This window comes from Arvicanthis niloticus, chromosome 3 (genome assembly GCF_011762505.2).
Source record: "Arvicanthis niloticus isolate mArvNil1 chromosome 3, mArvNil1.pat.X, whole genome shotgun sequence".
Taxonomy (NCBI): domain Eukaryota; kingdom Metazoa; phylum Chordata; class Mammalia; order Rodentia; family Muridae; genus Arvicanthis; species Arvicanthis niloticus.
Genome location: NC_047660.1, coordinates 39,562,114 through 39,634,202, shown reverse-complemented (window position 1 = coordinate 39,634,202; position 72,089 = coordinate 39,562,114).

Sequence of the window (72,089 nt, the reverse complement as noted above, 5' to 3'; positions counted from 1 at the left end):
TCTCTTCTTATTTACATTTGCTAAAGGAAGAGAATGCACTGGTCAAGTTTGGGCTCTGATGGTCATATGAAGGGCTTTCAAAATGTCCAATGAGAGGATCAAGAATGAAATACCACTGTGAAAAGTACAGAGCACATATTCATGCTTAGATTTCCTCCTGAGAAATATAGAAATAAAAGCCACAAACTATACATAGACTGACTAATATGGAGAAGAGATGCATGATTTAAAAAAAAAAAATCTAAACAAACCAAAAAACCAGGGTTGATTTGGGAGTGGCTTAGAGGAAACAGAGGAAAAGAATTTAAATGGGTCAGGGTCTAAGAGATCAGGTATAAAGTAAATCATGACAAAACAAGATAAAAATTTCAGAAGGTATCTGCTAATAAAGTGAAAATAATAAAAGAAGATCCAGCACTCACTGAGCCTAGAGAGCTGGGTCCCCCTGAGTGGGAGTGAATATGAAATGAGAGACGCTGTGGCGCATCAGGCTAAAGGGAAGGCATGTAAATCAACTTTAGAGCAAAAAAATATGCAGGGGAGAAATGGAGAAACTGTTCCCCTCCCATATCTCTTCTTAGCAAATGAAAGAGAATCTGAAACTAGCAGATCTGCCTAGTAGATTCTGCCAGAAAAAGCACATGAGACTGTCAGAGGAGGTCTAAAATCCTCAGAGTCTTATTACTTGAAATTGTGTTAGAATCATACAGCGATGTATTATTTTTAAATGTGTGCCTTTATTCTAACTCTTCTGGCATAATGCAAATTTAGCTTTTGTTTCCGTGTGACTTCATCTGAAAATACATAGGTGAATCCAGACTGCTGCATCACTGAGCAGGGCTATAAAGTGTGAACAAACACATGCTTGAAGCTACCTCACTTCACCAAACACCCACGTCTTTCATTACAGCTTTCTTCTTAATTTCAGATAATCCTAACAATCGTACTTATAACACAATATGTAACTTTTTCACTGTCTACTTCTATGAGTCAATTTTTTGAGATTAAAGGTAATTTTTATTGTAACATGGAAGGTGTGTGTGTGTGAGTGTGTGTATGTGTGTGTGCACGTGCATGTGCTTGGGGGTGCATGTACATGTAGATATTAAATATGACATCTGAGATGTTGTTTCTCAGGAACCATCCTCCTTGTTTTGAAATAGTTTCTCACTGGCTGGAACTCATAGGTTACTTTGGGCTACCTAGCCAGCAATCCTCAGGGAACCCCCTACCCATGCCTCTCCAGCACAGATTGTGCTACCTCTCCTGGATTTTTGTATAAGTGAGACAAATTGAACCCAAGTCCTCATTGCATGTACAACAAACACATTATAATTTGAGGAATCTCCTCAACCTATATTTATAGATCTGGTTTTTTTAAATTAAATACTAAGCAATACCATTGCCTTTGTTAGCTTCATATCTTTTGTCATGCAAACTTAAGGAAGTTTTTGAGATCTGGGATTCCAACTTTATATTTTATAGTGACATAATTTTTATTGTGTGATTTTTACAGCTCAGAGACTGTATAGGAGCACTCAACACTTGTTTTGGCAGAACAGTGGGTATTCTTAAATATCTTAAGACTCTAAATCAATAGGTTCAGGGTGAGTTCTGTAAAGTGGATTGCTTTGCTTTTTCTTTTGTGTTCTACCAGTTTTCAAATGTTCTTCCAGCTTTGGATAAATAACCCAGTATATGAGTTTAGGTTTAATGCCTTGCTTTTTCTTTGACTATTTGTGTTTATTGTCTTGTTTGTTCCTTGACTATTTGCATTTATTGTATTGCTAGACCCTCAACCTAGAACTGCCCTTAATACATGCATGTAGTCAAAATGGTATAAAAGCATAAAGGAGGATGGGGATGGGATGGGGGTTCTAGGGAGGGAAAATGGGGAAAGGAGATGGCATCTGTATTGTAAATAAATAAAATATCCAATAAAAAAGTAAAAAAAAAAGTAAAAAAAAAGAAAAGAAAAGAAAATTAAGACACAGGTTCTTAGCCAATGGATACTCTCACTGGTGCAAAACTGGAGCAACTCGGGGATGATTCTATATAGAGGTGACAGCAGATGTTGGCAAGATTTGTTGGTGGGATTGGGAACTGGCACAACCACTCTGGAAATCAATCTGGAGGTTCCTCAGAAAATTGGAAATAGATCTACTCAAAGACTCTGCTATACCATCCTTGGACATTTACTACAGGGGCACGTGTTCCACTATGTTCATAGCTGCCTTGTTTGTGATAGCCAGAAGCTGGAAACAACTCAGATGACCCACAGCAGAAAAATGAATACAGAAAATGTGGTTCATTTACACAGTGGAATACTATTCAACTATTAAGAAGGAGGACATCCCGAATTTTGCAGACAAACTGATGGAACTAGAAAATATCATCCTGAGGGAGGTAACTCAGACCCAAATGGACATGTATGGTATGTGCTCACTAATAAGTGGATATTAGCCAAGAAAATATAGAATACCTAGGATACAATCCACAGAACTCAAAAAGGTTAACAAGCCAAAGGGCCCAAGTGAGGATGCTTTAATCCCACTGGAGAAGGAGAAGAAAGCAATCACTGGGAAGGGGGAGAGGGAGGGAGGGTCTGGGTGAGAAAGGGTATAAGGAGGGGAAGAGGGGAACGTGATCAGGCATTGCGGGGGGGGGGGTAAGGGGGTGGAGGGGTAGAGGGGGGAGGGTGGTAACAGGACTGAAACCCTGAGATCCAGCAGAAAGAATGCAAACATGCAACCTCAGGAGGTAGGAGGTGGGGAGACTATCGAGAAACTCAGGACTCAAAGGGAGGGACCTTAGATGAAATGCCCAACAGTAGGGAGCAGGAACTTGTAGAGTCCACTTCCAGTAGAAAAACAGTTACAAGTAGAGGGATGGGGTTGCTATATCATAGTTAAAACTCTGACCCATAATTCTTCCTGTCAGAAAGAACTTCAGGAACAAAACCAGAGAAGATCCTGAGGGAAAAGTGGTTCAGTGACAGGCCCAAACTGGGATTCAGTTTAAGGGGTGGCCCCACAGCCTGACGTTATTACTGATGTTATAGTGTGCTTATAAACAGGAGCCTAGCATGACTGCTCTCTGAAAGACCCAGAAAGCAGCTAAAAGAGTCAGATGCAGATATTTAAACCCAATGAATGGACAGAAGCTACTGACCCCTGTGGTTGAACTAGGGAAATGCTGGAAGAAGCTGAGGAAGGAGACCCTATAGAAAGGCCAGCAGACTGAACTAACCTGGACCCCCAAGATCTCTCAGACACTAAGCCACCAACCAGGCAGCATACACCACCTGATATAAGGCCCCCAACACATATATAGCATAGGACTGCCTGGCATGGTCTCAGTGAGAAAAGATACATCTAACCTTCAAGAGACTTGAGGCACTATGGAGTAAGGAGGTCTGATGGGGTGGGAGGAGGTATGGGATGAGGAAGAGTCAGAAGGCAGACCAGGGAGGCATAAAGACTGGACTGTAAAAAAAGATTAAACAACAACAACAAAGTAAGGCAGACAGAAAGGCTGCCTCTTATGAAGGCAGAAGCAATGGCACCCAGAGCAGTGGGGTTTGTGAAATAATCTAGGAGCCAGATTGCCAGAAGTAGACTCAATTCCAATTTGTGGCTATTGCCATAACTCTTCCTTGACCTTTCTCTGTCCATGCCCATCCCTCAAACGTTCTTTCATGTTTTCTACACCATTTGCCAAAAATATGACTTTTTAATTAAAGACCTCTTGAGCCCACTTCACCTCAGATCTGCAAGAGAAGAGTCACTCCAGTCAATGCTGACTTGGGGTATTCAGTTTGAACCTGTTCCTTTAACATGAGCTACAGAACTTTTATTTTAAAGTATCACGGTACAAAATCACCAACCCCTTTTAAATTTCTAGCATGTGTATTAAAACCCATTAAAGATTCTATAAGACTGTTTACTTTGCCCTTTGAATTTAAATAAAGTTCATTTTTTTTCCTTTAAAAATTTTTTGCAGGTAGCAGGTTTATCATGTCATGCTGGTTTTTGTTGTGGTTCATAAGCATCACATTTGGGTAAGACAGTTGGCTCTTTCCCTCTTTTGGAAGCTTTCATGGGGTTTTCTATTACCCTGAAAGCTAAATCTCAGAGACAAGATCAGTCCAGCTCCATCAGGGACCTCTGGCTCCTGTGTCTAAAGTACATGATATTTTCAATAGGGACTTACCTGTTTTCTTCTGGCATTCTTACTGATTTTTGTTTGGAAATGACTTTTGAAGTAAGAAACTGGAGTTAATATGGTTGTTCTGTAGTTAAAAGCACTTACTGAGAAGTATGGGGACCTAAGCTATATCCCCAAATGGTAGAAGGAGAGACCCAATACCTACAAGTTGTCCTATTTCTTCAGTCCAATAGGAGGGCACTTAGGTTTCCTATTTCCACATACAATAGAGTAAACAAAAACATGAAAGACGCCCAGGACAAGATGATTTCTCCAGCTTTCCACATTGCTTAGATGCTTGTAGTTTTTTGTTTGTTTCTTTGTTTTTGTTTTGTTTTGGTTAGTTTTGCTGTTGTTTTTTTTGTTTGTTTTTGTCTGTGTTTCATATGATTTCCCTCCATTTTATCATGTCTATTGGTGCTATCTTTTTTCAGGACTTGTGTTGGCAGCCATGCTACTGAGACTTCATGGGTAAAGCTTCTTTGACATTTTGAGTAGACGCAAACTTCTTTTCCTGTCTTTTAAAATCTCCCTTTCCCCTCTTTCACTGTGATCTCTGAGCCTTAGGTGCTGGAGTTATGTTCTAGGTTTATTCATTGGGGCTAGGCATTCTAAGCCACATGGTTACTTTTCTTTAAGTTTTCCCAATTGGTTATCCAATACCAAGCATTGAGCCCTAAAATTATATAAATATGAGTAGGATTATATGTAATGAGCAGGTTGTATTTACATAGTTCATCATATATGCACATAAATATACACACATACATAACAAAAAATTAAAGAAATAGAAGCTATTAATTTGAGGGGGCACATATGGGGAAAGATTAGAGAGAGGAGAAGCAAGAGGAGACATGATTTCATTATTTTTCATTCCAAATCAGTTTTACAATTTTTAATTAAAAAAAGGAAGAGTTAGGAGAATGGCTGGAGGAGCTGAAGGGGATTGCAACCCCACAGGAAGAACAACAATATCAACTAACCAGACTTCCCAGAGCTCCCAGGGACTAAACCATTAACTAAAGAGTACACTTGGAGGGACCCATGTTTCTAGCTGCATATGTAGCAGAGAATGGCCTTATCTGGCATCATTGTGAGGGGAGGCCCTTGGTCCTGTGGAGGCACGATGTCCAGAACACAGGGAGATGCTAGGATCTTGAGGCAGGAGTGGGTATATAAGGGGGGGAGCACCCTCATAGAGGCAGGGGAAGGGGTTCTAGGAAGGGGTTGTAGAGGGGAAACCAGGAAGGGGAATACATTTGAAATGTAAATAAAAAATAGAAGCATCATTTCAATAATGTTCAGGAACAGAAAGTAGAGGTTATCTAGGGGGATGTGTTCAGACAAAATTGCCTTTGTCCATCTCAATCCACAGGATAAGTCATATGTTAACTTCATGGAGTCTTTTCTGGAAAATAAATTAGTTACTATACATTGGAAGACATAGATCCAGAGATGGTGGCTTATTATGATTTATAATCTGAATCTAACCTAGAAAGCTTTTCTTAATTCTTTCTGTAGGATTATATATATATATATATATATATATATATATATATATATATATGAGAGAGAGAGAGAGGCAGAGACACAGACAGACTGAGATGAGATGCACAAACAGACACACAGAGAGATGTACTACACACAGAAACAAAACACACTGACACACGAATACACACAGACACACAAATACACGGACACACAGATACACAGACACAAACATACACACTGAGAGACACAGATACACACAGAGATACACACAAATGCACAAATACAGCCACAGACACAAACATAGACAACATACATACACACAAACACACAAACATATTAATACACAGAGATATGCATATACATAAACATTAATATACATAGACATACAAATATGAACATATGGGTACACATAGACACACACAAGTATTCATCTGGCCTCGCGAATACTCTCTGATCTATATTTTTCAATCATTGTTTGTCTTACTAGTAAGCTTGAAGAACTGGCACTCACATAATAATAAGAATCATTATTTTCCAGATTCAGCTTTTTAAAGCAGACTTTAAGAGCACCACATTGCCTGGAAATATCATTACCATCCAGCATACTTCGATCACTGCTCTGAGAACTTTAGGGAACAAACAAAAGTCCATTTCAGCCCCAGAAGATCCCACAATCTAATCAAACAAGTAACTAGAGAGCAAAGAGATAAATGCTCTGGGAGAGGGTTGATCAAACTGCCAACAGACTCTTTAAAAGAGTCTTACATTTTTACTGCAGGGAAATAAAATTTTAAAGGAAGATTACAAAAAGGAATGGCACTGGGCTTCTCCCTTAGAGAGAGTATTGACAGACTCTTGGCTTCTAGGGTGGAGCTGCAGTTAATTTGTTAGCAAGTCACATGGCATAAATGTCATTCATAAACAATATCACTGAGAACCCCTTATGTTCATCTCTATACACACAACCCTGTGTGGTACTAGGGATGTAAAACAGTCTAGTACATACAGGGTAACCATGAGTAATCTCTAAGGGAATCATATCAGAAGGGATGCATTCAGATGTTTTGTGAGAAGGAATAGTTAAAAGTCACTACAGCTTGTTCTGGTCTTTTTTTTCAAATTTGCATAGATAATTTTAAAAGCTTTTGACTATAGACTGCTTCTTTTAGCTTTTCATTAGCATCTGTTTGTCTATGAATAATTCTACAAATAAAAATCATCTCTAACAATTTCATGGGCAGATGAACAATATACTTTTTTATTAATCATTAAGGAAATAGTAAAATGATTCACAGGTTTTTCTATTGGTTTGCCCATCAAATGTGTTCTGCTTCTGCCTCTGCTGTACCTGCTACTTGGATTATATACTAATGTTAAAAACATGGAAGGGCAAAATACACTTTTTAAACTATTTAAACTGATTCCTGTGCTGTTGAGGAAAAAAAAAAAAAAAAAGGAAGAAATTTGATTTGTTATGAGGGTGTTTGGCTGAAGTGAAGTTTTACAAGTTTATATGCCAAGAATCTCCATTGTTATAATGAAACCATGCTTATAAATCAAATGAATGGTGTCAACAACAGAGGTGTCTTAAACCAACAGAAAAAGTTAACTAATAATGGCATGCCTATTTACTGTGGTCATTTTTTTCAAATGCGTCCTTTAATGCATAACTATGCAGAGAAAAGCAGCTTCCTAAATTACCAAGTTGGAGTCACTACCAAGCCCTACATACACTTGTAAGTTAAGATTATATAAATGGTTATGAAATACAAAACAATTACTTATCAGCATTAGCTAGAGGGGGGAGATTTATAAGGATTTTATGTACACACTTATGGAAGGAAAGTGACAAATCATTTCTCTCTCTCTCTCTCTCTCTCTCTCTCTCTCTCTCTCTCTCTCTCTCTCGTGTGTGTATGTGTGTGTGTGTGTGTGTGTGTGTGTTAGGTTTGAGTTTTAAGGCAGGGTCTCATGTATCTCAAGTTGGTGTCACACAAACTATGTCAGAGATACTTTTGATATTTCGATTTCCCTGTCTCCTCTACCTGAGGATCCATGAGAGAGATGGAGTACACAAGATTTATATGAATGTAAATGAAATAGAAACAGTGGTAACCCCTAGCCATGCATGGCAAGACTTCTACTAATCAGTGAGCACCACCACAGATAACTTATTAAATGTAGTCTCCAGTAGGATGATTTATTTCTTTTTACATACACACCTGCAATGAAGCTCTGTCTGTACATTAGACACAGGTGGGGATTAAGGAAAATAATGATAAAACAAAACAATTATAATAACATAATTTCATCAGAACTTTTGTAAATGGTCTTCTCCTCTCTCCTCATTGGCCACTTCCTTCCTCAATACAGTTCTCACCTTCTCGCTTACATGAAGGACTTTCCAGCATCTTGTAGTGTGCCCTCTTTGCTAGCAGCACTACTCTTGTGCTTTGGGGCCATTGACTAAAATAAAGTTTACTTGATTTCAAGCATTAACTTAAAAAAAGATTTTAAAGACAATTTTAGAAAACATTTAAGTGCAACTTAGAATTACAGTCTGGGTACCCTTAATCAGGACAACCCGGAAAAAAAAACAGAAGATGGTCATTCCCACTATGCATTGTTTTGGGAGTTAGTTCACTAGCTGGAAAAAATCCTAAATTGCAAGTTTCTTCTGATTGGTTGGTTACTTGCAACTTCCAATTGAGAGATGCCAAAAGCCAATGACTACCGACTTCATTTGTTTAGACAAATCTTTGTGGGACATTCTGTGGCTTAACCTTTTGCTGGTTGCTGTGTAACAATTTTCTCTGCATTGAAGCATTCCTTCTAGGGAGGAGAAGAAAGATTCCCCAAGCTCACAAAGTAAGCAAACTGCACATATCTGAAAAAGCTGACACTTACAAGATCTTTCACACTCGGCCTGCCAATTCCCTTGCCCATATCTTCAAGAAAAACTTTCACATATATAACTGGGATGTGTAGCAAAACAGAATCACCTGTTTCCTTTCCAATAGGAGCCCATCAGTCAGTCAGCATTGAGACTAAATACTATTTTTCTTACAAAACCCGTGTATCTCCATCCATCAAGCTGACAACTAAGACAGACAGTGTTTAAAGATAATTTGAAGATATTTTCTCAAAAATAGAGTAAATTGTATCAATACAGCTTCAATATTACAAAACACCAAGCAATATTAATAAATCAACACAGACCGTCAGTTAGATTTTAATTTTGTAGGGGCAAAACCTATTCAAATAATATAAAATTCTATCTGAAGCATTTTTTATAGATTAAAATATTTTCATGTGATCATTTAGAAATAAATACAAAACTAAGGAGAGCTCATAAAAATAATGAAGATATAAATACAAGAGCTAAAACAATAAAAAGTTTAAGAGAAAAATACTAATTTAACTCCAGCCTACTCAATTTTTTTTTTAGATTTTGATAACATATAGTCCATTAAACACTCTATTAAAATTGATGAATTTTGCTTCATAAAAATTAAAACACCTTGTGTTTTACAAAACTATATGAAGTGTTATTAAGAAAATGAAAGAGAATGGAGGCTCAAAGAAAATGTTTGCAAATAATTTATATATCGAATATATAAAAGATTATTCTTTAACAAGCCTGACAGAAAAAGGAAGACTATAGAAACTTTAAAGAGGTTGAAAAGCATATAAGAGAATGTAAACAGCCTTCAGTTTTTACAACAAAATATATGATTTAACAAATTGAAATTAATTATACTCAATAAAGCTATATAAAAGAGAAAGCAGAATTATTTTTCAACTTCTCTGTTCTTTTATTATATTTTTCCCTGGCTTAAGTCTACTGTTCTCCCTTCTGAACTTTGTCTGCTATTTTATTTTCTTCTTAAATTGCTAATTTTCTTTTCTTTGGTGTTACTATTTACATGCTCACAAAGTCAATTCCACTGCACTTATGGCACTGACTCACTCTCCCTACAATGCTCTTAAATAGCTTTCATCTTATTTTTGACTTGTTCTGTCAAATCTTTCCCTGTTTCATCACTTTGTCTTCCCCTCAATTAGACATCACTATTTCGGATTAAAGGTATGTACTAAAGGATTCCAGCTAGAGGGATTAATGGTGTATATTCGTGGTGTGTCTACATTTCAGCAAGATCGCAGAGACCTAGAAAGTCTTTGAATATGATTATAGTAGCCGTGTTGCTGGCTTAACATTTCTCTATATCTTTCCCCTTTCTGTTTAAGTTAACAGTTGTACACAGTTTAATTTTACAAGCAGACAATTATTAATCCCACAAATTTAACAATCCAAATGTCCTTTTGAAGATCGTTGATGTCATAATCCATCACAACTGTAGTCCTGATCACCTGTTCTTCAGCATCAAGGTCCATTTCATCATCATCAGTCTGCCAGTCTGATGATCTGTCCTTTTTCAGCCAGTTTGTTGAGAAGTCCCCACACAGGGGGATCAGCTTTCTATGTTGTGTATATATTGCTTTCCCCCCCCCCCTTCCTTCCTTGAGTCCTGCCTTTTATGTGGAAGCTTCTCTTCTCTTATTTGAATCTTTACAAATTTTGATGGAATCAATTGTCTTTCATCAGCCATGGAAATATATGTAAAGCCTCTTCCCTAGTGTAACACATTTCCTGACTCTGATTCTGATATTAAAATATCTTTAAACTATACAGGTTGATCTATTTCAGCAGTTTTTATTCTACAATCCAACTAATACTATTATCCCTTTCTGTTTAGCAAGGTACAATTAGAACTTGATGAATCCAGATATAAACTAGACATTAGGCACTCACATTCCATGCCCAGCTCCTGACCAAGCCTGAGCTAGGCTTGTCAACCACTTAAACATAGAGATAATCAAGCCATGTTACATAAGATATCAATATACAGTGTCTGTTAAAATAGGTACCCATGGTCTGAGATTGAAAGAATATTAATCTGAGCTCACCATTCAACAATGCTGTGGTAGATTTTTTCCCATAGGTTTATGGCTATATCCACCACATAAGGCTGTAATCTTTCTATGTGATCTTTTTGTCCCACACATTTAATTTGTCTTACACTTAGTTTATATGGGATAATGTCCCAACCCCAACAAACTGGGTAGATCAGCCATATTGCTGCATTAAAACTCCTCTAGACTATCTTAATGCCTCTATTTGTTGTTTACAGTTTTGTATTCAATGCCATAAAAACACAGAAAAGCCCAAGCCATATTTTCTTCCTGTAATTTTAACTTACTTATACATTAAATGCTTCTGTTTATCCACATCATGTTGCTTTATACCTACTATCTGCCATAAACAGTGTTTGCCTTCTCTGGTACCTAAATTTTGTTAGGATTTTTAATCAGCTTTTAAAGATCATAGCCAGACAGTGGTTCTCTCTCTTTAGAGTCTGATTTTTGAAAAATATGCCTAAAGAGAGAAGTTACAATCTGTTTGACATGATCCTGACATGATTGGCACTGTTAGTAACCACTCAAGTATTTTGGAAAACCACCCTACTCTCTAGTAAGGATGCAAGCATCATAGACTGAACCTAAATTACAATATCAGGATGAGATAGGACAGCACTGAGTCTAGAGAGAGGAAAGACTTACTGCTGTGTGGACAAATAAAGTATGTACAGAGGAAGAGACTTATAGGAAGGTGTGGTGCATTTTGGTAGCCTTTGATGGACCTGGAGGACTTGAACCTCTGAGCAGAGAAGAAATGGGAAGAATTGATCATAAAGAGACAAGAAAAACATAGGCCCTGAGGTTTTGCATATTGAAGAACTTGCATTCCACACTATTAATAATAGAGCTGCAGACAGTTTTAGCAGAAGAGCAAGGTTCATTTGCAACACTTTCCGTATTGTTTGAAGTAAGTTGATGGTGGGGAAATGGAGGTCTTTAGAGCAGTTGTGGAAACTTCAGTACAGAAAGAGGGATATTGTGAAGAAATTTGTGTATTCATTGGACATATGGGATAAAGATAAGGAGGCATATGGGCTGTGCTTTCAGGGAGCACAAATATGTGAGAGACTATGTTAGTGTACAGGGTATGATGTACACATGAAAGTAAAGGATGGGGAGGAGGTTTATTTTTTTTAAATGACTGGCTATTAAAACTTAGGGACAGTTCAAGTTAATTTGCAAATTAACCTCTCCTATATTTAGTAAAATATAATTTCAGTTATCATACATTCATGATATCAATTACATTGAGAATTTTTAAATTATTTTTACTACATCACTCTAAAACCTCAAACCTTTACCCCTTTCACACTTGTGCCTTCTTAAATATTTCCATACTTTCTTCTGACTTCAAAAGACATTCTTCAAAAACTATACATAGTAAAAATGTAAACACTAGTCCTGTTTCTTAATACTTGTGTTAAGGAAGTCAACACATCTTATCAAAAATATTCATAAGGAAGTTTCTATAATCTCATATGAGATTCCATATTACTTCATTTGATATCAAATGCCTCTTTTCAGCCAATATTGTTCTTTTTTAACACATTTTTAGATCATAGAGTGTCTAGCCCTTATAAATACATCTCCAATACAATTTTTGTACCTAAGGCTCAGGGAAAAAGGTAAATGAGGTGTCAGTAAGATTATAAAGATCTGCTGGTGATTTTATCTCTTAGAATTGACATGGAAGTGAAACTTAGGATACCAAAACAGTGTGCCTAAACAGGATTTTAACGATGACAAAATCAATGGACTTACTAACATGGGGTGAGAACATCTCAAGCAGCACTATTCCCAGACAAAGAACTACAGACAACTAAGAACTGCTGAGAGAGGGTCAACCAGTCCAACCCAGGGATGAGCCCCCTTATTAGTCCTCTAATATAAAGTGGTCAGCCCTGAAATAGTATACAATACAAGTAACATCAATTAGATTCAGCATGTTGTAGATATACAGACACATATGTATATGTGTGTGTATGTGTACATACACACACATATGTATATAATATATACAGACTCTAATATATGTGTTTAACAGTAATAATAGTAATAAATTCCACAGCATAAATTTAAGAAGTGGTAAAGCATGAAAAGAGTTGAAATAAGGGAATGGGAGGCATGAGATGATGTGGCAGTATTTTAATTAAATAAATTAATAAAATAAAAGTTAAGCACACATTAAAAATATAATTTGGGAATATATTTTAAACCTATTCCTAACAAATAACTTGATTCTATGAACATTTTTAAAATCACAATTCCTCTAACCCATATACTGAATATATTTTTCAGTTTCTAATAAACATATACATATAGCTATGTATTTTCATTTATGCATGTGTGTGTGTGTGTGTTCTAGCTGGGTGTGTGTGCCTGTGAAGATTAGAATGGTGCATAAGATTCCCTGGAAGTGGAAATAAAGGCTGTTGTGAATCACCCATTGTGGGTGCTGGGAACCAAACTCAGATCTTTGGAAGAGAAGCAAGCATTCTCAATGACTGGGCCAATTCTCTAGCTCCAACCAATGTTGCTTACACACACACACACACACACACACACACACACACACACACACAAACACACACACACACATATATGTGTGTGTGTGTGTTTGTGTGTGTCTATGTGTATGCAAAGGTATTGTGTATATGCACAAACACACAACACACATATGTAAAACCACATATTCCAAACAACTTACAGTCCTGGAATTTTTGTCTTTGTTCCTTTTTTTCCCCCCTTTTTATGTGAAAAAGACTATATGTATTTGTATTTAAATCAATTAAAATAGGGTACTGACCTAAACAGAATTCACACCAGAAGAATCTCAAATGGCCAAGAATCACTTAAAGAAATGTTCAAAGTCCTTAGTCATCAGGGAAATGCAAATCAAAACGACCCTGAGATTTCACCTTACAGCAGTCAGAACAGTGAAGATCAAAAAATCAAGCAATAGCACATGCTGATGAGGATGTGAACAAAGAGAAGCACTCCTCCATTGCTGGTGGAATTGCAAACTGGAAAACTACTCTGAAAATCAATCTGGTGGTTCTTCAAAAGATTGGAAATGGTTCTATCTGAAGCTATAGCACTCTTGGGTATATACCCAAAAGATGCCCCAGCATACCACAAGAACATGTGCTCTACCATGTTAATAGCACCCTTATTTGTAATAGTCAGAAGCTGGAAACAACACAGATGTCCCTCAGTTGAAGAATGGCTACAGAAAATGCATTTTATTTACACAATGGAATATTATTCAGCTATTAAAAAAATAAGAAAATCATGAATTTGGCAGGCAAATGGATGGAACTAGAAAATATCATCCTTAGTGAGGTAATGCAGACCCAAAAGGACATGCATGGTATGTACTCACTAATAAGTGAATATTAGCCAGAAAGTTCAGAATACCTAGGATAAAACCCACAGACCCTATGAAGTATAACAAGCAAAAAGGCTCAAGAGAAGATGCTACAATCCTACTCAGAAGAGGAAGAAAATGATCATGGGAGGCAGAAAGAGAGAGAGATCTTGGTGGGAGAGGGGAGGGGAGAGTAAAAGGGAAACAGGATCAGGTATGGGTGGGGAGCAGGAGAGAAGCCCACAGGGCCAGAAGAATGAATGGAAATTTGCAGAATCCAGGAGTGGTTGGTGGGGGGATCCTCTAGAATGTACCAAAGACCTGGAAGGTGAGGGACTCTCAGGACTCATTGGGGGTTACCTCAGCCAAAATGTTCAACAATGGGGAGAGGGAACTCGAAGAGTTCACTTCTAGTAGATAGACAGGGCATCAAGTGGAGGTACAGAGTTACTAACCCAAAATCAAAATTTCTGACCCAGAACTGTCCCTGTGGGAAAAACAAAACAAAACAAAACAAACAAACAAACAACCCCAAAACCCTTCAAGGACAAAAATGGAGATGAGACAAAAGCCAACAGCCTAGATATTTGTCCTGTGAGAGCCCTTGCTAGCAGCCGACTGAGACAGACTTATACCCAACCATTGTACTGAATGAAGTAGGAACTCTTATGGTTGAAGTAGAGGAAAGATTGAAGAAGCCGAAGGGGAGGGCAACTCCATAGGAAGACCAGCAGTTTCAACTAACCTGGACCACAGGGAGCTGCCAGAGACTGAGCCACCAATCAGGCAGCATACACTGGCTGGTCTGAGGTCCCTTGGCACATACATAGCAGAAGACTGACTGGTATGACCTCAGTGGGAGATGATGCACCTAATCCATGAGAGACCTGAGGCCCCAGGGGAGAGGGATGTCTGGTGGGGGAGGAGCACTCTCTCTGAGGCAGGGGGAAAAAGAGAGGGCTGAGGAACTGTGTCAGGGAGGGTAATGGCTGGAATGTAAATAAATAAAATACTTTAAAAAGAAAGGTATGATAAATTAGTGACTATCAGATGATGACTTTCAGCAGGCAATTAAAAAGGGAAAAATATTCTAATTGTATCTTTAAATACATCCCTCCAATAATTAAAGACAGATACTACCACCATAACTTGAAACTAAGAGTAGAATTCTCACAAATATGCTTGTCACAGGCATTGTTATTGATGATCTATCTGAGCTTTATTTCCTGGCTGAGAAAACTTGTCGGTCAATTTATTTCAACATAATACCATTTGGTGGGGTGGTTATTAATCCTGTAATTGTCCATGGCATGCCAGGAATAATTCAGTTAATTATGACAATATGTCTCACTTTGCTATGCTCAGTTATGTCAAAATACACTTTGCATGCATTGGGAGGGAAAAATATCAGGTGCTGATTTCAATTCTAAATTTTAACTCATTATTAGCTATAAATGTAAATATATACAAAGTATAAATATATAAAATATAAAGAAAAACATTTTTGTTTTTTCTTCATAGAAAGTTGGCTTGCCTAAGTCCATTTTGAAATGTTACCTCCACATTTTAATTGGTCCATCACATATAGTTTTTATAAGCTCCAGAGAAGAGTGATTTTTATTTAGTATTGGCTTCAATTAAGTGCCATAGTATAACAATTCAACCCTGATCATATTAAAAAGGGAATTTCATCTTTCCCAGCTAATATATGGAAATAAATATAATGTCTACCATTCACTTCTAGTCATGAGATTAAGTGCTGTGAAGTTAGGTTAAAAGTTGTGATCATGTATGTAATAACTTGTTAACATAGAATTAAATTTGATTAAGGGATTTGGGGCTGGATATGCCTGAATGGATTCCAGAATATAAAGATCCTACCAATAAAACAGTGATGTATAGATTATTACAGTCTAACATTCACAACAGGTTACTTTAGTTCACTATGGAAATGGAGAAAAGAACACTTGTGAAAGAGGACTATGCTGGTACCAAATCAGGTTCTGCAGGATCTTCCCATAAGAAAAAGTAATAGAAGGTTGTTTTACAGTTAGTTTCCTTAGCTAGTTTCTAACATAACAATGAACAGATAGCCAAGTGCTTATTAACCAAATGAACACTCTTTTTTTCTGGTCAAAGAAACAGCAATGCATATTAACTGGCTATAGCTAAAGGACTACATAAGATTGCATAGTATTTTTAACATATAGTTTCAATACATTGATGTGTTCATTAATTCTCTTCCAATATTTTTCTGAAATATTCATAGAGTAATATATCTCATGATCATAGTATTATAGTGAGTACATCTGATAAATCATACATACATCACACAATCTTAATTTAAAATATACAAAAAGAATTTTTACAATATGAAGAAAAAAACAAACAACAGGTTATCTAAAATGTCACGTGAACTTATGAGTAGGATGCTAAAAAGTTATTGCAGATACTTACTGGTGATAGTAAGACCAGAAAAGAGTTGTGTTGGGAGGTTACAATATTCTTGGAAAACCCGAGGCCAAGAGTGTTGTGGGGTGTTTAGTGTTATCTGCGCCACTGCTCCCAGAGTAACAACTCCGAGGATTTATTATATTTACAAACGCGTTGGCTATAAGCTTTAGATCATTCGCCGACTAGCTCATAACTTAACATTCCATTTATTGTGGTCTAAATTCTGCCACATGGCTGATTACCTCTTTCATGCATCTCTTCTCCTTCATGTTCTAGACAACTCTATCCACACCTGGCTCTATCCTAGAATCCTGTCTGCCTACTGGTTATCCTACCTTCTATGCTACCATTTCCTATAGGCCATAGGTGACAAAAGAGTCTCTGTACACAAGAGCAGTAAAGTTCAAATGCATATAAGAAGATGTTTTACTGAAATCATATCTGGTCCTCCCCATAGGTGGCACAGTGTGCCACAAGTAGAGGGAGAAACCCAGCTCACACCTCTTCTCCTTTAGGGTAGAAAGAGAAGACTGAGACACATGCCTAGTGTCACACCATTGGCCTGGTTCCATTGAAGATTGTTTTCTATCCTGCCTAACTTTTGTTGCTTATGGGTAACTGGCACAGTTTAGCTGTGGAAGGGCTCTGAGAACAAAAGCAGCTCATTCCAGTTACAGTCAACCTCTACTGCCACAGGCAAAAGCAGTCAATGCTCAGCACAACTCTTGCCTGATACCCTTTCCAGGAGAAAAAGAGAGGAGAGAAATGAACCCAGGCCTCTGGCTTTTGGAGAGCTCCTTGCTAGAGTCTCTTTTGCTTGATCTAGAGTGAGGATAGAGTCAGAATTTTTAGGGTGCCTGGAAACTTCAGAGAAGAAAACAGCTCGGTGGTCAGTATCAAAAAAGCCTGGAATATCAAATCAGTCTTCTAGGAATAAAAAATGTTGTAATTTTTGAAAAAGAAAGAGATTCGCTCATGCCAGAATGTAAAACATTAACAAGTGAAGGATTATACCTAGAAGATGTTAGCTACAACCAAAAACTGGAGGCAGAATAACAAATGAAGACTTCTTTTCTCCATAGAAATTATCAAAAGAAGATTAGGAGAAATGTTATTTTTTTTTTTAAAAAGACAAATAATGAAAAAATAAGCCATACAAAGAAACAGGAAAGTTATACAAAGAAACAGGAAAACATACCCCTTACACTGGGCAGAGAAACTTCTAAACTAAATTAGAATCTTTCTATAATTAAAGTCATACCATTTATGTGACTCCTACATATTACTGGAAACTGTACGTAAAATCAAGTTGTAACTCAACAACCTAATAAGTCAAATATTAATCATAAATTTCATTTCTCCATCCTACAATTGGACAATCTGAAAAGGAACAGTAAGAAAATAATACCCTTTGAAACAACTCCAAAAGGAGAAACTAGGAGCAAGGATCTTAGTGAAGACTTGTATGATGAAAGCTGCAAAGGCATGCCTAAAAAAAATCACAGAAGTCAAAAAACACTTTATATTTAGTGAGATTTAACATTGGTAAAATAATCACATTTGCTTATGTTATCTGTATTTTTCCTTGCTTTTTTGTTTGGTGTGTGTGTGTGTGTGTGCACGTGTCTATAACAAAATATTTAAGAATGGGTAAAAGTAAAGAGATTTATTTGGGTCTACTCTTTTGGAGGCTCAAGTGCATAGCACTTGTTTATATTGAGCTCTGGTTACACGGACATGCATACCACAATGTTGCAGATGGCACCATGGCAGGGAAGCATAGGAGAGGAAGGGATCAGATGGTGCTACAGAAAGCCAGAGGACAGGGAGACTGCAGACATCAATTTGTAACAACTGTCATGGGAACTTGTGCCAACAGGCCAGCGTTAGTACTGCTAAGGATAGTACTCCCTGACCTAGTGATCTTTCACTATCCTAGCTCTTAAAAGTATAACTACTTCTCATCCCACAACATCAGGAACCAAACTTTCATCCAGAACAGAGATCCTCTGAAGAATAAAGTCAATTATTTAAAGAACCATAGCCTCACACAAAGCAGTCTACAGAGCAGTGCAATTGTCATTCTAATCCCAATGCATTGTATTGTACAAATGAGAGGAACTACCTTAAAACTCATGTGGCATGTCATAGAACTCCAAACACCTAAAGCAATCTAAACAAAAGAAGCCAAACCTTTCCTTCTCATTAACCCGGGCTTCAGAGTACATTATAAAGCCACAATAATATGAAAGACCCGTCACTGGCATAAGACAGATATATGGACAAATGACACAGAATAAGAAGCCCACAATATGAACATCATGCATGCGACTAAATGACCTTCAATATGGAGTCAAGGCTACAAAATGTGGCAAAGAAAGATTTTTTTCAAAAATTGGGGGCAGTGAGATGACTCAGCAGATAAAGGTTCCTGTCACTGAGCCTGATGATGAGTTTGGTCTTTAGTATCCATTAGACAGAAGAAAACAATGAAGCAATGAACTCTGACATCCATTTATGTACTGTGGAACACGTGTACATTCACACACATTTCACACACACACACACACACACACAGTAACCAAAAAAAAAAAAAAAAAAAAAACTAAACAAAACAAAAAACCCAATGACCTCTCCCCCCCCTAAAAAATTAACTGATCTTTGGAAACCTGTATATCCAATGTAAATGCATGAAGATGAAATATCTTCATATTTATTCAAAGTAAAATTCTAAAAGACCACAAACTCTAAAACTAGAAGAAAAGATATGTTTCATGATATTGGATTTTAAACTAGAAGTGCAGATAAAGCAAAAATAGATGAGACTTTGACATACTCAAAGACTTGTCTGACAGAGAAAATCAAAGAGTACAAAAAAGTAACCCATAGAATGGAGAAGGTATGTGTAAATCTTCTGTGTAACAAGGGATTAGGACTCAGACAATGTTGATGCCTTCATTTCTCACATCTGTATTATCACCGTCACAACCTCCAATGCCATTTAACTGAAAACAGGCAAAGTGGAAGCATAGACATTCCCAATAGAAAATGCATTCATATACAGTGAGTCTAAGGAAAGATATTCAAACCCACCAATAATAGAGAAATAGAAATAAAAATTACACCTTCATATCATTTTTATTATATCCGCTAGTATTTTGTTAATTAAATAGATAATATAAAGAAAATTTCAAGAGTTGACAAAGAAAGTTGGGAAATCAGAGTTCGGGAACACTGCTGGTCATCAAATGGTATTTATAACATGTTGCAGCTCTACTGAGAAATTATACGAATGATCCTGAAAGCATAGAAAAACATAAAACCCAGAATCTGGTTGTAAGCTAATAATCTTATCTCTGTGTATAGTTACAAAAAATTAAAATAAAACAGCTCCAAGATATTGTTTTACACATATGGTCATTACAATATTTTTTCACAATAATGAAGAGGCAGAAACATCTGAATACCTATTGACAGTTAAATGAACAAAGAAATCATTTTATGCACATACGGTGATATATTACTCAGCCACAAAAAAGAAACCCTGTCAAATGCTAAATCACAGATGGATCTTAAGGGGAGTAAAGAGATAATAAAGCATTCACAGCCCAGTGAATGGGAGCAGAAATGCTTGGATTTCAGGAGTATTGCAAGAGTTCACTGGTGGCTCTACATGTGACACTTGGTTTTGTCAGGGCTCTGGGGAAAAAAGTAGAAAACACCGTGTCTATCCTCCCAGAATTGGAGCCCGTTGTAAGTCTTGGTAACACTTGTTTCCATTTGTCACATTGGCTCCTAATGATTCTCTGTGCTGTGCAGATCCAAGGCCTATGTGGTCACCTCCTGATATGAACACATACCACATCCTGGGTGAGATAGAATTCTGTTGATGTGTATCTTCTTGTAATGGGCTAATTTCTAGCTCATTGAACTAATATGCCTGATGATTAAATTTCTTAATTGCTAAAAAAGTAGACTGAAAGGTTAATAATAATACCATGTAATTTTTATGGGTCTCTGGGACTAGCCTGGTGTTATGGGCTGGTATCCAGCTCTCAGGGGGCAACATTATTTTCCTTCTGGGATCTGTAAAGTGGAAGGTGCTGTCATGTTGAAAGTGCTTATGTTCTGTGTGATCTATGTATGCTATCTTAGGTGCTTTATGTATGTTATAATCAGTGACATCCAGACATTAGTTCTCACTAAGTATACAAAGTACTTTTATTCAAATCATAACAGCTTGCACACATCTCTGGTGGCTTCAGGTGACCCTGGGTCACCATGGCTGCCACCAGTTTAAAACAGGCTTGAGCCATCCTGTACAGGGATAAGAAACCAAGTGTGTCAAGAATGGGATCAGATATCAGGAAGCTAAGAACACACCTGACTGAAGGATTTGGTACCCTAAACAAAAAGAAAGTAGGACATACAAAGTTCATTTTTTTCCCATTTTTTAAAAAGAATAACAAAAACTTTTAAAGGAGCCAAAAAGCCAAATTAAGATCATAATACAGACATTGGATATTATTACTTGAGTAAGAGATTTACTATCTATGTAGCTTTGGCTGACATGGAACTCACAATGTAGAAACTGGGCTAGCCATAAATTCACAGAGTTCTGCTTGGCTTGGCCTCTTGAAGGCTGCAACTAAGGTGTGAACCACCATGCCCAGTGCAAAAGACAAAAATTTTATCTCTTAAGTCACCATCAGTGACTGAGCAGCCATATCTGTTATACGGTTTGGGGGAAATAAAGAATGACTTTAAAATGACACCACCACCAACAGGATTCACAAAAAATTATATATATATATAATTCCATTTATATGTAGTCTCTAAAGTAGTAAAACCCTTAATTACAAAAAGTAGCACATGATTCCTGGAAGCTAGGTTAAGAGTGGAAGAGTGATCTCTACACATAAAGTTTTAGTTTTTCAAGAGTAGAAATTTCTGGTGATATCCTTTATAAAATATATAAATGGTTACCATTATTGCACTATATACTGAAAATTGTTTGGAAGGTAAATTTCCAACATAAGCATTTGCAATTAAAAAAGAAAGAAATAATCAAAGATATAATTGTAGGGATAAAACAATATAACTAGAAGCTAAAATTATAAGCAAAATATCATATTTAAAACTCAAGAGAGTTGACATTGAAAATTAAGTTAGAAGATGGATTAAATAAAAAGAATATTGTGGGTGTGGAGAGTGAATTAGTGAACTGGAAAACAGACTAGAAATCACTAAGCAAACAGCCCAGTGACACAAAGAGATTAAACAATAAAGACTACAGACTTATCTAACAAAAACATAATCTGAGTTCTTGGACAAGCAATAGACAAGGGGACAGATATAAAGTATAAAAAGTAATTTGAAAAGAATTGCTGAAAGAATGTATTATTACTCAGATTCAGAAAATACAAAGAACTGCAAGTAGGCAGGACAAATTTTAGGTTGAAATTTTTGTAACTGTGTTGGCATCCCAATGTCTCTTTTGGAAGTCTTGCTGTTTACAGAAGATGGTCCTTTCAGACTCCATAGCCCCCATTGCTATAAATCTTTACCAGGTTCACCCATATAGATTCTTGAAATTTTATGTTGTCCTAGATTTCTACCTTACCTCAGAAATGTCTCCCAATTCCAGTTGTCTTACCCAGTACTCTCTCCCCCAGTTCCCCTACCTGATTTCTCCTGTGTCCATCCCCACGTACCCCTGGTCCACCATTGAAATATATTCTACTTCCACTTTCAGGGATATCTATGACCTCCCAACCTTACCTCAAACCCTTCTTGTTGAAAAAGATGGGTTTTGTAGAGAAATTTTAATAGATTGCCAGCAACATGACTGTTCTGTCAAGGCATCATATCCAAACATCATCTAGGTCTGTATGATTAAACTGGAATGATACACCTTTAAACCCTCTGGATTAAATACAGACATGCTTTCAGTATACACCTTTAATGCCTAACATTGAAGAGTTAGTTTGTAGAAGGACACAGCCATGTTTGAAAGTGACATCTCATTGAGGGGCAGACCAAGTGATAAATCAGAGAAATATTTGACAGAATGAGTCAGAAATAGGATATGCCCAACTTTCACACAAGGACAGACAGGAAAGTGAAGTAATTTAAGGTAATTTAAGAGAGCAGTACACACAGAGAAAGAGAGAGAGAGAGAGAGAGAGAGAGAGAGAGAGAGAGAGAGAGAGAGAGAGAGAGAGAGAGAGAAGAAAACTTGGTCTCTATGTCTTATTCAAAGAGAATCATTCTGAGAAAAGGGATGGACTCTCACTATTAAACAAAGAGAAAGGACTCCAATGGTGAAAAAACAATTTCATCTCATTTTCATTTTGAAGAATAGCTGGCATGCTTTGAGCTCACAAGAAGTCATACAGATAGTTAAATATTTGAGCTTCCTCTATTAAAATATTTATGCACAATGGGTATTGCCTTCCTACATTAGAGATAAACAGAAAATAAAAAGTCTTTACTTAGTCTAGACATCCTAACATAAGATCATCCACAATGTGGAATCCTTGAATAATGTTTCCACTTTCACATTTTAAAAGGAAGATTAGTGTATGATTATAAATTTAAATGTAAACTCTCAATTTCGTATGAAGTAATTAAACAGTGGAGAAATACAAATGGATATCTGGTAAGATAAAGATAGTAATCCACAGATCATATGTATATTTTTAAAAGCATGTTAGCATCATTGAAAATATTAAAAATAATTTTCAGATGATAAAAAGGGAATTAAGTCCCATCTTCTGAGAATGCCTACCTTATAAAATCATTTAATCAAATAATTCACTAAAAGATGAATAGTTAAAGAATTATCTAAAGACCCAGAGCTTTTCCATTTGACCCTAACAGGTAAAAATAATTATTTCTATCATCTCAGAGGATCATTTAAATTCTTTGTTAGCAATAATAGTTCAAAATTGTATTTGTATATGTCTTATCTGAGTTCCTTTGATGAGAGAAGGGATATGTGAGGCCACTGTAGGAGGACTGTGTTGACACTTTCTAAACTTTTAGAATAAGAAAGCTGTAGGTGCCTTCCAATTCATTTGTCTTACAAACTGAGCATATGTTCACATGCAGGTGTCTTATAAACCTGAAGGCATCAACTGCAATTGTCACTAACTCCAACCCAATATTTGTTTTCAATCATTTCTAACCCGAGAGGCCTGGATGATACAAACCCAATTTAAAGGCTAACAAAATTGTCTTCTCCTCTCTATATTGCAGTACATGATGCATCTCATGTGCAGGAGACCTTCGCTGTCTCTCTGAGCTGAAATACTCACTTTGTATCAGCTTTTCAATACAAGTCTAAAATCAGTGATGGCAAAGACTCAGATGTGTTTGTGATCACTGATTAGTTGAATTGCTCTGGGCTTCCCTTGGCATTGCACTGTACTCAGTTGTATTTTCTCTCATGCAAAAGGAATGACAAGTTGTTTGCTTACCACAGAGTTCACAGGTCTGACCTGGCGAAGGGGCTGAAGCAGTAGCCCTTTGTGTGAAATAGACTTTGTTTTCTTTTCTTTAAAATCATAGCATGATGATGTCTCCAAAGGTGATTTTTAAAATAAGGATTTAAATGGGGAATACTTTGACAAATTGTATCATATGCCAACTTCCTTCATCCATACATAATGATTTGATTAGCTTCCCTTAGACAGAAACTCAGCATTAAGCTCTCTTGGGAGAGAGATAGCAAGTAGATTCCCCGGCATTTCCATTTACCATTTTTTGATGTTTGCCAAAATAAATAATAGGGATGGCTTGGCTCTTTCTTAAAAGAAGGAGCACTAAAAAAATTTGGTCCACCTCTGTCATCATCCTCTCAGATTCCTCTCATTTGTCGCAACACAGTAGTTTTGAAAAATGAAACCATAAATTCAATTTAGAGGGCAATTTACAGCTAATCTTTGGAGTAATTTCAGTGTGAATAATACAGAAATTCGGATGCATGGTCAGTCAGTTCAGCCTTGATTTATTAGTATTTAAGGAATCTTTATTTCATTAGTGATAATTGCTAAATAAGCGAAATAATTTTCTAAAGTTGTCTCCCTTCATCTGAGTATTTCAGTTCTGAAAGATAGTGACATTGTTTATTAAAATTAGGATGATAAAAAGTTTTGTTTTGTTACTTAAACATACAAGATGTCTTTAGATTACAATCAATAACTCTTTCCATGTCTTAGCTTTAAGTAGTAACTGCTTTTGTTTTTTGATATAACTCCCATAAACATTTTAAATACTTCAGCATAAGGGTCCTGGAATTTGCTATTGATTTCCAGCTCTGTGTATACCATAAAGAATGTATTAAAATCTTACTACAAAGAGAATGACATTTTTGTTCAGCCTAAGCATCAGGTTTACTTGAGATTTTTTTCTACTTATTAAAACTCTGCATTCTGACATGTCCAATACACTGTGAGTCAGTGCATTTGTATGCATATGCTTAAACAGACAGTAGCAACACGCCCAAACCTATAAGAAAACTGCTCAGAAATGCTTCACACTCGTTTTTCTTTTCTGTATTTTATTGCATGCTCTTTAACTGCTGTGTGTTAACTACCAAAATAGGTATTTAAATACAAAGCAGCAACAGCAACAAAAACAAAAAGCTAATATTTTTTCTTGTTTTATTTTGTTTTGTTTATTCAAAAAACAAAACAAAAACATGTGCCCACATGCACACACAAAAACTTGTTTCTATTCCTCCTCCCCTCTATGTTTCATGCATCTAAAAGTCAGGGCCATGAATCCTCCAGACTTTGCATTATTCCATTAAGCAGGCACAGTGCTTTCAGTCCTAGGCATATAAAATTCCCTTCAGTTCTGGCATTCATTAAAATGAAGCAAATAAACAAAGAGTGAGTGATGGCCCCAAGCTTGTAGCTGTGAGCCAAGCCATTATAGGTGCAATATAATGCAAGGACAGGAGGGCATGGACTCCAAAGATACCATTTGCTATATACTGTCAATTGCTTTATAATTTTGGTGGTATTCTAATAGATGTGATATTGATGATAGTGCAAGCATGTCAGCGCTGCTATTGAATCGGTATCTTGTATATGTAGTGTATATCTGAAAACAACGAATATAAAATTTGAAAGAGAGAATGCTTGTTGACATTGAATCCACTACTTGGCACTAAGTGATATTAGTTGACATTGCTAATTCCAAATGAAGCTGAGAACGTGCTAACTGTAGGTCACAGGAGCCACCAGCTAAGCTTATTTTCAGATAGTGAGCCTGTGTCCCTTTCATAGAAAACTCTCCAACTGAAAATACAGAAGACCTTTGACCTTGAGATATCCATTCATTTGATTCTTTCCCCTATTTCTTCAATGTCTTTCTGGCTGTTCTCTCCTGGCTTCTATAAGGAGACTTGGAGTAGTTGCTAAAGTCAGGGTACAAAGTGGAAAAAAGATAGGATTGTGTGCACAGACATACTTTAGCTTGAGTTCCAGCCATTTCTGACCTGCTATGAGTTAAAGGTCATTTAAAAACAAGCAAACAAAACAGATGATACGGAGTATGGAGCAAAGGTTTTATTTCCTATCCAAATAGGAGGCTTTTTAAAAAATCCCCCAATGTGCACTCACTGTCTTTATTCTTTGCAGTTTACTATTACACAAATAACATTTTTTAAAAATTTTAAAGCCCTAGGCAAAATTATCTAATTATTTACTTGAATGCTTCAAATATCAATTTCTAATTTTGAAAGTAAGCATGGTGATTATTTTATTTCTTTTATTTTCTGTTGTCCATTCACACAAAAAAGACAAATGGCAGAAAACATATGTATTTAGACTTCTCTTGTTTCAGAAGAAAATTCTTTACGATTTTTTTATAGTTTTGACCTTCACAGCACATTTATACACATACGAACACACACATGTGTACATGTGCATATGCACACACACACACACACACACACACACACACACACACACACACACACACACACACACATGCACACATGAATTACTGCTTTCCCTGGAAGCACAAGAAGCACAAGACTATAAATACAAGAAATATTTCCTAAGGGAAAGCATAGCGAGGAGGAGCAGCAGCCTCTGGCCACTCCCTAGCCAGTGCACATGCTATCCTAGGAGAAGGGCAAGTGGGCACCAGAGGACCAGCTTTTGCATAACACCAAAAAGAACCTGAGTCACAGAGGGAAGGCCTTTATAAGCCCTCTGCTGCTCGGCTCTTGGTTCTCCTTCAGCTTACCCTGGCACCAACAGCTACATTATCAGAAAAGGGTGGGCCCGGGACTTTTGCCTGGGTGGATGTCTAAGACAACCATTACCTACTGAGGTGTTGTATGTGACAGGGGCTTGAGGATGTGGTGGTGCAGGAAGGAAGGTATGTTCTATAATAGAGTAGGAAGCATGTATACATGTCCCTACACATGCGTATGTGAAGACCCCAGTTATAAAAACATCCAAAGAAGATGTAGGGATGCAGCTGAAGGCTAAGGTATCTCTCATCATGGTCAGGCTCAGGGTGGAATGGATGTAGGTGGAAAGCCCTAAGGTGTTACCAGGGCAGGCAGGGAAGACCCAAAGTCCCACAGAAACAAGAGACACTAGGCTCCTGACAAGAACCAACTATGTCTCTGAAAATGTCCAGAATGAGCATCCTAAATGAAGACTGTTATTTCCAATATTGGATTAATTTCTAGACAAGTCCATGATTGAGTCCAAATAACTGGCCACATTTAAGAAAAATACAAGAGTCATTATAACTTCTCTTTTTGATTCTCTGTTCCATGAGATCTAAAAACTTGAGGCAAGGCAGCTTGTCCCATCTGGGATATAGGCAAGCAAAGGTGGGTCAGGAACATATGTCCAATACAGCTTCCCAGTCACCAATGTTAAGGCACTCAGCAAACTTACAGGTCAGCATCATTCTTTGTCCTGGCAGCAACATGTCTCAACAGTCACTCTGGTGGCCACCATGCTCCTTCAGCATCCAGCAGAAAAAATACAGACATGCCCTCTCCCCCATATTAAATACCTGATCAGGATCATGCCTTATGCCAGTAAGTGGATCCTTCCCTTTCACATATGCATAAGTATGCCTAGTTGTAGGGTGCCATAGACACTCAGCAGAAAGTTCCTTGGCACCCATTTTTTTTTTTTAAAATTAGAATAAAAAAGAACATGATTTAAATGGATTTGTGGTATATGGGGATATGTCTCCCTCTTTTTTTTATTTTATGAAGATATTCTTTTAAAGTTCAATGGTCCCTTCCACAGTCAGTAGTCCTTGAGGATTATAAGGCATCCCAATAATATGAATAATATTAAATTATTGACAAAAAGTCTCAAATGCTTCACTACAAATCCAGTTCCATTATCTGTTTTTTTATTATTATTAGATGATTTATTTATTTATTTACATTTCAGATGTTATCCCCTTTCCCCAGATATTTTTATTGATACAAATCTCTTATCAGACCAGGTAGGAAACTCCTGGCCAACTGGCATTCTGGTAAGCATTTAACTGTGGTCAGTCTGTTTAGCTGGACTTTTCTTTTCTGGAACCCAGAGGTAAGGTGATTGCTTGCTTTAGCTTTTGGGGCATTTGCATCTATTTGGTCAGACTTTAAATCATTTTCTAGAGTATTGTTTGCATTACCTGAATTTCTAGAGATCCATTTTATTTGCGTACTTTTCTAAGTGGGTCATAGCGTGTCTTTTTGTTTGGTTAACTACATTCAGGTCCTTTAAGTAGGAGTGGTTGGCTGTTTAGTCTATTAAAACTGCCATTTGTTTACTTGTCACTTTGGGCTCCTGTGTTTATTCAAGGAGGTTTGTAGTGCTCACACAGTACTTCAGGTTTAAATTTCTTTGAGTCTTTAAAACAAATCATATCTCCATTTCTTTAGGGAAGGTCCTGTCCCATATTTCTCAGAGAGCAACTTAACTAATTCACTATGAGTTCTTCCATGCCCCACCCCTTCATTATGCTTTCAACGTTGTAAACACCCGTTTAATTTTATATTGTTTCCATAAACCTAATAAATCTTAGGGACAGTGTCCAACTCACCAATGACACAGTCGACTATAACATGTGGTATATAGAAGACAATCAGTGTGTTAATGCAATATGGCTTTTTAAAAAGCTTTATTAAGGAATAATTTATAAATTGCATATATTTAAGGTATATGGTGTGGCGACTTCATGATTGCATGTACTATGAAACTATCATCATAATCAAGTTAAAAAATCAGACTCTTACAGTTAACTTTCTTGGAAGAGAGGGCCTGGGAAGGAGACTATATGTCATGTTAATGTCACCTATAGGCCGCATGAACACGTTTGGACACTTGACTTTCAACTTGAAACATTTTGGCTGCTCCCAAGTGATTTATGTTTACTCTGGCCATTTTTATTCCACTGTCAACAGGGGTCTTATTACAATGCAGAATGTAGAGTTAGAATTTAGGATGTTACAATTTAGAATGGAGAATGTACATGCACATTGTAGGTTTAGAATTTAGATTCTAATGTCTACAACATAGAATGTAGGTTAGGAATTTAGAGTGTTACAGTTTAGAGTGTAGAATGGCAAATCTTCCCTAGACCTGCTGAATGAGAATGTCCCTTTTCCAAAGATTTCCCTAGATGATTGCTGTAAATTAAAGTTTGTACCTTATTAAGCTGTGGAAAGTAAAAATTAATGCAATCTTTAGGCTAATGGCTTACAGACCACAAACACTAGTCACATGAAAACCCTTTACAGAGCTCAATTTTGTGTCAACTGTACTAAGAAGAATCAAGTGTCACAGTGGTATCAAGATTCCCTGCCTTTCAACCAGGGGACTCTAACATATTTTAATACTTGAGAGCCATAGTACTCCAGCTATGTGAGTTCCAAGTCATTCTTGGGAAAATAAAGTCAACTGACACATTGTATGAGCTGGGTTTAATGTAAAGTAGATTAAAGGTATGAAATCAATGATTGACCCAAACATTTTCCCACAAATTACACTATTAATGAACTATGTTATACTTGTAGACAGGAGCCAAGCATAACTGTCCTCTAAGAGGCTCCACCCATCAGTTGACTGAAAAAGATGTAGAGACCCATAGCCAAACATTGGACACAGCTTGAACACTCTTAAGGAAGAGTTGGGGGAAGAACTGAGGACCCTGAAGGGGATAGGAAATTCACAGAAAGACTAACAGAGTCAACTAAAATTGATCTCTGCAAGTTCTCAGATACTGAGCCACCAATCAAAGAGCATATATGGCTGAACAGAGGCCCCGGGACATATGTAGCAGATTTGCAGTTCAATCTTCCTATGGGTCTCCCAACAATTGCAGCATGGGCCCTAAAGCTGCTGCCAGTCTCTGGAATCCCTGGAATCCGTTCTCCAAATTAAGCTGCCTAGTCTGGCCTCATTGTGAAAGGATGTTAATAATCCTGCAGAAAAGTGATGAGCCAGGGTAGGCAGATACCCAGGGGGTTTCACCCTCTCTGAGGAGAAGGGTCAGGATGAGAGGAGAAGGAGTGTGTGAGGTGGGGACTTCAAGGGAGGGGCACTGATCAGGAAGTAAAATGAATAAATAAATTAATGGGAAAATGTTATTAATCATTTGTGTTTTTTCTTTGGAGATCTGGTTAGTTACAGAGTTCCTGATCCACATTTTGTTTGTTTGTTTGTTTGTTTGTTGGATTCTTGGTATGCTCTTGACAACTCTTTTGATGATTACATGGCTGGGACAGAGTTTTCTTCCATTCTTCAGATTCTTTCTGTACTCTGTTAACAATTTGCATTGCTGAATAGAAGCTTTAAACTTCATTTGGTCTCATATGTGAATAGTTGGCTTTATTAGCAACAGCAATCCTATTCAGAAATTCTTTATTTTTGTTTCCTCTTTGTGGTTATTTTCTTTTCTGAGATTATAATATAATGATACCATTTCTCTAGTCCCTTCCCTACCTTCAAATTCTCCCATGTACCTCTCCTTGCTGTCTTTCAAATTTTTGTAAATTGTTACATAAATAAAACTCAACCTTATAATATTGGATTGTGGTGTGGTGTGGTGTGGTGTGGTGTCGTGTGTGTGTGTGTGTGTGTGTGTGTATGGTATGTTTGTATATGTGTGTATGAGTGTGTCTTTTGTGTGTACATGCATGTGTATGTGTGTGTGCATGTATGTGCATGTGTGTGTATATGCATATGGTATTTACATGTGAGTACATGTGGTACTTACATGTGAGTGAAGAGATGAAAACTTTCTATTTTTGGTTTTACTTTTCTTGCATAGGCAGTGCTTGCAGTAGCCTCCAGTAATATTATTAGAAAATTTTGTTTTGTCATTTTGTTTTTTCACTCAAAGAAGACACGGGAAATTGTCAAACTTGTGAAGATGCCACCCAAAGGAGCATCTTTCATAGCTTGTCTCTTATTGTCATTCACTCACAACTAATTTAACAGCTTTGCTTCTTTTCTCTTTTTCCTTTTTCTTTTTTCTAGCATACTTGTTGCTTGATTTTCCTAAAAATTCATAATCGTTCTTTTGAAGCAAGAAATTTCTATTTTACACTGGTGTTTCATCAGCTTTTATTTATTACATACTTAAAATATGCAAAACGTCTATGAATAGTTCTGAGGACAAAGGAAGCTGACCCAGCACAAAGCTCACCTAGGAGATCCATATACAGTCTTCTGTACAAAGCAGTGAAAGAAATGTAAAGAGTATTTTATCCAATTTATTTACTATTTTAGGGTTCAGAGACAAGAGATTTTTTTCATGCCACAATCTAAATATGTTATGTGCACTTGTTTTGTCTACCCACATGTAGTCTGATTTAATAGGAAGAATTCTAATCTTTAAATCAATAGCACAGACTCTTATGGAAGATAATAGTTTTGAAAATTAGCTTTCAACATTTTTTTCTCTTGAGTGTTAGTCTTAAAATATATCTGATGTTCTTCATTTCCTAAGGAGACTTATGGAATGACCCATGTCAAGGTCTATAGTGACAAATTATGCTTTCACTACCAAATCCATACATTAAAACCCTTTCACAGTTGGTGGATTAAATCTTCCTTATAATAGGTCATGCTCAGGTCTATTGATTTAAAATACAGTTTTTACTACATTAAGTGATGCAAGTATAGGGATAATATCCATTTCATAAAAGAATTTGGATGATTAATCAATAATTTTGAAGTTTCACAGTTAGAATTGTTAAAAGTTCAGTTATAAAACTGATACAGTTTCATTGTTTTCAGTTTTCACATTTTCTCTCTTTCTTTTTAAAATTTATATTCTTATATATGACACTCTGACAGGCAATTTCCCCTCCCTCTTTTTCCCCCAGGCTTCCCAGTTTCTCCCCACCACCTCCCCTCTCCCCCATATACATTTCCTGCTCTATATTTTCCCAGAAAAGACCAGGTCTATCAGGGACATCAATCAAACATGGCATAACAAACTACAATAAGACCAGGCATGTGCCATCATATCAAGACAGTCCAGTATGACAAAAGGGTCCCACAAATAGTCATAAGAGTCAGAGACAGTCATTGATTCCCTATTAGGATTCCCACAAGAACACCAGGCTACACTAGTTGGCTTTAATGTCATACTAATAGATCTGGAAATGTTTCAAAAAACACGAAGTGATTCTAAGTTGAAGAATAACATATAGGATTATTAGTAACCAAGATTTTAGAGATTGTGATTTGATATTTAAGAATGAGATGTAAACAGAAATCCTGGAATGAGATTTGTTACCATTTGTTTTGAGTGACCTGTGAAGTATTGAAGGAAAGAGTGTTTCAAAGTAAGTTCAGCATTGCCTAGAAAATAATACAAGAAACAGGTTTAAAACTGGGTCATATGAATGGAGAATTCACATAGTCAAGGACAGTGTGAGTAGAAATACAGTACAACAACACTGAAATGAACCTGGCATAATACAGCCCATTTCATATGAAATATGGGTCAGGTAAACCATAAAAGTCTTGCCCGGGGTACTAGAATCTAAAGTGGTGCTTAATACAGGGGAAGCAATGGTGACAGGTCTTGGTGGCTAAAGAACTGTGCTTTTCAGATGTAGGCTTATGGATTTTGGCAACATATGACGTACAGTTTTGGTGAAATGTGAAGGTTGAGAAGGCTTGGTAGAGAAAACGTGACATTGTAAGAAAAGGAATAGCAACCTGAAAGTTTTCTTTGATAGACACTACTCTCAATCTAGACAGCAGCCTGAAGACTCTGGCATTTCTTCCAACGCTTTGGTTAAGAGTGACATTGGGCACATGTACTCAACAGCAAGGTAAGTTTTTTACTTAGGGAGTTTTGGAGATGGGTTACACTATGTGTTCCAGGCTAGTCAGGCTCTCTGATAGTAGATCATACTGGCCTTGAACTTTAACAGATCCTGATCATGCCTCTGCATTTTTAGTGCAGAGACTAAAGGCATGCACCACTATCCCTAGCCATGAACACATATCCTTTAGTGGAAAGCCCATTGAGAGTATCTCTTGATTTATTTATGAAGGAACTATTAGAAGACTGATGTTTACATTGTCTAAAGGCATACTGCCTTCCATGTATCTCTGCTCCCACTATTCAAGGAATACAAGTCTGAAAAGGCCTGAAATGTATCTTCTTAATTTTATTTCCGAAAGATACAGGACAAAACACTGGCTTCCATTTTCTTCTTTGATCACATATCTATTTAAAGAATGTGAATCTCTTGTCTCATTTTATATTTAACCATCAGAGTAAGTAATCATTTGTAAGTACAAGATTATTCGCTCAACTATTTTTTTGAGCACCTAAGTAATCCTTGGCTTATAAATGTCACCATTTCAATGATTTCTCCAAATTGTTCTTCTTTGAATACTCCATTTCTTTTCACTAACTAGAAGAAAATCCTTTTGACTTGGATTTGAAAGAAGTTTTGTATATAAAGAAGAAATCAGACTCTACCTAGAGTCTTATTTACTGTGCTGAATTTCTTTCTTCACTCTTTCCCCTCTTGGGAGACCCATTGATCCAGAGAAGTGGTCTGCCATTGTCACAAAAGGTAGTCTTTTGTTTAAAAATAGAGAAGGATACAAAAGAAAATATTCAACAATAAACTACAGTGTTCATGATACATTCAGAGATATTATTAATGACTTTGGTATATGGTGTATTTTGTTAAACAAATATTTTGTGAAATAATGAAATGAGAGAAATACAATCAGAAACAACAATTACTTATGCTTTTCTTGTTTCTTATTGCATTAGTTTCTGGCCAAACAATGTTTACAGGAGAAACTAGAATTCCTGATGTGTGGAATAACCAAAACTCTGTCAAACAAACAAACAAACAAACAAACAATAAAGATTCCATATGGATTTTTAATAATCTTTCAGAGTCAAAGTCCTTAAAAATCCATTCCACGGTTCTTTTTAAAAATTTAATTGCTTTTTTAACTTACTCACTTTATATTCCACTCACTGTTCTTTTTCCCATTACCCCTTCCCAAATCCTTCCCCCCATACCACCTTCACTTCTCTAAGCAGGTGAAGACCCCCTGGATATCCTCCCCACCCTGGCACATCAAGTCTCTTGGAGGCTAGGCTTTTCTTCTACCACTGAGGCCAGACAAGGCAGCCCAGTTAGAAGAACATATCATATCCTACCTATAGGCAACACATTTTGATATAGCCCCCTCTCTCCAGTTGTTTGAGACCCATATGAAGACCAAGCTGCACATATGCTACATATGTGTAGGGAGGCCTAGGTCCGGCGCATGTATGTTTTTTGGTTGGTAGTTCAGTCTGAGAAATCCCCACGGTTACAGTTTTGTTGACTGATGGTCTTTCTGTGGAAATCCTATCTTCTCTGGGGCCTACAACACTTTTCTCTACTCTTTCATAAGTGTCCCCAATCTTCATCCACTGTTTGGCTATAGGTGTGTGCATCTGTCTGAGTCAGCTGCTGGGAGGAGCCTCTCAGAGGACAGCTATGCTAGACTCCTGTCTGCAAGCATAACAGAGTATTATTAGTAGTGATTGGTGCTTGCCCATGGGTTGGGTCTCTATTAAAAATAAAGACATTGTGAATTTTGCAGGAAAATGAATGTATCTTCAGAACATCATCTTGAGAAATGTAACCCAGTTCCAAAAGGTGATGCATGGTATATATGCACTTACAAGTGGATATTAGCTATAAAATACAGGATACCCATGCTACACTCCACAGACTCAAAGAACCAGAAGGCCAAACCAGAAGGCAGGCACAAGCTAAGGTGGCCATTCTCTCTGTCTCTGTATCTCCTGTCCCTGCATTTCTTGTAGACAGGGTCAAAAGTTTTGTGGGTGGTAGGTGTCTCTATTGCTGCATTTGGAGCAATGGCAACAAGAGGTAGCCTCTTCAGGCTCCATATTCTAAATGCTGTGAGTCACAGCTAAGGCCACCCCATTGATTCTTGGGCACCTCCTTTATCCCAGGTCTCTGTGTCATCCTGAATCTTGAATTTGAATCTGAATCTTATAGGTTTAAATCTCACCTACGGGGGTGGGGGGATAAAATATTCATAAGAGGCAGATGGAGGGAGGGCACTGAGTGGGAGAGGAGATGGCGAGGGTATTGGGGGTGTTCAGGATTAGGTGTGGGGAAGTACAAGAGGGATGGCCAGATGGCCATGAGAATGGATGGACATCTGCAACTGATAGGACTGGGACAGTAGGGGGCATTTTCAGGGTGACACAGAGACCTGGAAAAAAGGAGATGCCCAAGAATCAGTGGAGTGGTCTTGGCTGTGACTCATAGCATTTGGCATATGAAACCTGAAGAGGCTACCTCTTGTAGCCCTAGCTCTAAATGGAGCAAGAGGGATACCTACCCACCCACAAAACTTTTGACCCAAAATTTATCCTGTCTACAAGAAATGCAGGGACAGCAGATACAGAGACAGAGGAAATGGCCAACTACTAACCGTCCACACCACTGTTCTTGGAAGTTCATTTTTGTTGGTTTCTATCCATGGTCCCTTTTCACCAACAGAGAATTTTATTTGGGAAACCATGCATTTTCTCATAATCATGAGGCTTTGTGTCTGAACTCAGTTCCATAATTTTTTTGGCACAACTTCATTCCAGACTATATTTCATTTTACTAACCCATTATTTTACCAACACAACTGTTTTTACATCAAGCCTGGTACCTGGCACAGTCACGAATCCTTTAGCAAATGGATAATAGTGTTCTCTACCAGGGTTCTAGAAATGTTCATAAGCCATGAACAATTTAAACATTTTAATTTAAGGAATCCATGTGTGACAGTGTGATTTTTGCCCTCAGAGCTATAATTTTGTTGGTGAGATGGTAAGTGTTTATTTATGTTATCATCACTGACAGTCATCAGAATAACAAATGAAAGAATCCAGACAAGTCTTATGACAGCAGGGTAGATAATAATCTTCTGGTTTCTATTGAATTACATATGCACCAACTCAGAACATGTATTTATATGAACAGAAAAGTCATTTTCCTTGTTTAAACAGGTTAAAACACGATTTCCTTCATGAAGGAGATATGGACACTGCTCTCCATCATATGAACAATGGTCTTCCTTTGCAGTCTTAAAGGAATGCTGTTGAATTTGCAGTTGCACATTTTTTCTCTTTCTTTTGATTATATTTGCTTTTGTTTCATTTGCATTTCTGAAGTGATTCTGCACTTCAAGGGTTCCTACAGTTCATAGGAGTAGCTCAGAAAGCCTTCCATTATATGAATGCTGTTCTGTGATGTGATTTTCTTTTTCTCCACTTCAGCACTGGAACACTTTAGTGGCAATCCATGGTGGATATTAACAGGATGATGGGCTAACTTCGTGTTTCATGTTCTGCATAAAACAAGTATAGATATTTTCTTTCTATTGTTTTGCTCATGCAACTGTTAGGCTTAAGATAAGAAGTTTTTGTTTGCAGCATCAAAATGTGTGAATGCATCCTTTAAACAGATTTAGAACAGGTAATGAGTATTGAACTGTTATCCGTGCATACTCTGTACCCTGTTGATTTTGAGATAAATCAAGTTTCCGTTTCCTCATTTCATGAGCCAGATAAAAATATAATTTACCAAAATAAGCAAAAAATAAAACTTACTCATGGTGTTCCTTCTATATATCAGTGAAATGTTTATATCCTAATTGTGGCTTCTCAGCTGCTTTGACACCACACCTTAGAGAAACTAGCCAGAAGAAGCATGTTCACAATTGTGTGGGTTTCTGATGTAAAACACTGTACAGCCAGAGGTGTCCAGGCACATGTTTACTATTTTTATTCCCAGTGCCTAGCAAATAGTGACAAGATGCATTCTCAACTAATTTCTGGTGGGAAAAGATGAGTCTTTCATAATGGTTCTAGAAGAAAAGACATTCATTCAGCTCTAGAATTTCTTTTCATTTCTAGTTATAAGTTCATGAAATTTATTTAAGAATAAATAAAATATTAATTATACTTTAAATTATTGTTAAGTACTGGAAAATGAGGTGTGCTCCACATGAGTTAATTGTTCAAGTCATGGTCAGTTTTATCTCATTTGTAAGTAATATAGGACAAATCCAAATCCATTATTTTATTAATTAAAAAAAGATACAAGATGATTTTCTCTTAATGGAGATAGCTCTAGCTTATCACTTTAAAACATCAGTGAAACTGAAACGTAAACTAACAGATCAAAAGATAAAGACCAGTGTATTATCTGCTCATGGTGTTTTGCTGCATCTGGTACCAGGAATCTCTTGCCAAAAATAAACAGCATTATCAGTTAATGTTATTAACTGTTATCAGTTATTACAAAGTTAATAGTGCACGTTAACAATTTATGCTATTTTGTTAAAATGGAAGTTGCCCTAAATCTTTAGAGAATATTATCCATTTCTTGATTACAGATACATGAACTAGATCATGTTTTTTTTTAAATATGAATATAAATTGTATTTCTTTCTTAGAAATCACATCACTGGGAGGCCTAATTTTTCAGAAGTGAAATGAAGGAGCAGTGAATCTCAGGGAAAGGATGTGGGAGTGGGAGGCTGGGAGAAAGAAAGGAAGGGAAGGCTGTGATCAGGACATATTATATGAGAGAAGAACAAAAATATTTAGTGGAAAAATTAATTAAAATTAACATAAAAACACTAGTAGTCAAACAAAACAATGAACAAACAAACACATACATCACATCACAAACCAGAGAGCTTTTAACCTTTAGAAATGGTTACTCAAAAAGAGTTACCATACAAAACATGTTTCCCAAACATTGGTTCCTCTAATCATCTTCTTGACATACACAGGAGAGGACAGTAAAGGCATGAGAACAGAGCAGCAGGAGGACAAGGGAAAGAAAATAGCTTTCCTAAGATCAAAGCCAGCTGCTCTGTTGTCTTAGTAAAGTAGACAAGAGTCTAAAGCCTAGAGACCACACATCCTTTGATAAAAAAATAAAGACACATATTATACAAGTCATGTATTGTAGACACAAGGACAACTGAAACAAGTAGAACAAACATACCAACTCTTTGCTATTTTGTGAGGTGACGTTTCTGTGTGTCACAGTATCACTTAATCCAATTCACCCTGGAAAATATAGGAGTGTATTTTTCTATAGCAGGATTTTACTCTTATTAGTCCCAAATTGTCTGGTAGAACATTTCACACTGAGCTGTACTTAGCAATGAATGCTTCCATGACAGTTTTAAGTATACATCATCTTAATATTTTTATTACTTGAGAAATGAATTTGGTGACAGCCTGGGAGATGGAAGCATTTAATCAACTTAATGCAAATAGAAAATAAATCTACAAGAATATTAGAACAATTCTATGTCATAGGTATTTTTTTAAATGTAGTTTTATCCTGTATTCAATTCTGTAAAGAATTTCTCTTCCAAAACCACTCTTTTTGGAGTTGGTAAATAGTATGTTCTTGGTTTGATCTTTTCACTTAACTGCATTGGTGGTGCCTTTTCTTCTTTTAACAGTTCTCTTATTAAGACTGAGGAAGCTAACTAGGCATTGTGAGACAGGACTCAGGAAGAAAATAGCATACTATCAAGGTCAGCTGGTGCCACTTTAGATTTCCCCCCTCAAGTTTTTTTTTTTTTTTTTTTTTTTTTTTTTGTCTACTATTGTCTGCTAACTGCCAGTGTGTGCTACAAAACGTTTACAGACTGGTGTAATATATACCACATAAATAAAATGCTATGCACTCTTTAAAACTACTATGAAATGCCACTGTTGTTCCTTTGTTTTTAGGTGTCTTCCAAGACACTTTGTTTGATGATGAACTACAAGGAGATAGATAACATGGAGAGGAGAATTGCAAAACAGTTCAAGATCTGAGAAAAAAAAAAAAAAAAAAAAAAAAAAAAAAAAAAAAAAAAAAAAAAAAAACATTGTGTTTTGAGGAACAGGAGAAGGAATTATTTGAGTAAAAAGCCTGTATTCTTGAAGAACTAGAAAGGAAACCCAACACTGTCTGGGGCTCTCTCAAAACTAATACTCAACTACATTTCCAACAACATAAAAATGTCCCTGGTTGGAATGGCTTATTGGAAGTCACATTTGAGGAGGTTTTTCTGCCAGGGTCTTTTTGTCAGTTGGCTGCTTATCTGATCTGTGTGGTACTCAACTTTGGAGGATGTGAGTACTTCATTTCCTGATATAGCACTATTCATCTGCTGTTTGCTGTCTTCGTTTACTTTTGCTCACTGTATGCACAATAACTCACTCATCTGAAAACAAAGGTCTTGTTGTAGGGAGGTATCCTCTATATGGATAATTATTGGTTTACTTGGTTTGAAGTCATTATTATCTCGAAGGAGATGTTCCAAGGTTTCTGAAGATATCTCTGCCTGAGAATATCTCATATCTCCCCTTTGTATCAGTTCAGGAATGAACAGAGCAGGCTGGTTTTAGTTTGAAAGTGATCCAGCAAGCTGAAAGGGTCTAGGTTCAGACTTTTCAAAGTTTACTATGAGAATTGATATAACCTTTTTGGCTTGGTGAAACTGTTGTTTAATGACAAATTGCTTGAAAGCTTTTGAAAATTGAGATTGGGAAAGATCCCCCCCCCCAAAAAAAAAAGGTTTGATTGGGAAATAAAGTAGAAGACTTGTAGAGCCACCAAGGCAATGTTACAGTGTCAGATACATATTCTCAGTGAACAAGAATGAACTTATGGTAATACTGTTGAGGAAGCTGCAGTCTGTGTAGCTCATTATAATTATAGGAAAACGAAGGGGAATGCCATTGCAAAGAAATTTCATAGTAAAATTGTGCTAGTCCTAAAATGGATTCTTGATACCTGGAGTGGTATTATGTAAGATGATTGAGGGATGGAGTATTAAGCATAAAAAACCTTATTCTATCAATTCCCCTTTCTAGTTGTGTGCAGGCAACTAGAGTCAGGGGTCTCCATTCCCCCACCCCTGAGCATTATGAGAGGAGAACTTGTGTCTCAGAGATGAGGATGTGGAGGGGGAAGTGGAGGGGGAGGGAGGGGAGGGAGGGGGAAGGGAGATGGAAAGAAAAGAAAGAAGGAGACAGATAAATGGATGATAGATAGATAGATAGATAGATAGATAGATAGATAGATCCACTATGCTTCTAAAGATGAGAGAAATGGCATCTGATTAAATGAAAGGACAACCTCTAAAGAGATACACAACCTATAATATGTGTAAAGACATGGGATTGCATATATAGAAAACATCTTTTTTTTTTTTTTGACTGATGCAAAGCCCCTAAGTGATACTTCCTCTGTGGTCCCATCTGCTCCAACAGCTCTGACAACCCCCTATTCTTTGTTTGCTGACTTGATTTCATGAAAGGAAGACCAAATTCCATAAATTAAAGTGATCAGTAAAAAAATTATGAGTTTTGATAAGGTGACAAATTGTTGGAAAAATGGGTCATCAATACTCATCTGAGCTTCACTGGACACTGAAGTAGAGGCTAATTTTTTTAATCCAAAAATCATTTAAAGGAACATCAGTAATATTATAAAAGATGCTAGCCATAAGTTTTCTCCTCTATGATCACAGGCAGAGGCATTGTAACAGTCCTATTCAATGGGGGCAATTTCTGAGAATAAATCTAACATGCTGATATGTGGGTCCTTTGGCTCGATAAGTAAGCTGTCATCAAATCTATGTGTCAGTCAATACTTACTCTTGGTATTTGATTGCATGGTCCTATTCCACACTACCCAAAAAAATGTCATTCAGAATCTTGAAATTATAGTGCTATATAATGCCAATCCCTTACAAATAAGTGATAAAGGGACTCATTTCAAAGGTAAATAAAACAAGAAATTGCTAGGACTTGTAGTTGACAATAGATTTATCTGTCTCTACTGAATGAATGTTACACCAAGATACCAATTAAAATAGTATACAAAGTTAATTTTAAATACAAAAGATATTTTTGATAATTTTTTCTAGTTCAGTTGTTACCCCCATCCAGTCTGCCCTCCAACAGTTCCTCATCCTATTCCTACTCCTCCCATCTCCAAGAGGATATCCTCACATCATTAACGCACAGCATTAATCCGTGGATACAAACAAGTATTTCAAAGGCACTCTGGCATGGCTACTTAGCAAAATAAAAGTAGTAGATTTTCCTCTAGGGCCTATGATGTCACCAGCCATAGGTACTTGATGTGCTTTGTAGAAGTAGGCATTAAATTCTTCATGGACAGTAAACCTCAGGTCCAAACAGAAAGCAGTGGATTATCCTAGAAGATTCACACCAAGTGAACCCGTGATCACATCATACCTGTCAGGTGTAGCTCACTGAATTCACAGGTGGATAAGACTATGTATGAATTTTCCCCTTGACAGCTGGCATGGGAGCTTCTGGTTTTATGAAAGCTAGCAGGCTGGTCCAGCTTGATTTCTATATGTCCTGCTGACAGCGTCTTCAGCAATAGGCTTTGGCTGTCACATTCTGGTGAGCGACCAAGAATGGTAAAAGTAGCCTGAATTTTTAGGTGGCCCTAAAGCCTGCCTGGAAAACAGTGGTTATGGAAATATTTTACATTCTGCATTGGGATTTTCATATGTTAAGCCATGGCTTCTGAGAGTAGCACTAGCCATACATGGGGTATAACTCTCTTCAGTTTATATTTTTAAATAAATTTATAAAATAGTAGGTTTTCACATGGTCTTTACATATATTGTTAGTTTTGGTCACCCCTACCTCTTCTGTGTACCTACTACTCCCTGCTTAGACCATTTTATCCTCAGTGTCTCCCCATTCAGTTTGCTATCTGGTGTAGTCTACTATTCTCACTCTGTAGACTGCTTTCTATCTTTCTGGCCTTTACCAGAATTCACTGATAAGCTAACTACTCTAAAAATTCATAAGTAGAATCAACATGTAAGGGATAGCCTGTAGCATTTATCTTCCTGAGCTTGGTATCCCTCACTTAATATACTGTTTTTCAGATATATCCATCACATTTTCTATCTTTATGGCTAAATACAGTTTTCTTGTACAAATGTACCATATTCCTCAGTTGACATACATCTATATTATACATTGTATTAACTTGCTGTTGTGACCAGAGCCTCAATGACCAATGAAGAGTAGATAGGTCTGTTAGAGGGGAGATGTCCTTTGGACACAGGTCCAGGAGTGGTACAGCTCAGTCAGGTGGCACTTGTATATTCAGTTTTTTTGAGACACCTCCATAGTAACTACACCAGTTTTCCACTTTCTCCATAAATAGTGAATAAGGTTCCCTTTACACATATCCTCCCAGCATTTCTAGGCATCTGCTTTTTGATAATAGCCATTCTGACCACAGTGCAATGAAATCTCCATTTAGTTTTCCTGACTTCCCTGATGTTGAACACACTAGTCATTTGTGTTTCTTCTGTTGAGAACTCTTTGGTCAGTGCCAAAGACAATTTTCTATGAGGTTGTTTATTTTCTTTAAGTTCATATTTTAAGCTTTTTTTTTATATTGTAGACAATAATGTTCTGTCAGATATGTAATTGGAAAAAACGTTTCTCCCACTCTGTAGGCTCCATTAACAGTTTCCAGTGCAGTGTATAAGATTTCTAACGAGTTCCCACATGTTGGCATTGTTTATTTCTCAAGTATAATTTTATTCAAAAAGTCTTCATTCAACTAATGTGAACCCCTGGGAGCTCCCAGAGACTAAGCCACCAACCAAAGAGCATTTAGGGGATGGTCTGAGGTCCCTGGCACATATGTACAAAAGACTGCTTTGATCCCAGTGGGAGAGAATGAGGCTAATCCTGGAGATTTGTTGCCTCAGAAAAGGGAGATGCCCAGGAGGGGGGCTCCCCATTTCAGAAGTGAAGAGGAGAAATCATGGGGTGAAAAACTTTCACTCTGTCAATATCCGGAGTTGTTCTTCCCACTTCATCCTTGAGCACTTATGGAGTTTCAGATCCAACATGGAAGTCTTCTATACATTCAGAATTGATTTTTATGTAGAGTGAAGAAATACATATTAAAACTTATTCTTCTGTATGTATGCACATATACATTTTCCAGTGACATTTCCCAAAGAAGATGTCTTTTTTCTAATGTGTTTTTGGCTGAATTTTGACAAAGAAAAAGTATTTTCGATACACTTAGTCTTTGCAACAACAACACAGCCCAGTCTTTGCAACAACAACAACAACAATAACAATGCAGCCCAGGATGATCAAGCTGTAACCTCTTTGTATTTCAGGTAGACAAATTTTATCCTGCATCAGACAACTGATCAGATCAGAATTAGGTAAGAAAGTAAGTAGAGAGCATTTACCAGGATGTAGTACTACATAGTCTTTTCCCTTATGAAAATGTCACACAGTTGGCAAATCAGAACACTCATTGTCAATATCTGACCATCTGGAAGCCCTTTTTCTTTGGTAGGTCCAATCCAAGACACTCCACTCTGGCTATCTGCATGACCTTTCCAACCTTGGCTACTATGTACAATGATTCTAGGCTAATTTTACTAGCATTTCTAACACACCATCCAGGCTTCAGTTCCACATTGTACTGAAGTTCAGTACCACATTTAAATCTCTCATTTTCATCCATTTAATCTTTGCAGAAGCCAAATGTCAACCCTATGCCTATATTCTTGCTTTTCCCTTTTATGGGTTGTCACTATGTGTTTTCCTTGGTAAAATTCTCTTCAGATATTTGTCGTTAAGCTTTAATACAAGATATTCTGTGCTGTATTCTTACCATTTTATAAACTTCCCCTTCACTGTACTTCATCAATATTGATCCTTAGTTTTTTTTCTCTCTGTCCTCATAATATTCTCACTAAGTTCACACTATTTATTATTCATTGCTCTAAAGGACTCAATTTTACTACAGACACTAAATTCTTGACACATCTGTGCCCACAGAGCTTTTTCCTTACCTCTGTGCATTGAGAGTTTGATGAGTTTCCTACCTATTCATCTCCATCTTATTCTTCCTTCAGCATGCTTTCTATTTTCCCTGTGATTATATTTCTGACAATCCAATTGGGATCTATCATTCCCCTACTGATAAAATCTCAGAATTCTCTTGTGGTAGTCCATGCTACTTACTTCTTGAACCACATAAACAGGGCCAAAGTGACTTTTTTTTGTTACTGTTTTAAGAACACTTTGTTTCTTTTTATTTATTGGTTCCCATAACACTTGTTCACAGCATCTTCCCCATGTCTGAAATTCTTCTTTTCTATTTAATCTAGTCTCTTCCAACCCAAGTCAAGCAATACCTAATTCCTTGGATATCCTTCAGACAGTTCCACCATTAAAGGATCTCGTTGTTTTCGTGGGCAACCTCAACTTCAGCCAGATATTTATGTAGCAAGTGAATTCATCTACAACTCTGTCATTTCTAGCTGGCTTGTAGGTCAATACACATCACGAGAGCAGGCAGGATTGATCAGGGAGCTATCTTCATCTGTCATTAAGACAACCAGAATGACTTGATCATTCAGGAGCATTCACCATCCTGTCACTGTGATAGTGAAGACAGCCCCTGTCACAACGCTGTCTTCTTCAGCATTTGCATGCAGCCACCATTTCTAAATGAGGGGGACGATGGGGTGAATAGCAAGTATCACTCCTCTGCTTCAAATCTTGTTTTAAGCTGTGTCACATATACTTCGGGGGCATAATTATAAGTCATTCGATTTTATTGGCATAGGAGATAACGTTACAGTTTTAAAAATGATGAATTTATTTTTGGTGCCTGAATCAAATGCAATTTAAAGTTCCAGGATGTTTACATTTTATTAGTAACAAATTGATAGCATATGGGTTTCTTTCTGTTCCCGACTCAGCAGCCCTACTTTCACTCTCTATTTTGTTCTATTATCAGAGGAGTTTTTTGATACATGTATAAGCAAATATTTTCTTATAGTGCAGCAGAAATGAGACACTCAAATGTTTTAACAAATCAGGTTTTCTAGTTAATTTGGGTTTATTCAAGCCCAGGATATTGAATGTCTTTGATTACTCAGGGGTATTTCTAGATCTGTAGCATCCTAAGATTGTATTTCAGCACACTGATCTGCATGTTATGAAGTTTTCATGAATATAAACTTTTTTGGAGTCTTACAGAACTGCTAGTCTCAGTTTTAACTGTGGAACTTGCCCCTCATTGCTTTTTGTTATAAAATCTTTTAAATAATGGTATGCTAGTCTAGTCTATGATATCTATTAAGTCTCTAGGTTATGGTGACCTTTTCCTGAGAATACATAGAGTTCTTACATCAATGAATCAGAAATACCCAGTTTTTCTTGCAGCCTACATACTACTTTTGTTGTTTTACATTTTATATATTTTTGCTTATGTATGGGAACACGTTTCACAGCACGCATGTGAAGAGGCAACAGGACAACTAATTGAAGTCGGTTATCTCTTTTGACTGTGAACCCTGAGGATGGAACTCAGGTCTTCTGGTTGGGTGACAGTTACCTTCCCCTTCTGGCCCATCTAGCTTGCCATGATAATATTATTATAATTACATTTTGATATTTCAGATGTATCTTCTCTAGGTGTTCTAAATCTTCCTAAATCTACCATCCTGTAATACAATTTCTCATGTTGTGGTGATCCCAACCATGAAATTATTTTGTTGCTAAATAACAGTAGTTACTTATTTTTTTATTTTTTGTTACTTCATAACTGTAATTTTACTACTGTTATGAATCATAATATAAATATCTGTGTTTTCCAATGGTCTTAAGTGACTCCTGTAAAGAGTCACCTTTGGGGGCTGAGTGGCTCACAAGTTGAGAACAACTAATCTACACTATACTATTCCATGTTCCATAAATATAATTGGTTATTTTGTAATTCTTTATGTCTTACTTCATGTATTCTGTGTAAATATTCATGTGGTATTTGTAATTAACTTTACTAAGAGAAGACTAAACCTTTGATAATTTAAAGAGTGACAATCAAGGCCATTCAGTTGATAAATGTCAGGCATTTCACAGCCCATATTTGTCTTACTCTGATAAAGGTACATTTCTCCATTTTACCAACTTACTGCAGCCAAAATTCAATTTTTGCTTTGAGAATTTAGGTTCTTCAGATTTTTGAATGTTATGTGATCATTATTATTAACATATCTATACTTCATCCCATTACCTATGTCCATAAATCATCACCAACACATAAAGATTTTGAAGATAAATTGCTAGTGTAATACATGTAGGACAATGTAATTTTGTATATTTGTTCACTGGGTGGTTTTTTAATATTTAATGAAGCAATATTCTGCTTCATGACTGTCTAAACCCTTTTCTGAAGTCTTTGCTCTTCAGGTTTCTAGTGTGGTATTTACTCTCTCCAGTTTCAGGCTGAAGTATATATTAGAATCCCTGAATTCTAACTTGTTATAATACAGAATTCTGGTCTCTCATTTACAAAGTTTCTTACTCATTGTTTCTTAGATGAACTCATATAATTGCCATAAGTAGTAATTTCTCAAGTGATTTTGTACTGATACTATGGGGACCATCCACTGAGCATCAGTGTTTACAGAGGCTCCAAGGCAAGATTTGCAGTGTGAAGAAGCTGAACTATTTTTGTCATTACTCTTTTACCACACTGGTTACAGTTCCCTGGGTTATAACTCATTTCACATCATGGAGACTAGGTTGATAGAGAACACAAAATAATGACTAGTACTTAATTAAAATTTTGAAAGTTCCTTTAAAACTCAAATGCCAATGATAATATAAGCATCAATTTTGTAGGCTGTAAAATTCTGGGCACCTGAGTAGTATTATATACCTTTTACTGGTTCACAACAACTCTCAAAATTATTTGGTCGATCTTGGAACACAATGTTAAGTTTCCTACTGATTAGTAACTAGTGTTGTCGAGATACTGACTCTCAGAAACTCCAGACTATGAAAATGCTGCTGTCTAACTCCCCGAAGACAGAGCTATGACTGTCTTCCACTTCAGCATCAGTACAATGTCCATCTGGTGCCACTGGCAAGGAATACCTAGTGAGCAAGTATTGGGGAAATCTACACTTCCTACAGATTAAGGAAAAGGTGTTTACTCATTGCTTCAGGAATGCTGAGAAGTTAGGAATTGGTACAGGAAAGTTTGCACATGCAGGATACACCTTGGGAACAAACACCATTCTGGAATCATCTCAGAGAATGGAGTGACAAATGGAGCTCCTTCCCCTCACCCCCCAAAAAGTGATTTGATGTCACTGTAGAATTGGATGAAGTAAAAATTTGCCTCCTTTGATACTGGGGCCAAAATTAAAATCACCTTTTAGTTAGAAGAGGGTAGATTATACAATAAAAGGAAAGAAGATGTAGCATACAAACGTATTTGCATTTTTAGCTCAGAATAGCGAGGATGTTGATTAGTAGTAATAGTGTCACTTTCAAGTGTGACTCTGTTTGCCTCTCATAATTGTTTCTTGCAAGGGATTGTCATTGAACAAGCAAGATACTGAAGAATGACTTTGAGAGAAATGTAAATGTCTAAGGTAAAAGCTAGTCTGCTCAGCATCTAATGTTCATGTATAATTCAGCTCTAACAAAACATATGAGGACCCTAAATATAGATACTTTTATATATCCCAATTGTTTTGCACACTGCAGAAGAAACAGTATATCTCCCTAAAGAAAGAAAATTGTCATTTTTTACAATTCATCACAGCATCTGCCTGTGTTCTTCTTAGCTCACTTCTGTTCCATCCCAGGTCTACAAGCCCCAGTCACTAATGCTTTTATGACTCACCAGTTCCTTACTGAGTGATGTGGTGTATTTCTCTACAGTTAGCTTCATTTCTTCTCATAATTGCAGAACATTTATAACTCAAATTTGCATTTGCAATTGATTTTTTTCTTAGGATTAATACCACATAAGCAGCCTTTCTTCCACATGCCCTCTTCTTTCTTAGTCATTACTTTTAAACTCTATAAAATGTCTTTACTTGGGCTATCTTGACTTTCCCATTTGCTAAGTCAGGATTAAATAGAGCATTATGCCATATGTTGTTTTAGTACCCTGTACTCACCCTTATCAGCTTTGATCATTTGATGTCACTGCATCTATCATATATATCATATGATTTCTAGTTCACTCATTTCACTAGCCCTGGAAGTGTATTAAGTTATGGGTAGAATTTCTAGCATCATGATAGACTAGACTCTCCAATTTGGTAAGCTGATAAATGTTCTTTGCATCAAAGTTGAATAAAAAATAAATGCTTGAAACTAGTGGAGCTAAAAATCCAGCCATGTTTCCAAAAATTTGATAGAAAAAAATTATCAGAGGTGAAGTTAGCCCTTTGGAAAAAAAGAGAATGGTTCTTATTATTCTTATGCTGACATATTTTTGAAAAGCAATAACTGCAGTATACATTTTTTTAAAGATAAGCATTCTTAGTTGCAAAGAAGAGTGCCCTTAGGATCTCGATTTAGGAAAAAACACATTTATAAATGATGCAGAAGCATCTACAGTGTTCAAGAAGATGAGAAGTTAAGTTTCAGATGAGCCATCAGGAACCACATTCACAACATGTATCAGAGAAGTCTAGAGGGATCTACTGTGATCATCTCCACATGGTCTCCATATAGGTTCCTGAGCATGAGTGTCCACTTAAGCCTCCATCATGGCTGTTCCTGATAACTGCTTCTGATTACTCCCTCTGCCCATGTGTGAATGGCAGTGCTATTTGTGGACTGAATCAGTCCACAAATAGCACTGCCATTCACACATCAGTCCCTGTTAAAAGAAGTAATAACTGAAATTCCATACCTTTGCTCCAGCTTCAGAGATTCTATAAAATTAGGTTGACAGTGGGAATCAGCAAATGGAAAGTTACCTGATCGAGTACTACACAGAGAAGGCTCCCAGAAGACAAAAGCCATCTCACTATCCTATGAGCAGCCATAGGAACTGAGGATAATAGATTGTGTTAATGAAATAGCTTTTTGAGATCTTAAATATCTTCCTTCTTTCCTTCCTTCCTTTCTCCCTTCCTTCCTTCCTTTCTTCTTTCCTTCCTCCCTTCCTTCCTTCTTTTACGTAGGTACTCCCATGTCCAATACTGTTTCCGGCTGGCTTTTATATATTTTAAAATGCCTCTGAGGGCCCATGGGATGGTTGAGCAGGCAAGAGTGCCTGTCTCTAAGCCAAAGGACCTGAGTTCACTTCCCAGTACCCACATAAAAGACAAAACTACTCCTGTAATTTGTCCTTTTTGTTACCTACACATGTGTACTCTAGGAAGCATTCTTCCATAAAATACACACAGCAGGTAAGTGTAAAAAATGCTTTGGGGGTAAAAAAATTGCAAGACAATTGTGTCAATTTTATGATTTCTAATGTCTCAGGACTGATGTTCTCTGTGAAGTTCCTTAGAGAATATGGCTTCAAGTATTAAGTTCTCATTCCATTTTATCTCTTCTAGTACCCTGACAACTAAGATTTGATTATTTTCTTTATTTTTCCTATTTTTTCCTAGTTTGAACAAGTGTTGCTGGATTTTTAAAAGTGAACAAATTGAAAACAAAATTACATCAAATGATGGCAAATAGAAAAAGTTCATGGTTGTTCACCCTAAACACTTGATGCCTATGTCTGAATATGGGATTATAAGGAAATAAAAGGGAATAAATTAATGTTGACATGGGAAGTATTCAGTAGTAATTTTATCCTTCAGAGTCTCTCGTTCAGTCATGAGGATGTCTAGGTAAAAGAGGAATTTATAGCTGGGCTTGGTGGCACACACGTTTAATCCCAGCATTCTCAGGGTAGAGGCAGGAAGATATCTGACTTTGACACCAGCCTACTCTGCATAGTGAGTCCCAGGACAGTGGTTGAGGGGAGACTGAGTGACCATTTCTCTGCACCATGTCTTAAAAATAAAACAAAGCAAAAGCAAAAGCAAACAAACAAACAAACACAAAAAACTCTAACAAACAGCACCACCAAAAATTAGAAAACTAAGAAATCTCAGTAGATTTGGTTTGGACTTAGCTTTTCTTGGGTTCTTTGATGCTGGGATTGGGGGTTCCTTCAGTACTTGTTTTGGAAGATTGGCTCAAAATAGCATGTCATCCGTCTGATTTCTTCTTGTCTCTCTATGCAATCCAAACTTGATATGTCATCACTGAAATAACATGAATAAGGACAGGTGAGAGATGGCTTCCCTATTGTGAGCACACATCGCTCTCACAGAGGACTTGAGTTCAGTTCTTAGTATCCAAATCAACAAGCTTACAGCTACCTGTAGTTACAGCTCCAAAGAAATCCAACTTCCTCTTCTGGCCTCAGTAAGCAGCCACACTCAAATAGATATACCCCAGCCTGCAGCATAGTCTATCACATAGGGACACAAAGAATAAAAATTTAAACATAAATTCCCTGGTCAAGTTTGTATTCATTAGCTGAAAGGAATAAAGCTTTAGAATTTGCAAAATATTTTTAATTTTGTTAGGGAATTCCCCGGTCTCTTCAATACAATCTAATCTTCTAATTCAACTACTATTAATACAACATTTTACCTTAGAAATTTCTATTCATGGATCTACTCACTCTTCAACCCACTCTTCTCAGGATTGCTGTCAGTTAGGTCATAGCAAATCTCACTGTTGGGCCTGTTGTAACTTCTGCTACTGATATCTGCAGTTAGTCATCACCATGCATAGTGCCCTGTAGTTGTCACCAGACATGATGCTGCCCAGTGCCTTTCCTGGGATCCCACCAACTCTCATATGTGTCTCGTTGTTTACAGCTTCATCCTCTGCTTTGCTTCTAAATTTGAAAATTTTAAATTCTACTCACTTCCTCTTGCATTCTGCAAATAATAGCATTCAAGTGTTTAACTCCAATGTCTTAAAATGCATCTGCTTAAAAAACACTATGCATTAATGACACAGGTTAATGTATATAATGTGGTGTCTAAAATTCAGAAAATAAAAATGAGTTAAGTAGAAACTATCCAGTTCTAAGCCTTACTGATAAATAAATACCATATATAAACATAGAGAAAATATTTGTATTACAGGTGGTAAGTGGTAGATTTGTTAGGAGGATATGAATCCCAGAGAAACACTAAAACCTATAATTACACGGAGTAGGAAACCACATGAAGTGTCCTTTGCTGTACTCAAGATTCACTGATTTCCTGAGCTTCAGTAAATAAAGAAAATATCCAATAAATGAAAAAATGCAAAAAAAATTTATTGGATATTTTATTTATTTACATTTCAGATGCCGTCTCCGTTCAATTTTAAAAAATTAAAAAAAGAAAAATATCACTTTCCTTTCTATTTGTCAGATGATTCCTGGTTAGATTGATATTCAGGTCACAATTCATGATTTTAAAACAGCAATATATACTTAAACTGAACCTCCTATCTCCCAATTAATAGGTAGAATTTCCAAGAATAGGTAGAAAAAAATAGGTTTTTCTTAGTATTCTATTCATGTAGGACTGGCATGCATCTCCTTGTGGACTGGGTTAGACCTGTGGGAGTTGGGTTGTTTATCTGTTTATTAGAGAAGAAGGAGGAGAAAAATGCAAAAAGATTTGGTAGGATGTAAACATGTGCATCTCTGTTTTTTACCCAAGGGAATTTTTGGGATCAAAAGCCATTTGAGTTGATCTCTCTTTTCTGAGAAGGAAACCAAGGCATGTGTTAGTGTGTGTTTGTGTGCAAAGCCTGTTTGGGAGGCACTGGGATACTCCAGGCATTCGTGAGCATGGCTTTTATATTTGTCAGTTATACTATTTGGAAATGTCGGGAGCTTATTTGTTTATACATGTGGAAATAAACATCTGTTCAGCTTTGTAAACAATTTATTGGAGTTTCAGGAATAAGTAACTATTGTATAGTGTCTGGGGCAGCCTTGCTTATACACTGAAGGCCTAAAATCAGCAATAGGCCTAAGTCAGCCTGCTAACACAAAGTCCTGGGTCTCTGTGGAAAAACATTGAAACAGATAGCTATAAGATACTGTAAACAGGCAATTTTGGTAGAAATTTACTGGCCTGGATAGGAACAAGTAGTGATGGGTCTTGTGGATAGTCATAGACCTTGGATAGCCTTGGTGGATAGTACCAACTTAGATAAATACAAATGAATCATAGGCAGAGTCATAGTGACCCGTCCCCCAAACCTTCACCCAGCTGACACTCTGTTCTGTAAGATATCTGTACTCCTCCTGAACACCTACGCTCCTGCTTCATCCCCTTTCCCACATCCAGCCTCTATGTGCATATAACCCCTGTATGAAAAAAGCAAAATCAGTGGTTTGATCAGCCTATAGACAAGCCGCTGTTCTTTGCATTTGCCTGTCCCCCATTTTTTCTTTCAGGTGATCTCCCTGGACCCCTGTTCAATGCCCTGCTGGCTGGGGCAGTATGGGTTTCTACTATACTATTTTTCTTTTTTTTTTTTATTGAATACTTTATTTACAATTCAGATGTTATCCCATTACCCCGTTTCCTCCTCCCAGGAACCCCCTGTCCTATCTTCCCTCCCATGCTTCTATGAGGATGTGCCCCTACCTACCACCCCCGACTCCGACTTCCCCACCCTTGAATTCCCCCACACTGGGCGTCCAGTCTTCATAGGACCAAGTACCTCCTCTCCCACCTATGGCTGACAAGGTCATCCTCCCCTACATACACAGCTGGAGCCATGGGTCCCTCTCTATGTGCTCCCAGGCTGGTGGTTTAGACCCTGGGAGCTCTTCTTATACTATTAAGGGGAGAAATAACCAACTTGGGCCTCATTGAAATTACTACCATCAATATTAACAATGGTTCTTTATGAGAGAGACAACAAATCTAAGGCTATATTAAATCCCCCTGATTCTTAATTGAGGGCTGTTTATTTTATTACTTGATGGTGTCTTACGTTCTTAAAGAAGAAATAAACCTCAATATAAATGGCTTTATACATAAATGTGTCATGTTAATTTCTTCTTCGTTTCGAATTCAAGGCTGTAGGAAGGGATCTATTGTTTATATCAACTCTACAGACTCTAGCACACCCCTCTCTATCCTAAAGATCCAGGTAGAAGGCAAGGAAAGATGCGCTGCATCAGAGGTTTGCTAATAAGAAAGTTAGCCAAGCTGTTCTTCTGGCTGACGCTTAGCTGTATACCTTGATCTGGATGTTAGTGCCATAATACTTTGTACAGAAGAAAAAATATTGATGAATAAATTATGTGATTTAAATGCTATTTTCAGTTTCTACATTTAAGTATAGTATATAAAATAATTCTGCTTAATTTTAGTTTTGAAAAAACTCATAGGAATGTTATTAGGCTAGGTAAGTTTGTGTGACTCATCTGCTTCAGGCAAAATTCACAAAACCCTCAGTAACATGGCATATTTATATATAAATCCATTGAAATTTAGGTTTATTTCTTCTTTCAGAATGTAAGACACCATCAAGTAATAAAATACACAGTTGTATGGCTCTGATTCATTAATTTTTAATTATAGATCTCACATGACTTTAATGGCGGTGATTTTGCAACTCATATCTTTAAAGGAATTAAAAACATTTGTCATAATTTTTACATTTCTTTCTTCTTCTAAGTAAGTGTCTGGATATAGAGGAGAGACCAGTCAGATCTACCTTTTCTTCCTGCATTGAGTATTTTCAAGATTTGAGGAATAACAAAGGAATCATAAATGTTACATTTTAGGAAATCAGAGTTCATCTTAAAATGACTAAAAATTGGAAGAAAAAATAGGCTCATTTATAGCTATTAAAATGGTATTAATAAGGTATATATTATTCAAGGAATATGGAAAGTCAGGGACTATTATAGAGAAAATTGTTATAACTTAATGAGCGTAGTCCGGATTTATGTTAAGCAGCTGCAGGTGAGGAAGATGGATAACTTTGAGACTATGAACATATTAATTTGTCCAGTTCTCAAAGCTACATGCATGTAATCTTACATCACGTGTGTTCAATGTACAAAATAAAATGTACTTTAAAAATATAATTTTCATTTTAATAAATGGTTCTTAATTTTACTAGAGATGTTGTAAGGAAGATTTTCATTAAAACCCAATGTATAATTTTTCTTTTTGAATAGCAAATAAAATTAAAGAGTAGAATGTATTTGTTCTTTACTAAGGTAATTGTAACATAGTTTGAAATATTAAAAAGGAATGAAATCATGCCTATATAAGATATTCTAAAATAACATTAAACATGATAGAACGCATTTGCTTTTGAGAACAATATGCTTTGTGAGGCTGGTTATTTCAGAAATAACATTTTATTTGAAGTTTTGAAAGGTGCTAATTTGATAGTAAACACTGAAATATAGTATAATGTTTATTTAATTTCAAGAGTTTCTTTGTAAATGTCTATCACCTATCTATCTCTCTATCTAAGTCTCTATGTCTCTATGTCTCTATGTCTCTATGTCTCTATGTCTCTATGTCTCTATCTATCTATCTATCTATCTATCTATCTATCTATCTATCTATCATCTATCTATCTATCTATCTATCTATTTGTGGCGAGTCTATGCCAAGGTAAATTTAAGAAGCTCAGAGGATAACTTGTGGTAGTTGCTTTTCTCCTTCCACTGTGTAGATCCTGGGAATCAAACTTATGACACCAGACTTAGCAAACAGTACCATTAACCCATTAAGCTATCTTTTTGTCCATTGTTTTTACTTTTATTCTTATAAAGAGCACATATTTCATTAAACTTTGTTATGGCAAATATTTTATTAACTATGAAAATAATAAAATCACTTGTTAATCTCTTATAAACCAATACCATCTGTAAGGGGTAATCTTGGTTGTCAACTTCACAATATCTGTAATCAACTAAAACCCAAATAGCTGGAAAACCCTACTAGGGCTTTTCTTGGTTGAACTGTTTGAGAGGGTAGGTTCATACTGAATCTGGGCTACACCTTTTGGTAGCATTACATATCAAAGAACATGAAAGGAGGGTGCTTTGCTTTTGGCTTGCTTGCCCTCACTCTCATTGGCAAGTTCATCCTCTCTCTTCCTGAGGAATTCCTCCACTGGTATGAGAAGCTACTTCTTTGGAATTTTAATATAAATAGCAGCCAGCCACTATCTAGAAATCCTCTGGAACTCCAGCACCATACTGGATATTTAGTCAGGCTAGAGTCTGTAAGCCACACTAACAAACTCTACACACACACACACACACACACACACACACACACACACACACACACACACACACAATCTTCCCTATAGACACCTAAAGCCTTATACAAGGGTGACTGCATAATACAGGAAAAAATGAATAAAGCAGAGTTTTGGGGGTTTGATGGATACTGGATCTAAATTGATGGTAGAATCCAAAATCATTTGACCTTCTAATTTAATTTGGTGCTTATGAAGTTCAAGTGATTAATGGAGTTTTGGCTGAAGTCTGACTCACAGTAGGTCCTTGGACTTAATTTATGGTTATTTCTCTAGTTGTAGAATATAAAATTGGGATAGAAATTGGCAGAATTTCCACACCACTATCCAATTATTACTGTATTGTGTCTTTTTTTCTTTGCTGCTACCCTTTCTTAATCAAGGCAAGCCTATTAGTCTACTTATCAGCTTAATATTGTTTGTTTTGAAGTAAAAAAGGCAGAGCTGTATTATATATGCAAGATGCATTAGATATGTAATATTTCTACTGTAATATTTATCACCTTTATGGATTTAAAATAATTTAACACAGTTAAGGCAAATTCAATATCACTGAACAAAATGAAGTACATATTTTCAAGTAATATACAAAACTAAATAACAGCTAATCTAACCACACTCTTAGCTAAACCAATGAATTTTAATATTTGTATTTCTAGTGACTGCTTTTGCAGAGGAATGACCAACACTTGATTACCTATTGATTCTGTTTTATGGAAGATGAAGGTTTAGCTTACCAGTGCTAACCCCAGAACTCCGGATCTTTTTTCCAAATGTAAGTATTAGTACATTTTCTTTAGTGTTCCATTTATTAATTATACTTAGATAACAGCCATACTTTTATACATACTGTACCAGGAAATGTCTCCATCCCTCTCTATCTGCCTTTTAAAGCCCTGTCCTTTATATTACCTCCCAGGGATAAATCAGTAAGAGTTCTATGTAAAGGTAGATAGCACTGCCTTTATGTTATCAAATTTAACCTTCTGAGATTTTCTTCTTTTAAGTAACATTTAATCATAAAAATTGAAAACTATTAATTATCCTATCATTATGGAAGCTCTACTCTACAAACTTGTGTTGTAGCATGATTAGATGTTTTCCTTTTCTCCTTTATGTGTGATACCCTGTGAAAGATTACAAAGCCATCTCCAACAACAGTTCAGGTAGAATATCTTTCCTTACATTCCATCTATTGATTAAAACTGTGCTGTAGTTTTAGCAAGGTTGATATTAGTTAAAGCCTCTTATTTCATATTTTGTAGAAATATATTGCATGGAAAATGCATCCTACCTTGCCCTGAGGGTATTTTTGCTTACAGCTCATGGACTTCCTGTTCTAATTTTGGCTAACATCTTTTTAGGTTAGCTGCGTAGGCATCTTTTAGAGATTTTTTTTAAACACACAGTTTTTTTTATATATTTCATGTCTTTTTATGAGAAGATTTGAATAAATAATATATCCTTATAGGTTGTTACTCTTGTTGCAATTTTATTTAATTTTTAATACATTAATAATCAATTCATAAGTAATATTTTTTTATAAATTTTGTACCATTAAGAGCTATTGGTTAAAAATTCTGTGTCCTTTTTCATTGATCTTACTTTTATACAATATAAGTATTGGAATTATTTGTCTTTTGGCTTCTGGAGGATTATCATTATGACTTATTTTTCTCTTTCTTGGATGATTTTTATTGGAAGAACTTTATCTTTACTGTTGAAAAATACTTATTTTGCTTTTTGATTTTTTTACTGTATTTTATTATTTTTAAACCTCCTATTATCTCTTGAACAAATATTACTTGTCCATTGGTCATGGGTTCATCCTTTGTGTCTTTTCTATGCTTCCATAAACTTATGAAAAAAAAATTTTTAGAATTTTAATAACAATATTCTAAGTATGGCAGTGAGGCATACTTGTTGTTTTTGTTTAGGTGTTTTTGGACTTATTCCTAGAGTTGTGGGTTTTTTCTTTCTTTCTTTTTTTTTTCCGTTTCTGTCCTTTATCTGTGTTGTTTTGATATTAGATCAATCAATTGATTGATCCTTCATCAATCAATTGCTTCCTGTTGCTTCCTGTCCCCCATATGTTTGGTAAGGAGAAATTTCTACTGGTATTATATAAAAGTAGAGTTGTAATTAGAAGCCTTAGCATCTTCTGTTATAGAAATATGCTGATGTGGTAGAACTTGCCCTACACATAGGCTCACCAGCTCTCTGAGTGGATGCAGTCAGCTTTAACTTTTAGGCAGACAGTGGCTTAGAACTGTAGGCCTCTCACCAAAATTTTTATAGTGATGATTCTCTCCTATTGTTTTCTCCCCACAGTTGCCAACTTAGACTCACAAAGCAATATGTGAAATAAATTTTGGAAATATTCTTGCTCCTTGTTACTGAGAGCAGTTTCTGTGTTTTAACAATTGTTCTTATTGGAAAACGTATTTTGGTAATGTAGAGGAGACTTAGAAAAATCATTTGCTATGCTTTCTCATCTGTTTAGTTATACTATTTCTTGGGTGGTGGGATAGGATACCAATTTTCTTTATTTGGGAGTCATTTTCCTGAGTGAAGAGCTGCTCTTAACTTGAGGAGTAAAATAGGTGACACAGCTATCACATGTCATCTTGGTCCCTAGTCAATGACCTTGTTAAGAAAATTTCATCAGTATGTAAAGTTCAATAATTTTCTGTTTGAAGATCAATTTCTGAAAACTTATTTAAAAAGCAAAATTACTAAAGATCATGATTACTAAGCTTTTGAAAATATACTAAAAACTTACAAATTATTAGAAATATTTTGTAGGTTATGATAATTTGAGATCATGAGAAATTTATATAATAGTTTGTTATAAAATAAAAAATAATGTAGTTCTATACATGTTTTTAAAAAAAGACTAAAGACATAACCCCAAAAGTTAAAGATAATGTTTATTCCAACCTTATCATAGAAACATGGAAGTAATATAAATGTTTAACAACAGAATTAGAAGATAATGAAATATGCACATCTTGATGTAATTTAGTATCCTAGATATTTACCTGGATGAAACTCGCAATTATGTTGAGTGTAAAAGTAATCAGAATATATACTTACACACACACACACACGTGTGTGCATATATCTATTGTTCAAGGATATTATAAAGAACATGAGATACACAAAACCATTATGAGTCTATTGGTTTCACAATTATAATGTGAATGCAAACAAGTTGTGATTGCCATTATAGAATGCAGAAAATGCTAAGTGTGGGGCAGGGTCAAGAAGGTATATAAAGATTCAGTTGCATTGTAGATTCTGTAATTTTAGTTAATATGCATATAGTTTGTATATATTACGATTTATGATGTGCAAGATATATGATATATACAAATATGGGCATGCATTTTATGTCTGTGGAGGTCAGAGAACAACCTTGAATGTTGGTCGTCACTTTCTGTCTTGCTTTAGAAAGGCTTCTTTTTATTGTTCATTCCTTTAAATGTCAGGCTAGTTGCTTCACAAATTCTGGGGTTTTTTGTGCATCCATTTCTCAACTTGCAGTAAGAGCATAGGGACTATGGAGGCATAGTATTGTGTCTGAATTTACATAGGTTATAGATGTTTGAACTCCATAACCATATCCATTACCCATGTGTTGTTTACATAATACATTTTTAGTATATGGGTTTGATTTTACTGACATTGGAGATTTCCAATGTATGTGATCCCAAGGAAGCCAGACCTTTGTACAGGCTGCAAGTTTTATACTTTCAGCTGCAGGAGAAAGTATTACTCTTTGCAGGTCGAAATTGCTATTATTTTTATATCGTAGCCAAAAACTAGAGATGTGTATTTGAAGCTGGTTAAAGTGGAATGTCTGAAATTGGTGGTTTCATTCTTGCAGGTGCCCTGCTTTAAATAGGAACAGCTTCTTCTTTAAATGAAGAACACAGACAGAATCTCAACTTCTCCTGGGTGGAACTGAAGAGTGAACACTGGTTTTCAATTCTGAGAATCTTTGTTAAAGTGTTATTGATTTGATAAATGAGCTGAATAACTTAAACTCTCTTTGTTGCATGTGTTTGAAAGTTGTTCTTTGTTTTTTCCATCAGTTTTGCAAATTTCATAAAGGGCTGCATTTGTGGGTATGTTGAGGTATGATGTCCAGTATCTTATGGGGTACAAAAGGTTTCCACCTACATTATGTCCCTATAGTATAAATTTACATTAGTTTTATCCTTCTTGAATTTCTATTATATGGTGAGTATGTAAGAAGGATCACTATGAATTTTAAAGAATTATATAAGAATTCCAGATTATGTTCATTTTTTTCGATATCAGGCTCACTTTATTTTTTATAGCTGATATCCTTGAGTATCAGAATCATTAGTTAGCACTGCATCTTAACTACCAATTTTCAAATGTTTGTGTGAATTCTATATTGATGTCTTCCATCAAGATCCCACTTCCATCTCTGAATTGGAATTTTAGAAATTTGTAGTCTTTAAATTTCTCTCTAGATAATTCTACTCATAACCATATTTTAAGGAGAAAATAATAAAATAATTAGTATCAGCTCTCATATTTAGACTTCTGGTTATGGCTTAATATTTCATTTTTACTTGCCCATTGATTTTATGTTGATTATCTAATTTATTTGCATCACTTGATTACAAGGTATATCATTCCTTACATTGATTTCCTCTACTGTGCCATATAAGTAGAAGATTAATTTAGTTGTGCGAGCAATCATAAAATCCAACTCATCAGGACTCAATATATATCTATAGTTGCGAGCAATGTGTTCTTTCAGAAGCCATAACCAGTGATCAGCATTTGCTATTTTTATTTCCCTAGTAAAATACTTTTATTATTTAAGAAACTAAAATGAGATCTAGATAAGTGCAGCTGAACCAGATGGAGTGAGCGATTTAGACCTAAGAACATAAAAAAAAAAAAATTACTACATGATTCAGATCAAGGGTGTGTCCTAATTTTCCTTCTTTCCAGGGGCAACAGCAAAGAGACAGAATGAGTTGGTGGAGGTTCTTCCTTACATGAACCTCTTAACTTACCAGACCAAGGCTGACTCCTCTGTATTAAGTATTTTCAATCGATTAATTTCCTTATGTATTTTTCAAATTTCTTGTTTAAGTTTCCTTTTCCCAGCTCTTCCTTACTGCAGTCCTAATAAATTTCATGTTTTTATTATCTACTCTATAAAACAATAGTGCTTGTTTTACCTTAATTTGTTTTCTATAGCTTCAAGGATTGTTCACTCATGTAAACATCTTGGATAATTGGGAAAGTTGTGTTCACGGTAGTTCCTCCATAATGATCTTATAAACAATGATGCAGTTTTAAAGGGAAGTTGTAAAAAAGTCTACTGTATCTCTTTGGCTTTTTAGTTTTTCCTGCTTGGATCTTCCCAAATCCCAGGTTTCATTATTAATGCACTTGAATGGATTGTGTCTTTTGTAAGAATTAGACTTTTGACCCCCATTTTCTATACCCCAATGTTGAACACTATCGGTGCAAAGATTTTTAGACTTTTAGTCAATTTTGTGAGCTGACTGTGAGTGCTCCTTTAACAGTTCCTAGTGTGAGGACTAAATGGAGGAGGCAAATTGTCTTCCTGGAGGTTTCACTGCGCATGGAGATGCAAAGGAAGCTAAACTGATGTCAAGTATGTGAGCAGCATAAATGCTTAGTGAGGAGACACAGTAAAGCTGATATGGAGGATGCAAGCCCTCAAGGGGGGGAAGTGGTGTTTGAATAAAACCTGAAAGGAGTGAAGGGGATTACTTGGAAATAGAATATTCCAGGGAGAGGGAAGAGGGTAGGCAATAAGCTGAGGTCAGTGCACTCTGAGTGTGTTTTAATAATACCAAGAGGGTTGTGTAGTAGGAGCCGAGAAGCAGACAGCGTAAAGGAGGAAAGCTTCGAGTTCATGGGGAACAATTACATCAAGATTTTCAGTTAATTGAAAATTTTGCTTCTGAGACGGAGAAGGGAGATCATAGGAGAATTGTGAACAAAATGTAGTCCGGTTAACTTTTAATTCTGTTAATCTAGCAGACAAGATTGTAAAAGACAAGGCTTTAGGGATGCCAGGACAGTAGCAGATGAACTGTATGCAGTCTTTTGCTTTATGTGACAGATGACTGTGTCCTGAGAAAGCAGAAACAGTGAAAAAAAAAAAAAAAAAAGAAAGATAATCAGCATCTAGATACATTTTGAACATAGAAGCTAGTGAAATTTATGAATGAGAAAGAGAAGTTTCAAACGGATTTGCCTTTTGGTTAGACAGCTGGAGATAAGTTGTAATCAATGAAAGGAAGGAGGTTTCAGAATCTCCTGGAGTTGAAAGATTTCAAGTGTTACTTTGTCCAAACTCTAGGATAATTGCAATTTGGTGAGCCACTTAAAACCCAGAGTCCTGTATTTCTTGCTTTTGCATAGCTGTGACAGAGATAAGGAAGGAACAACTTTGTATGGCTCCTGGCTTCTGAGGGTTCACACAGTCCACAGTTGCTTGGATCTATGTGCTTGTCAGATCAGGTGGAAACCTGAACAAAAGGAAGCTGTTTACCTCTGCTTGGACAGGAAACAGAGGTTGAGAGGAATAGAGGCAGGGGCAAAGGTTAAGACAGAGCCTCTGAGAACACCATACAGTGATCTAATTCCTCCAGTCAGACACCAGCTCCCAAACTTCCAACAAACTCTTTAAATAGTGTCCCAGCTGAGCCTCGGCTCAACACAGGATCACGCGCATGGAATTTCATATGGAAACCATTTCTATTGACTTTCGTTGGGCTGTAATTCCTGTTTGAACGTGGATTTATATAGACCCACTGAGATATCTAAATAGTAAGCAGGTGCTTGGATATGGTCTGGTGATACCTTCAGTAGCTTCTCTTTATACTTTTCTACATTCTCCAGCCACACTCAAAGGTATGAAATCTTTCATCAGTCAAAATACTGCTGCCAGCAGAGAGTCTGTGTGGGCAGTGGGCTGTGAGAGGCAGCTGGGCGCCGGTTGAGCACAGGCCTCAAACGCCGGGCCCTAATGGGACTGAAGGTGTTCGGCTTTGCTTCTGGGCTCCTGGTTCCTTTCACTTAGTTTCAGCCCTCCACAGCCTCCCCCCACCCCCACCCCCAGAGGTCTATGGCCACCAGTCATGTAGGAATAGTGCCCCAGGCTCTCCCACATGTAGATGAGGTATCTCCAAGCTGTCAGACCAAGCCAATAGGGGTTATCTGCTGCCAGACCCTGACCCACCCCCAAACTGTATACAAGAGCCCTATTCAGGAGAAGTAAAGGTGTGCGAGAATCATCCCCGTGTCTGAGAGTTTCTGTCACAAGAGCTGTAACACTTGGGAAGAGATCTGCTCTCCCAAAGCACCTTCAGGACTCTCCCCTCCTTGCTAGCTAGCTCTCACCGGCCAAGCCCGGGGAAGGCTAAGCGTGGAGAGACAGGTGCAGTACCTGGGAGTAACTGGGAAGTGACAGAGGAGATGCAGGCACAGGCAGCTGCAGATTCCCCCTTCCTGCTTGCACTCTATCCCCTTGGCCTGGACCCCCACACCCGGCCAGGCCAGAGATCTTCATGGGATATCCTCTAGAACAGAGACCCACAAGTCTGAGTTGTTACGACTTTTCAGAAAGATCCCAGAGTCAGTCAGCTGGCATGATGCCGTGCTTTGCTAAGCTTGGGAAGAGCATATTCCCACTGGTACAAGTTCGACATCATTTAAACAAATTCTAATGAAACTTTTGTTGCTAACGCCTGCAATAGCAGGCAGCGTCCTCAAGACCGGCCTGACAGACATTAGTTTATAGCCTGTGAAAATAATCAGTAACCTGGTGTATCAGGTGGCATTCTGGTCCTTTGCTGATTAACACAATAATAAACCTGAATTTATCAACATTTTATATTTTTTTCCTTAAGAATAAGGAGACTTAACCAGAACCTTACAGATACAGATGGGGATGCTTGCAGTCAACCATTGGACTAAGCAGGAGAACCCCAATGGAGGAGTGAGGCGAAGGACTGAAGGAACTGAACGGGTTTGCAACACCATAGGAAGGACAACGATACTAACCCCTCTAGAGCTCCCAGGGAATAAACCACCAACCAGAGAGTACACATGGAGGCAACCATGGCTCCAGCCGCATATGTAGCAGAGGATGGCCTTGTTGGGCATCAATCGGAGGAGAGGCCCTTGGTCCTGTGAAGGCTTGATGCCCCAGCATAAGGAAATGCTAGGGCTATGGGGTGGGAGTGGGCGGGTTGGTGGGGGAGCACCCTCGTGGAAGCAGAGAAAGGGGGTAGGATGGGGGTTTTCAGTGCGGAAACCTAGAAGGGTGGTAACATTTGCAATGTAAATAAATAAAACAACCAATAAAAAATAAAAACAAAAGAATAAGGAGGACTGGAGGGATAATGGTGGGAGGGACTTGTAAGGACAAGACTGGGAGGAAGGGGCTCTGCAATTGGGATGTAAAGTGAATAAAAGAATAAATTATTGGAAAAGAAAAAAAATGAAAAACAGTTTGCTTTTCCTTTAACTTTTTCTGTAATAAGTGAATACAAACATTTGTCAGGTGTGTGAGTGTGAGTGTGTGTGTGTGTGTGTTTTCTTCATAAATGTTAACTGGCTATGGGTATAAGAATGGGAGTCTGTGTGCATAGGCATTCCAGAGACTTGAAGAGAAACCAAATGCTAAGGGGTCCACCTAGCGCAATAGTACTGCCAGAGGCGCTTGCTATGACTTAAAGCAAAGCCTATATGTGGTCACTGCTGGAAGGAAGGAATTCCAATTATTTACAGCTTTCCTTTTCCAGAGTACAAATCTCAGAAAAAGATCACCTTGCCCAGGTATCAGATGTGTCAGTCATGTGTCTATGTATTGGGCACATGATTGACATTTGCATCATACAATAAACATAATGGTAATGATTAGAAAAATGAAGAATAAAAAGTAAAAAGTTGATATCTGAAATGTCTCCTACCAACGATACCTTAAATGAGATGGCAAGAACATTATTGAGAACCATTTGAAAAAAGCCCTCTAGTAAATCAGAAATCTGCTTCATGTCTGTATTACCCAGAAAAATAAGAACTGAGTAAAAACATTAACTTAAAAAATAAATATGAAATTAAAAATCCAAACAGAAATATAATCTGTAGGTTTTATTTTTTATAAAAAAAAATAATGAGGATTTGCTCTGCCAAAGTGTGAAAGGAATAATCAGAAGGTGTATTATATTTTGGGAAATTCACATTACACTTAACCAACAAAGAGTTAATATGTATTCTACTGGCTTTCAGAAATAGGTATGAAAAGGTGAATATCTCCATAGAAATATGAGTGAAGAGCTTTAACTGATATTTTACAAAAGAAGAGTTGTAAATGGCCAAAGAATATGTGAGAAAGTATTGATATCTCTGACATTCGAAGACATAAACTGAGAGCCACAATGAGATGCCATTTTATCCAGCGAATTTTCAGGGACATTGACAACCATTATACACCTTATTTAGGAGAGTCCAGTGAAAGGAGAGCTTCATGTTAAGTGATTAGCGGTTTTCTGAGCTGAGACAGTGTGGGTCTTTTTTACACTGCAGTTTTAATTTTAAAGAGTCTGTTTTAGTTTTGGGGGGTTTCTGGAAATGAAAGAAGATGACTTTTTTATACATGAAGCAAAGCATGCTGGGAGCAAAGTGTGTTCTCTTGAACTTCATTATGGTACTGAATAATCAGGCAGTTATAGAAATCCATGAAGGCTATCATGTCTCAGCAGTTGAGGAAACTCATGTAGCCATGGGCACTCATTTGGCAGGAGTCTGAACAAGAAATTGTCTTTCCAAGAACAATGTCATTCTTACTCTTCTCATCTGGGGCAAAGTGTTTAATAAGATCACTAGCAAGCTGTTTCTAGACAATGCAGTAAACTCCATAGAAAAGCCATGTCATATGCTATGTACTGTTCTAGGGAACTCAGCTATCTCATTTTTTTTTTCTTTTTAAACATGACGTACACACAGAGACATATATGCTTGATAAAACATATGTATGTATTATAATTGCATCACTACTTCATCCAAACCATCCAAGTGAGAATTCTATTCATTTTCTGTCATTCAAATTCAATGCTTTTTTTCTTTAATTGTTGTAACATGATTTTGTGTACTCATTTGCCCACATGTATAATCCTAAATATAAAAGTACAACCCACTCAGTTTATGAAATACTACTTGTATGTATATGTTTTCAGGGCTGACAATTTGCTATTATACAAGGTAAGCTAGTAAGAATGATTGTTGCCAACAAACAAATAAACAAAATGTCACCACATCTGGGAATCTATAGGTGTTGGGTGTTTGCTATCTGTAGAAATAAGGCACTACAAATAAAAGACATTCCAGTGCACCTTGTGTTAAGTATTCATCTTTAAAAAATTGCATCTTGATTTTGTGCTGGTTCTGTTTATTAGTTATCTTTATGATGTTCCATCAAGTGGTTTTGCATGATTTTTACATAAAATTTAGAGATAATACCTTTTATATATGTAATATATTATATACATTATATATTATATATATAATACTTTATAATCGGTAGACCTGTATATGTTTCAAAGAGGAATTTTGTATGTGATTTTATTTTTGCTTTGATAGAGTCAGAAAATTGCAAGCACAGAAGGGAAAGTAAAATTTCTTCTTCAGCTACAATCTTTGATCAATGCATATTGACAATCAGCCATGGTATTTATTTTAGTATATATATATATATAAAACATATATATATATATATGTTTTAAAATATTTTATATTGAAAATATCAAAGAAGGCATTCTTATGTCAAATTTTAGTGAGATGAAGTAGGTTAACATTACCAAACAGAAATGATCCAACACTTTCTATATGGAAACAACATAGAAGTATTATTATTTACATCAAAATAAATTTCCAGAGGTAAAACTCCAAGGTCTTCTCTCGCTCTTAACTGAATTAGCTTTCAGAGTGAGTAGCATTTATGATGACAATTGTGGAATTTATGAAGTCTTGCTTACTTAGAGACAGCTGCTGACTCTTCCAAAATTACCCCCAAAAAGGCATGGGAGTCCAAATTGGGACAGGAAGACGAAGCTCTTCTTAAGCAGTGAGATTGTGAACTTGAAAGTAATGAATTGAATAGATGATGTGTTAGAAGCGGATGATGGAAAATATGAAAGTCTTATATGAGACCAGCTGTTCTGATGAACATATGTGTGATGGCATTTTCTTAGTTAAAAGGAGGCACAACGGAACTGTAGAATCAAGGTCATCATACATGAAAGAATTTCTGATATTTAAGGAATTCATTACTGCTTAAAACTCATCATTTCTAGTTAGATGCTCTATTTTAAAAATGACACAAAAACAACAAACAGGTGGTGGGAAAGTAACTACAAATATTAAAATACTTTAAATTGAAGAAATTTGTATAATTATATGATAGGCTTCAGGCCACTTATCAATTATGCATTTAAAATACTGGAAGAGAAAGATTGCAGGTGGCACATATTTATGTCACATAAGCACAGAGCACAGTTATTTGAATATAATAGATATTCTGCAAGTAGTTGTTTAAAAATCCTTCATGGAATACAGAGGAGGCACAAGATGCAGGCTCTGCATTTGTGTAACATACAGGTTTCAGGATCAGATAAACCTAAAACAATGAACTGAACAACAGGTATAAAATATAGAAGAAATGAAGTTTTAAATAATAAAGCATAAAGTACAGTTTCTGATTTGTAGAATCAATAGCTGAATAGAATTCAAAATAAAGATCAGTGTGGTTTTGACTTTGCAGATAAGCCTTGATTTTCGGCTTCTAAGAATGGAGAATTTTTAAAAAGATAGAGTCGGATAAATTAAAAGTTTTACTATTATGAGCCTTGAAATAATGATTATTAATGTTCATGGTGTTTGATTGAATACAACTCAGCCAAAATGGGTGATGAAGAGATAGAATACTTTATTCAGAACTTGTTTTATCAAGTCCATATGAGCTAATATTTCAATATATCGTACGTTATCCCTGCATGATAGAACTAGTAACTGTCACTCTGCTAAATCTATTAGTAGGAAATATGTCTTTTGGTTCAGTTCATTCAATTCCACAAGTATTTATTAAGTATTAGTCTGAGCAAAGCACTATAGAATCATCCATGTACAAGCAATTAAAATTTGACTGGCTCAGGGAGTATTTGCTAGCTCATCTCTTTTTACAAAGTGTTAACTGTGTCCTCCACCATCTTCTTAAAGAAGTACCTTAATTTAGAGCCTTGAGATTAGAATGAAGATGATGTCACTTATGTAGGGTATCTAAATTTTTACATTCAAACTGAGCTTAAAGAAGTGGCAGTATATTTTATTTTATTTTATTTTATTTTATTTATTTTTAGAGTACCTACCACTTATCTATACATTAACACTGATTAAGTTCTTTGCTTCAGGGCCACTATTTACTTGACTGGAATTAGGGTTTCTATTTTGCTATTGAGAAACTGAGGTGGAGACAGTTAAATAACTCTCCAAGTGCTTATTGGTTGATTGTTTGGATATAATACCCTGTATCCAATAGATTCTGTAGTAAAATCATGTTCAAGTGCACAACACTGTAGCAGAACTGGTAACGTACTTTTATTGTTTAGATACCTTATTGCTCATTAGTATTTCCACTAGTTTCCACTTCACCTATGAGTAATTGTAACAAAAATCTTATGGAGATGGACATATATTGTTTTCTAGGAAGCATTAGAAGTCTCATTACAGAGACTATATTAAGGCAAGTCAAACAAAGGGGAAAGTAATATATAAAATTTGAAAAGTGTAGATGTGAAAAATTTAGTGATTCAGACTCCAATAACGTTCTTTCTCCCTTAGAGTGTAATTGAAAATGTCTGTGGAGAATTTTGATTACTTAAGGGGAAGTTTCATGTGATGGACATCTTGGACCCATGGAAACTACTAAACATGCTTCTACTTGCATAACATTCGCATTTGACTCAGATGTTCATAATAGAGAAGAATCTAGCCCCTCTTATCAGTACCCTGAGTTTGAAAGAAAAACGACTTCAGTCAATTAAGACAAGAAAATTGAAGCAAAATGAGCTGACATTTTATTTAATTCTGTGAATTTTGTTATTTTTCCAGTGGTTCCATAACTGACACATGTGCCTCAGTGTACCCCAGTTTTGGTACAGAATATTTCTGAAAATTTGGGAGTCCTGGAATTTATTATTTCTTTTCATATTTTCATTCATTACCATTTGAGGGAGGAAAGGTAAACAATTACCTATGTGCTTTCTCATCACTCATTACCATTGTTACTTTTAAGTGATGAATAATTATGTAGTCTGGAGTTTGTAACCCTTAGTGTGTAGTTCTCTCTTCTTCATCGAAAAGGCAAATTCAGTAAAATAGTTTTTGATCAAAGAATAGTAATCCATGAGATGCTTGAGACAGAGAAAGGAATGTAACACAGAGATACCTTTGTCAACTAGCGATTCCTTGTTTAGACATCTTGTTGAAATACTTGAGAAGCTAATTTGGTTTGTTCAAGCTCCTCTAGTTATGGTGAATGAATACATCCATTAGTCTTGGATAATTTGGAATTCATCAAACAAGTGATGTTGGTTCTTAGTAATTTAATATTGATAAGTGTAAATTTTGAGAGCAAAGAAAATATGACCCTAAAAATGAAACCAAGACTCATTTCCCAATAAGCCTTTCATAATATTTAAGAAATATCACTCAATCTTGTAAAGAAGAGAAGAGAATACTTGAGTCAAGTTAGAGGTGTCTGATGGGGTTAACCTTGTTTTAGATAAAATAATTTGATGGCTGTATGGAGGGTGATGAATGAAAAAAAGAGAAATTGATAATTCAACTAAAGATTGAAAAATTCTTGCCACAGATTTTAAAATATCAAGGCTCTGAGTAGAATATGGGTCATTGAATGAGGTAAAATATCATAAAGTTGAAAAATCAGAAAGTTAAATGAGTGAGGCTGAGCTGCATAGGGGATCCTGGTAATGAATGAGGTAAGGGTGTAGAGGGTGACTTTGGTTAAGGAACTTTCCAGTGCAATGGTGCCACTTGGGGAAAGGGCCAGGTGGAATCTGCTGTGTCTGTATCAGTCACATTGTTTTGGAAGTGTCAAACTTCAGATATTCACTTCAATATTCACTTTTGAATCAGATTCTTTATATTAAGGATACTGTTAGAGATTTCATCCCAGTAACAATGTGCACAAAAATCAGGTATTGGAAAAAAGGCTTGGGATGAAAAGAAAAATAGTTTTAATTCTCCAATTTGCTTTTACTGTATAATGTACATGATCAGCATCTTGGTCCTTCTTGTTGACTGTTCTATTTCCAACACCTACAGGACCACTAGGCCTACTATTGTACCAATACATGTTTGTGGAATAAGTGTATTGAATGATCAAATTGGGTATGATAAGCTTTTCATAACAAAATATTCATTCCTGTAAGCAATAAATACTATCGAGCTGCCCACCCTCTGAAAGTCTGCATGTGAAGGTTGGATTTATTGATCTGGAGATCAATAAACTGGAAAGAAAACATTTTCTCCCACATTTGTGATGCACAGTGGTAAGTCAGGAACCTAGACAACAATCATCATCCCCATTCAAAATTGGAGACAATGGGAATCTCTCAATAGTCATTGATTCACAGAAGCTCTGAAATCCCACTGGGAAGATAGTTTGAGGCTTTCTATTCTGGGCATAGGAAATGGTCTGAGTAGACTCCAGTTTTGGTCAATATTAGCTCTCCAGTTCTTTACTCTATGAGACATTTATCCTCCATAGGTCTTCTTGTTCTATGATCCACTTTCACGGCATCTGAGGGAGGCACTGAAGAAACTTCTGTAAATGGAAGCTGAGTGACATTATCCATCTGATTCTTGTTCTTAGAAAGTGGGGAGCCAGTCATTGTTTTAACAGTTACAATTTCTTTATGTCTGGTTTTACAGAAACTCCGGCCATGCAGTTAGTTGTCTGTTAAACATGTTTTAAATGCACTTAATGCTACTTGATTCCTTGTCCATGTATATAGGTAGACTATGAGATAGTTTGTAGTTGTTAAAAGTCTACAGACTGTTCTTAATCTATTGTCATAAAACTATTTCATTGAACGTAGCAATTCCTAACATATTTTTATTTAAAAAAAAAAAAACCTTTTTCTTTTTCCCTCTTTTAAAGATATAAACATTTTCTAAGGATGTCTGACAACAGCCAAGGATCCCAGCACATGGGGGTATTGGTATTGCCTTAACTGGGCCTATCTCCTTGGTGCTTTCTCAGAATGACAACTGCATGGTGTAGCTGCAACTCAATTAACCTACTTACATTGATTCCAGTGACAATTCATTCCTTGCTACCCACCACGATTTTTCATTGGGTTCCCAAATGAAAGACACCTATACTCAGCCTTTATATTTTATTATGTCTAAAACAGGTCAATGGCTGGGCTACTTCTTAACCTCCACATGGCTAATCCACCCCTCCTATATTCTTGTGTTATTACTTACTAAACTCTATATTCCATCTTTGTTGCCTAAGACCCAGACATGCAACCCTGTTGGGCTTCAAGCACCCAGCTCCTACATGGCAGCTATGTTTTCTGTCTCACACCTCTCAGACTGGTGTCTCTCTTCTTCTCTTGTCATGATCCATCTCTTCCCTCCCTCCCTCCCTCCCTCCCTCCCTCCCTCCCTCCCTGCCTGCCTGCCTGCCTTCCTTCCTTCCTTCCTGCCTGCCTTCTTTCCTTCCTTCCTTCTTCTTTTCTAGTCTCTTACTTGGGAATCCTAAAAGTCCCACCTCTGTCTCCCTGCCCAGCCATTGGCCACCAGCAGCTTTATTTACCAATCAAAACCAACTGGGGGCAGGTTTCCCTCAGTGACTTTCATGCAGGCGTGCTCAGATTCTTGTGTAATTTTGGAGACCCAAATTAACATAAAGTAAGTAACATTAGATGAAACCCACAACAACATGGAGACTAGGTATAAGAATCAGTTGTTTTACTTTCAGCATCTAGAGATATGTGCATTTTCTCTTTCCTTGTTTTTCTTTTTGATAGATTGGCAATTGTTTCCTAAGCTTGTATCTTTCATGTAATATTAATCAACTGTGCTAATATCAAACAACCCTTCTTTGCTCATAATAGTCAATCTCAAAATTTTGTTCAAAGGTATAGAATAACTATGTATGCTTTCTGCCTTCAGTGTAGCGATTTTATAAAACATTTTGCCTTACACTGAGGATCTTTCTAGTGTGAGAGAGAAACAAATAGAGGATGTGTTTTGTTTTGCTTCTATTGACCTGGGGAAAGGACCAGTAGGAATCTGACATATGCAAATCAATGCCATTGCTTTGGGAGCATTAAGAGTAAGATAGAAAATAGTTAGCATGCTTTCGATTCAGAGTGTCTATTTTCAGAATACTGCCAGAGTGGAAATTACTTTAAAACTTTAGTAAGTGCATTAAAATAATATATTGCAATGCATAAAATTATGTTACTAGGAGGAGAGAGAAATCTCCTTGATGCTAGAATGATAGAAATCTTAAGAATAAAAAAAAAAATTTCCAACAGGTTGAGAAAGGAGAGATATGGAGAGACAAGAAAGCTGGCATTATATTGGTGACCACATTACTTTCTACTCTATAATGAGTTTCAGTGCCACTTTCCCATTTACCCCAAAGCCACAGATATACATTTCAGATTTTTATTTCAGTAGTAAGTACTTTCCTATATTCATATCCTATCAACTA